Here is a 70031-nt window from a genome sequence, read left to right as displayed (position 1 = left end):
TAAAATTATATTTTATTTAACCCAGCTTATCCATATCATTTCCACATGTAATCAATATAAAAATTATTAATAAGGTATTTTATGTTATTTTTCAAATTGAATCTTCGAAATCCCATTTGAGATTGGACATAAATGTTCAACAGTCACAGGCAGCTGCCACATCAGTCTACCTCCTGGGGCAGCAGACCTGGAGTAGGACAGGGCAGCTGACATGGGGAGGAGGTGGGACAGACCCATGGGAGGGGGTGAGTACTGAGGAGCTTCGGGTGAGCAAAGAGGCAATGGCTCCTGAGCGAGAGGGTCTCAAGAATGTCCTGTGAGCGGGCTCCAGAGAAGGCATTTGTGTTGAGGAGCTGGAGGCTGCCCACGAGCTGAGCAACAAGTCAGAGAACAATGAGAGGTCGAAGAGGGAAGGAAGCCAGCAGGTGAAACTGACAGGGCCAGAGCCCTGCCCTGCCTGCTGCTGGAAATTCCCAAGGCAGGAGCTGCCTGGATGCATTTGCTCCCTAGGGAGGTAATCTGGGTGCGACAAGGCTGCTGGGACCTGGGGGCTATTTTACGGGTCCTCTAGCTCTCCACTCACAGAGGCACTCACACCAGACTGCTCCCGCCTGCTCCCCCGCCACTCCTGCAGCCCATAAAGGGTAATGAAGCTGGAGTTAAAATAGTCACATGAAACCCCACTCATTTGAAAGGGCACCTGCTTTAAAGGCCAAATTTCCTGAGCCCAGGTTTATACATTAAAATACAGAATGAACTAATTAATTCAGACCCCACTCACTCTGAATTTGGGAGAAATTCTGCCTCGGGCTGGTCTGAAGCCTTTCCTTTTGCACTATCTATGAAGGAACATTTGCTAAGCAAATAAATACTGCAGGCCAGATTACAGAGACAGGTCTGGCTTACTTAACTGTTTTTAAGAACTTTAAAAAATCACTTTAGCAGCCCCATTCCCAGAAAGTTAATGAGATCATTACAGCTGGTCCTTATCTGTTTATTTCAGCATTTCAGTTTTCCAAGAACACTCATACCTATGGGTTGATGTGATCCTCGAGTGGGGAGTCCATTAGTTTTCAGTCTCCAGCAACTGACTTTAGTGACCAGCACATTGTAGGCACTTAACCTTTGCTAAGTGAATGAAGGTAGACATGGCAAATAACATTAGTCCCATATTACAGATGGGGGGCACAGGAGGCTCTGAGGTGTGGTTTGCAATAAGTTGGTGCCACAAGGACTTTGGGGGCATCCCTAGAGCTGGACCAGTCACACCGCAAGAAACATGGTGAAATCTGGGTCTGAACCAAAGTTTTCAGGTTTACAAGGTCTCCCCTCTGTGAGGCTGTTATTCAGTAATGACACATTAGCTGAGTTGGAAGAACGCTCTTTTCTTAGGAGCAGCAACAAAAGCCCCATTTCCTTCAGGTTGTCTTTCCTCCGGGTGAGCAGGGCAGTGAGACCGTGTGGCCTCGTGTGGCCTCACTGGGATACTGGCCTGGGGGATGTGAGGATGTAAGTCGGGGCCAGACAGTTCAATTGCCTTCCAGGAAAGAAAGAGCTGGCAGGAATGGGGATTGTTCTAGACTGAGTTGGGCCTGAGTCCCCCAGGACTGCTTCCCCGGGATGGTCATTGTCTCCCCTGCTCCGGGGAGTAGGAGCAGAGAGCCTCTTTCCCCTGGTCTCCCTCTCCCCTCATGGGGGAGAAGGGACGTTACAATGAGGTGAGGGAAGACAGTCTATGTCTCTCCCTGGCCTTTGTTCTGGAGGCTCTGCCGGCTTGGAACACTGCACAGGAAAAATTCCCTGACCGTGAGATCTGCAGGCTGCAGGGTCCCCGGGGAGGGCAGGCCTGGGGCTCTTTCGAGCTGCAGCTGGAAACCGGGGTTGGATTTCAACGAGCAAGGCTGGGGGAAGGCAGCCCGCCTCCTCCTAGGCAGTGAGGGAGCCTGCCCTTCTAGCCTGGTGCCGACAGCTTCCTGTCGAGAGCTGGGGGCCCACGTGACCGCTCCCCACTCGTCGGATTAGGGGGTGAAAGGCCCAAGAGGGAGGGAGAGCAGGAGGGGTGCTCAGGGGCTATCTCACCAGGCTGGGGGTCTGGCAGAGGACCTAATCTGTCCTTGCTGGATGACTTCTGCCATCCCCTCGCCCAAAGAGGGGCGTCTTGGCTCTGTGTGGGGCAAGTCCCCTCCCCCCAGCCTGGCCACACACATCCCTCGGTGCCTGGTAGGGAGGGATGCAGTAGCCACAGACCCCCTTGGTGCCGGGAAGATAGGATCCAGTGGCGGTGACAGGGAAAAAATATGACTGGGCTGAGGACTACTGAGGTGGCACTGATCTCCCCAGCCATCCCCTGCTCTTCTCTCTAGGCCTGTTGCTGGGGTTATCTTGCCAGGGACATCAGGTCTGGTCAAGAGATTCCTTGTTCTGCCCCAACAGCATTTACTGAGTGCCAACTGTGTACAGACGTGGGTCCAGAAGTAAACCAGACTCTGGCTTGAGATGCAGTTGGAGCACAGCCTTGGGGTTCAGAGCACTTCCTGGAGGAGGGAGAAGCCAACAGGAGCCCAACTTAGAGTGGGTTTTTGGGCACAATTCTCTATCCCACCTGTGAGGCACAGCACCTCCCTCTGCACCCTGTGCTGCTCCCTCCGGCTGCCAGGCACCTTGAATACCCCACGGCAGTGACAGTGAGCTTTTTAGACTTTTCTGTGATACAAACAGCCTGCCGTGGCAGGCCAGGCACCTTACCACTTCCCAGGGGCACAGGCTTGGATAGGGGTGCTGGGGGAGCTGCACTCACTTCCCCTCCCTAGTGTGTGCCCCTCGTGAAGGGTGCTATGGAAGTCAGAAGAGGGGGCTGCCATGACAACCAGGGACCCCAAGGCGAAGTCCTCCTCCCAGCTCCCTGACTCCTGAGCCCCCACGTGCTCTCTGTCAAATGCTACCGCAGGCCAGCGCAGCGGCCCTGACGTTTCCCGTCGGGATTTCTGGTGCTGTTCTGTCTGCCCTGTAGGTGATTTTTGTTTCAAGCTCCATCTCTATTGTTTACACAGCTCAGAGTTCCGTGGAGTTAGAAAAACATGCTCTCCCTTCCACTCAAGGTGCTATGAAAAACAGCCGGCCAGAGGAGGGGCCGTGTGTGCCCTCACTCGGACGGGCTCTTCAGAGTTCTAGAGACTTCTCCGTGCACAGTTCTGTTGGTTACTCTCTCCCCAGAGCTGGCTCAATCCTGCGGCCTTGCCCAGGGCCTGGAACTCTCGCTGCGAAGTCTGCTTCTAAGAGTGGAATCATCCCTGCTCAGGGTCCTGCAGGCGGGGGCGCTGCCCCTCTGTAATACAGCCACCAGCTGCCACCTTACCTGAGAGCCCTAAAGAGGATGAGGGAAGCAGATGCTCAGGTACAGAGCAGGGAGGACAATGACCAAGTGAAGGAGGGGACAGGAGGAGGTGGTAACAGGCCAGCCCCCTTCCCTCCAGGAGGGACTGAAATCCCCCTGCTTTTCCAGCAAGCTCTGTGTAGTGGATTGGTCACCGGTGGTCAGTTTAAACACTAGCTGAACTGAATCAGCGTGGTGCTGAGTGTAGAGGGGCCTGGGAACTGCTGCCAGCATAAGAGATCTGAGAAGGAAGAGAGGAGAATTGTGTTCTCCTAACAGTTGCTGCTGTTGGGAGCTCTTGGCTCTCCTGGAGGACTTGTCATGCTGGCTCCCCTGATATGAACTTGGCTGTTAGCTTCAGGGGAGCTCAGGACCTCATCCCTGAGAATGGCTGTGGTTCACTTTGGGGGACCCCTGGTCCTTACTTTGAGCATCACTCCCTGGCTCTGGAGGGGAGATGTGTCCTGTGCAGTTTTCTGGAGAAGTTTGTCTCACTGGCTTTCACTGACATGTACTCGGTTATTCTCATCATCAGAGAAGATCAGAACCTTTTTATTGCTGAGGGTGGCTGTGGTACTTTTGGGATTCTTATTTTGAGTTTGCTTCTTGGCTACAGTGCAGAACACTCAACCTACTAACACAGATCCTTCACCCCCCTGGCACAGACTTTCCAGCTTCCCCACTGACCTTTGGGCCTTCCCGGTGCAGATCTGTGAAACAGACTCGCATGAGTCACTGTGGGCTCTGGGCCTCCAGTTGGACTCATGGGAGGTGTTGTCACAGACTCTAGGTCTTCAGCTGGACTCATGCAGGACATTGTTGAGGGATCTAGGTCCTTGGCTGGATTTCCTTGGGTCTTTAGCGTGTGGACAGATTTCCTGAAATTTCTCTGTGTTTGACTCTGGGTGACTATTATAAAATAATACTATACATTATGTGTCCTGTATTGTCTTGTTCTCCCTGCAACCCTTGACTACAACACTCTGCCTCTGGCTTTCTCTCCAGCACCTTTCTTTCTTCTCCACAGCAAAGATCTCACTTTTCTCTCACGGAGTTTAAGAGCTAACCACCTGCAGGGGTGGAGGTCTGGCTGTCTGGGGGCTCTGCTGATTGTTCCTCCACAAAACTAGGTTCCAAGCTGCTCTCACTCCAGCTTCTTGCCACCTCGCTCCTCCTCTCCTCACCCTTCTCCCTTTCTCACCTGCAGCCCCAGTACTTCCTCTTTGGGTCTCTGAGGCTCCTTCGCTCACACTCCACCCGAGGCTCTTTCCGATCCATCAGCCAACAAGCAATAGGTCAAGGCACCTCACTTCTCTGGGCTTCAGTCTCCTTGCGTGTAGAATGATAGAAGTAGCAGATTGGTTGCTTGACAACCTGAGATTCCTTTTCCCCAAGCCTGGAAGTGCCTACTTATGAATGCCCCATTTCCTAAGCAAGTGTTTCAAGAAAACTGCTCAATATGCACACTGGGACGCCGAAAACCTCCATCCCAGGGGAGCAATCCACTACTGACTATGCCAGACCAAAAGACAGGGGCTGTAGCTCAGTGCTAGAGCACTGCCTAGTATGTGCAAAACCCTGGATTCCATCTGTAGCAACCCCAAAGTAGGTGGGATGGGGTGCAGCAGAATGGGGGAACCTGGTATGGAAAGGGGGCAGCAGGATGGACTGGAATGAGCCTTCTGCCCTTGACTAGTTCAAATATTCTTGAATTCTGAAAAATTTCCAAATGTTTCTGAGCCAAGAATGCCCCAAAGGAGTAGCTCAGTGTCTGGGGTTACAGGGACTTTGTTACTTCAGCAAAGCACACTACAAGCCATTTACTGGTTTAATTTAATTATTTATGATAACACTTCAGAGTAAAAACTACACTTGTCTAAATAAAGGCAACTTTGTGCTGTGGTGACCGAGATTTTATTGTTGCATTACCTAATACAGCGAAACCTGGTCACCGGCACCAGATCTCCCTGCAACTTGGGCAAATCAGCACTGAGTGAAGGGGGCTCCAATTCCTGGGGAATTACTCTAAACCATTCTAACAAAAAGCCTTCGGTTCCATCCTCCTGCTCTTGTTGCATCTCCCTCATTTCCCCCAAACAAGCTGGTTTCCTACGGGGGTGCCCTCCCTTCCTCTAGGATACCTTCACCGTCCCAAATCTGTGCACACAACAGGTTCCCCTGTGTATTGAAGAAGGCAGTCAGATCCTGGGTGCCTGAAGAGCTCCCCCTGACTTCCCACTTCCATCCCAGGGGAGCCCCCCAAGGCCCTGCCTTTCTAAGCACTTCCTCTTTGTGATTCACCAGCTTTGACTCTTTTCCCTACAACTTCTCCCCATCAGTGAGTCCCTGGAGGGCAGGCGCTTGACCTTCTACTGCTGAGCGTAGCAGGAGCTGGGAGATGGTGCCCCTTGAGTGTTGGGTTGTTGGGCATCTGGCAGAAGGAGGAGTTTGTTAGAGCTGCCCAGATAGAGATCTGGGTGCCAATGCCTGCCCTTGCCCCGCACTGAGTCCTTCTGTCAGCCCTCAGGACCACATTCTTCCACCACAAAAATGACCTTTTTGGCCAAAAGTCCTTTGAGGACGTGACTTTCCTAGATACTGTTTGAAGGGACACAGGGTGCTGTATGTTCCTGGCAGAGGATGATAGGCAGGGAGCCTGGCCCCGCTGTTCACAGCAGGCCTGTCTGGACCAGCCTCAGCTGCTTACTCCTTATTAATGGCCCTCCCCGAGCCCCAAGGCTAACAGGTTTTCTCAATACCGCACTGCCTCCTTCCCCTACTCCATTATTCACCATGGTGACAGAGGTGATGACAGCAAAGCGATCTACAGCTGAATCGAGTGATGAGTACCCCAAATACGGAAGGAAAACATACCTGGTAGAAGACACCATCCATCCATCTATCCATCCATCCATCCATCCATCCATCCATCCATCCATCCACATAGCCACTTACTGCAAAGTCAAGAGGATAAAACATAACAAAACAATGAAAAACCCTGCTTCCTGCCCAGAAGAGTGTTACTATCTAACTGGGGAGACAGAAAGTAGCTATAATTCTGGTTTGCAACCTTGTTCTTCATCCTTAACCATCCCAGGTGTAATAAGAGTCATTTCCCAACTTGTCAATACCTTTTATTTACAAAGCAGCTCCTGCGTGGGCTGTGGTTCCTCCCAAAGAAAAATGTTCCCTAGTGTTGCCATACCTAAAACCAAACTGGACCAGATGTGCCCTGAGGTCCTGCTGCCCCTGCCCAGCTGGGTCCTAGAAGAAAATTTTCTGGGGCCCATGGCCTGTGAAATGACAGCTCCCGGGAGGTGTTTGCTAAGAAGCCAGGAATTTTCAAGGAGGACTTAATGAGCCATAGAGTCAGAGGCCTTGGGAACGGCCCACAGCAGTGGGCCCCAGCCCTGGCTGCACTTTACAATCATTCGTTAGAGGCTTTAAAGGGAAAAATGGTGGATTCTACTGAATCCATATTTCTTAAAGGATCCTGAGGTGAGGCCCTTTGTACAGACAGGTTGAAAGTCATTGATCACACAAGATTATTCTGAGACCAGCAGAGAAGGAAGTTGAGCAGAGAACAGATGTCATGTGGCCAAAGCTCCTATCTCCCATAATGCCTGCTGTTCCGCCATCCTTCATAGAACTTTGCTGGCAAGTTCTTTCCAGCAAACCTCTAGGGATGGCTAGGCCCCACTGTCCCTGGACACCCTGCTCTGTCCCAACCTGAGGACGTGTCCTTTCCCAATGTCCAGAGGCAAGGAGATAGGCGATAGCAGGTGAGGCCAGGGTCTTCAATCAAGACAGGGGCTCTTGCCACCGTAAGTCAGGATTGTTTGTCTTAAGCAAACATGACTTGTTCCAGGAAGACATTTGTCTGCATGGGGCAGCAGTGCCATTCATCATGGTGGCTCCAAGGTTGGGGTCGAGAAGTCACCCTTTCAGGACCCTGGTTCCCAGGGAGGGGCTTGAGGGCTGCTCCCCCAGGACCGGCCTGGAGAAGATGTCAGGAAAGCTAACGAGCCACTGGACAGCTGCAGCTCATTAAAAAGCGCCCGGGGCCCATGGTAACTGAGACCTTTAACTATACATCGAAGTCAAATAAACAGCATCCTCCCTCTCCATGGCCAGTCCCTCCAGGGCCAGGCTAGTCCAGCAGAGCCTAATCCAGCCCACTCAACCCCTTGTGGCCCTCCCAGTTTTAGCCCCATTCCAAAGGACAAAGCCCATCTCTCCAAGGCTCCCTCCTCCTCTTTCTTCTCCTCCTCCTTCTCCTCCTCCTCCTGGAAGTGATAGGTTCTAACTGGGAGAGGTGGCACAGGCAGGTTCCCCAACTCTCCCCCTCCTACCTCCTCTAATCAGAAACAGCTGTATCTTCATCATGGCCCCTGTCACCCTGCATAGGTCCCCCTGGGTATCACAAGCTTGGGGTGGCACAGGGCAAGGGGGTGTCCCTGGAGAACCTGTAGAGGACACATTTCTGCTGAATCAGGGCCAACCTAAAGCACTCAGTCCCTGGCCTCCTTCTTCTACATCTTCGAAACCCTCTGAAAATGTTACCACCTCCGAGAAGCCTCGCTGGATTTGCCTAAGCAGAGCTGGCAGCCTGCTTTCTCTGCATGAATGAATGTGTGCTGCATGCTTCTGGAAGTGCTCTTAGCTCAGCGGAAGCTCCAGGTCTCTGTCCCTGCCACACCAGTTTCCATGCCCTGTAGTCCCCGGAGACTGGTGTAGCACACAGAGCCTGGGGCCCTCGGTAAATGAGCACAGCGCTGACTCCTGTGCCCTGTTCAGCCCACTCTTATGGGCTCACCCATCAGGGCTGCTCAGGGGCCAGTGTGGCACACAGGAAGTGGGCCCCGTGCACAGTGAGCTTTGTTGCCCAGCAGCAAGTGATGCTGGGAGTGAGGGACAGGGGCAAAGTCCCAGGGCTGACACAGAGGGACATTTACATCCATTTCTAGTGACCAAGCCCCGCACAGTAGAAGTCTAATTTGAAAGTGGAGCAGTAGATTCAGGAACACAAGGCAGGACTAGGAACTGGAGGACACCGCTGTCTCTTACCACAGCATTTCTCCGACTACTATGAGCTTCAGTTTACAAGTGTATTCCACCACAGGCTCCATGTGGGCACCCCACAGTGTACCCCACTTCATTGCTGGGTACACCGTGTCATCACAGCTATACCTCATTGCTCTTAGGATACCCCTTGGTATCAGAGGCTGCTCAGCAGATCTAGGGACTCAGCTGTAGTGGACTCCAGCTCCTCCCGGGATGTCATCTCCCCCTACTGCACCGCTCAGTCTGCCGCATCCTTGAGCCTGTTCCAATGCGGTGTCTGAAGTTTGGAGGCCCTGCCAGGACCAGCAATCTGTCTTTACAGCCACTGGGCATAAGAGAGGGACAAAGGGGAGAGAGGAGAGTCCTGAGGCTGAGAAGCAGAATGGGTCACAGGGTCTATTGGGAAGAGCTGGGGCAAGCCCTCTCACCTCACAGGCATCATCTCTCCAGGTGGTTTGCAGATACTGACACACTCAATCTTTGTAGGCTTCTGGGGGGAGGTGGTGGTATAATGGAACTCATCTCACAGATAAGGAAACTTGAAACTTACCTAGGGCTACAAGCCTTATAAATGGTAGTGTTGGAATTTGAACCTTTGTCTCCCTAACCCCAAATCTGTCACCCCAGCCCAGCGTTAGCCCAAAGATCATTATCTCCTGCTGACAGTGGGGAAGGCAACACAAACAGACACAATAGGTAGGTGGGACAGGCTTTGATTAAAACTGAGGAGCACACATGGCTGAGAAATGGTTCTCCGGAAGAGATGGGAGAAGAGAACAGTGTTCTCAACACAGAGAAATGATAAATGTGTGAGATGATAGATGTGCCACTTACCCTGATCTGGTCATTACACATTACAGTCAAGTATTGAAATCTCACACTGTACCCTGTAAATAGGTACAATTGTGTATGAGTTAAATTTTTAAAATATTTCTAAAATCTGCGTTATAGGATCCTACCCCAGGGATGATCCAGAGGAAATCAAAGTTGACCATATTTCTGTTTGGACCAAGCTTAGTGAGCTACAGAGGTGTTTACCTGTGTGAGGCACCAGCTGATCACTGCAGGTGAGTAGACTTCCTAAGCCCCTCACTCATAGGCACTGACCTCAGGCTCCTTCCTCCCCAGCCTGGACCCCAAGTCAAGCCCTCCTTGACCTGCTGCTCATGGCTCTTTGGGGTCCTCACCCAGTTCCAACCACTCCTGCCTCGATTTCACGTTCCTGACCTCAGATCCCTGCACAAGCGCAATACCACACGGTCCAGTGGATTTGCCTCTCATCGCTTTCCGCAGCTCCCTCCATGTGGAAACACTGGCTACTTTCAGACAGACACTGGGCCTACTGCTCAGAAGACACTGCAGAGTTTCTGGGGGGCAGGGATGAGGATCATTGGTATGAATTCCTTACAGTACAGAGGCACTCCGCCGAGTGGCTGAACTTCCCACTCCCCAGAGGTCCAGTGCGCTGAGGAAGCCCTGAGGGTCGGACCTGAGCCTGCTTGGGAAGGAGGTGAGAGAGCTTGTTCCCAAGATCATACAAAGGTGCTGTGTATGCGCGCGTGGTCTGGGTGCTGCAGCCCTGCACTTCACTGAACAAAGGAAGGAATGAATACTCTGAGTCTGAGCCACCGCCAGGGGGGCAGACTCCCTCTGGGCGCTGACCTGACTGCCACACCTTCTATGGAACACTTCTCTTTCTGTCCCCTTCCTATGGCTACCTGTGCTCAACACAGGCTTCTTTCTGCTTGTCTAAGGTCGTCCTTCTGGGGAATTCCAGTGGTATTCCCTCCCACACATCACCTTCCCCTAATTTTTGGAGGTAATTTTATCTATCTATCTATCTATCTATCTATCATCTATCATCTATCATCTATCTATGTAATTGCCTATCTACCCATCATCTATCTGCCTATCTCTCCGTCTCTCTACCATCTCCAATTTACTGGTTTTAACCATTTGTAGGTGGGTTCAGTGGCTTTTAGCCCATTCACCACCACCACCCATTTCCAGAACTTTGTTCCTTTTCCAGAACTGAAATTCGATACCCATTGGACACCGCCTCAGATTCTCCCTCCTCTTAGCCTCAGTCCCAGCAAATCACGTTGTGTCTCTCTGAATTTGACTGTTCCTGATATTTTTATGTGAGTGGAATCTAGTGTCATCCGGCCTTGTGTGATGAGCTTGTTTCACTGAGCACAATGTCTTCTCGCTTCCGTCATTTGTCTGCTGTGTTTGGTACTGTAATAAACTAGATGTCCCATTTTCTTTCCTTTTTTTTACAACAGGATCTTGCTATGTGGCCCATGCTGGTTTCAAACCCATGCACAGGCCTTTCTAGTAGCTGGGTCTATAGGTCTGCACTGTACACCTGGTTCCTGTTGCTTTGCAGACTCTTTATCTTCTTTTAATTGCTCCTTCTGCTCTGATTGGAAATCCACACAATATTCAACAACCACAAACCCTGAGTTTTCTAGAATAATCCTAGTTTCATAATTTCCCCCCTCCCTGTGCGTCCCATCAACTATTGAAATTCCAACAAACCTTCTCTGTCTGTGGCTCATATTTAGAAAAGACACAAAAATCCTCCATAAGAGTCTGCATTTTTTTAAAATTCAGAAAATGTCATCACTTTAAAAAGCCCCTCCCACGTTCAATCAAGGAGGAACATCTCTGTTCAGCCCCGCGGCCTCCAGGTGCCGTCTCTGTCCTTCCCGTGCCTGCCAGCGCTCTCCGAGGCTCCAATCCCCTCTGCCATTTCCTCACCCCCTGCCACTTTCTTAATGCCCTGCAATCTGGCTTGTCGGAACAACTCGGCTGAATCTGCTCTTGCCAAGGTCACTGATGACTTCTTTTTAAAACAAGCTCCAATTGTTGTGTTTCCGGATTATCAGATAGATGCTCATTGTGGAAAAGCTGGCAACTTCCAAGTGGCACACAAGAGCAGGGAAAGGTCACTTGCCCGCTGTCACACCAGCCAGAGGAAACCACCACTAGCATTTTGGCACATTTGCTTCCCATCTTTCTTTTTCAATCGAAAAAGTTTTCTCACTTTTCACTGTCCTCATCTTTCCTGATCCCTGCTAGAAATTCCTCCCTCTGGGGTCTCTGCTTCTCTGGTTTCTGTCCTAGTTCTACCGTTCATTTCCTTTGTGGCTCGCTCTTTAACTGAGCCCTGCCAGGGTTTAGATGATGCTTGTATTCAGTGTCCATAGAGATCCTGGAAGCCAAGGAGCAGTGACGTAGGGTGTGCCATTATCCAAAGTCAGGAGTAGGAACCCAAGCCAGCAAACCCCAAACTGCCCTCATCCTACCCATCCTTATTCAGGTATCTCCTCTTCTGTGCTCTCTGGCTCCCTGACAGGGAGAGGTGTCACTGCATTCTCTCTTCTTCCTGCTTCCTCTCAGTGTGTTATCAGAAGTGCCTGATCTGTACCTAAACTTACAGTGCCCCCTCTGCTTGCCGTGGCTCTCTCTAGGCTGTCAGCCCCTTAAAGGCAAGGGTACTCTGCTGGTCATCCTCCTCTGCCTGATCCCAGTGGGAAACCCAACAGCCAGCCCTGAGGCCCAGAGAGGAAGCCAAGGTCAATCACTCACAAGCAGCCCTAAAGGCCACTAAGCCCCGTCTGGGGGACTCATGGCCCCAAGTTCTTCCTACAGTATAGAACTGGGACTGTAAAGACACAGCATGAGGAGGACAGATTATGGCACATCCCCCAGTGACATCTGACCCCTAGACACAATATAGCAGTGCAGGGATTGGAAAGAGAGGCAAAGGAACACAGAGGTGGGCTGACCTCCCTGTGAGCCTGGCACTGTAAGCAGAAAGACCTTATTGTCCCACCAACCACCTCACTGGGGACTCGCTCAAGCGTCCCAAGGTGGGACTCCATCATCCCCACTCTGAAACTTCACCTAAAATACACTTCCTTGTGCATAACTCAAGCTTTCTCTTCCAGACATTTCAGCCAGATAAACAGGAGAGGCTCGGAGTTCTACCTGCTACGCAAAGAGCAGAGAGTACGCAGCTCTGATCAGGAATCGGCGCTTTGAAGACAAAACAAACTATGCTGGAAATCCTGGTTCCAGGTAATGTCGCTGCGTCTGTCTCTCCATCTCTACAATGGGGATAAGATCTCGGGAAGTTGTGAGGGTTAGAAGTCTCCAGCCTCATTTCTAGTCCTACATTAGCACTAGTAACCACCATTTCAGCCAGGGGAGCAGCCAGCCACGGGAGGGACTCAATAGGGTTTCTCCTCTCTCACCTCTCACTCCAGCCCTCCTCCATCTTTGGTTTTGGCCATGGTGGGGGGAAACCAGAAGACCTGGGTCCTTATTCCACTTGGCCACGTGACCCGGGGCAAAGCATTTCAACTCAGTGTCTCCATGTATAAAACAGAATCAATCACGCTTACCCCATAGGGTTGCTGGGAGGATTCCTGGGCCATGTGTTAGGGCTCCTGCCAGCACACCCCACGTGCTGGGTCAACCTTCTGGAAACCTTTGCCTTCTTCCCACCCTGCCAGGCCCCAGTGTGGGGTCCAGGGCTGGGCCACAAGTCTGAGTTGCTGGGTGGTGGGGTGGGGTGGGGCAGAGGCAGGGCTTGAGATGAATGCATAAATAACCAACCATCCTGGTCTCACTTCAAAAGTTCTGGTCTCCAACCCTTTAATCATGAAGCTGCTCCTCCTGGCCACCTTCCAGAGCCCCACCCGCCCACTTCCCATGCAGAGAAGGAAGGGCCTAAGGAGGGAGATCTGGATCCTCACAGCCGCCTAGTTTGCATGGCACCCTCCTAATCGATCCCAGGAACCCAGGGGCTTGCCTCTCAGCTGACCCACCCCATGCCCAACTTTCCTCGCCCCATCAAACTGTCCCCAATCTCATAGGGTTGGCTCTGGATTCCCCAACATCAGCTCATTCTATGACCAGGTCTGCCCTTCAGTCCTGCCAGGCTGGAAAATGGGTTTGTCAGGACAGTGTCCTTCTATCCAGGGAGACTACATGTGAGCCCAAACATAGTCTCCAAGGCCTGATAGTTCCAAGCGTTCTCTCAGGACAATGGAAACCTAATATTAGAAAGTGAGCCAGTCTTGGGAAATCCAGGACATGTGTTTGCCATGTTGGTTAGCAGCCCCCCACCCCCACCCCACTGCAGGCGAACCTCTCTTTATGCAAGGCGGAGTATTCCTTTGGGATCAGGAGTGAGAAGTATGTTGGGGGGGGGTAGGGAGAGGGATTGCATATGAAATCACATTTGGCAACTTGAGTCGTATTTTTTAATGCACTAATGGAGTTGGCTTCTTGAAGAAAAGAACTAGTGATTCTTTTTCATATGGGAATGAATTCATATGGGAAAGAGTTCCAATAGAAAGAGCTATTTTTAGATCGGGGTATACTGGAATTGCTTAAACTGAGGCACACTGGTATTCGCTGTGCAGCCTTTCGTTTGAGGTTTCCCTCTCTGAGTTTCCTTGGTATTGGAATTCAACTGCCAGTTCTAGAATGTACACTCCTCTGGATGGAGGTCACAGCAAGCAGGCAGCACCTGGCCTTTGGCCCCTTTCCCACCTGGATCAGAAGCTCCTCTGCTTCCCAGTGAGTGACCTTACTTGAACTGCTAGCTGCATAGAGTGAGGGAGACCCTGAACAGAGGTGAGGGCGCCAGTATTCTTCCCCCGGAGATGGGCTGGGAGGATTAAATCAGGTCATGGAGGAGACAGTCTGTGAGATTCCCTCCCCTCCCCCAGGTCTTGTGTTCAGAAGTTCTTAAAAAGCAACATCTGCCGGTTTACGGAACACATCTGCCCGTTCCCGGCACACCATTAGGCTCTGCAAACCTGAGCGCATCCGCTTTTGTAAATCATCTTCAACCAGGGTTTCTCCTCGTCCCAGATGAGCTCCCTCCTCCTGAGTTCTGAGCCCTGGCAGACAATAAAGCTGCAGGATTAGAGCCAGGCAAGGCACTTTCTTGAGGATCCCCCGGCTCCTGCAGGTCAGGACTCCCCGCACCCAGGCCTCCCTAGCCCACAGCATCCTAAGAAATCACAGATCCTAGAATCTAGAGCTGAGAGGACACTTTGAGACTCCCAGCTCCCTGTAGTGCAAAAGGAGAAACTGAGGCCAGGAGAGCGGTCACTAGGGTCACGAGGCTGGTTAACAGTGGCCGGTGAGATGCAGAGAGTCCTCTCTCCCTCTGTCCTGTTTCCCCCAGGAGGCTGCTGGTCTGGCTGCCCTGAGAGCCTGCATTCCGTCCGGGCAAGGACTGTATCCCTCATTAGCCCACACCCAGAGCGCTGAGTAAGTGCTGTTGGCTGATGGCTAACAGCATTCCTCACAAAGAAAGGAGATTGAAAAAGAGCCCTGAAGCTTCTGGCTTTCCATCCTTGTCTTTGGGAGGCAGTGTGGTGCCGGGAAAGAACACCAACTTGGGGCCAAGGTGCTTGGGTTCTGGTGGAATGCAAGGAGCTCACACACAGAGTGACCAGCGCTGTGCCTGGCACATGACAGGTGCTCCAAAGTGGAGCTGGCTATCAGGGTGTCAGTCCTGACTCTACCACTCCATGACTTCGAGATGGTCAGCCAGGGCCTCAAATATCTCAGGAAGAATCACACATCCTAGCCCACCTCCCAGGAGAATCAGTTCCTGCAGGGACCTCGCGGGGCTGCAGACACCTGAGAGCTAAGACAAGCTTTCCTTCAATGGTAAGATGGGTGTTCCAGGCTGAGGGAGGCAAGACAACAGTAATTCCAAGAACTAGGAGACTGACAGAGGAAGAAGGTCCTTTGCAGGAGCCTCTAAAAGTCCTGAGGCAGCTATGTGCACTTTGCCAAGCCTCACTTCCTCCATTGTCACCTAAGGGTGGTGCCTGAGCCTCTACTGCTTGCCCTGTAATCTTTGTACTGCCTGGTAGGAAATGGGGGTGGTCTTTTTTTCTTATAAATCAAAGCCATTACTACAAGGGTGCCCAGGTATGGAAGGACTGAGGTTGTGGTCATCTCCCTGGGTCTTGGGCCTTCCAGATCCTCCCCAATGCTAGGGGAAGATTTCACCCCTATCTTGCACCTTGCTCAGCACCCAGAATACTACTTCCCTGGAAGGAAGAACTTCCAGAAAGTCACTATCCCCAAAAGATTCAGACAGGCTCTTGCATGGGGATAACAGGTGTTAGCAAAACCTCGGAAATCAGGTACAAGCCTGTATGTTCCGAGGTGTGCACGGACTCCTGGGAATCCAGCTCTGAGAAGATTGTCAAGGAGGGCCATGCCCCAAAAGGTTGGAAATCCACCCATTCGCTCTGGGCCTCAGCCCTCCTTCCCAATGTGGACAGCCTGCCGAGATCTAGGTGCGAATTGTGGCTGCAGGCCCTAGGGTCAGGGACAGCAATTGGTCAGATACAAGTCCTTCCACCAGGTCCTGGCAGATTCCTGCAGGCTGTTGCTTTCTCTTCCTTGCCCGGTGGCCACGAAGGGACAGTGTGGGGACAGGACTCCAGGAGGCATTCGGGTGGGGCTGTGGCTACATGAACAGCTGGCCCCGGGCTGCGGGTGCTGACAGAGCCCAGAGTATCCGCCCTTCCCCCGTGGGTCTGGGCAGATGAGAGTGAGTGACAGGAGCAGGTCTAAGCTGAGTGGCCTGCTGGGGCTCTCAGGCCTCTTCAGCCACCGTGGAGGCCCTGGAAATAGCGAGGCTGGGAGGGGACCTGGAGGGGGGACAGAGGCCTCACCTCCAATCACTTGGGGCTCTGCCAGGTCGTCCTTCAAGCCCTAGCCACACTAATTGCCTCACCCAGACACCCTTCTCTGCCATCAGACCCCTGCCTCTGCCCGAGCTTCCTCTCCTATCAGGCTCCAACACCATACTCAGAAAGATCTTGTATGTTTTTCAAATTAATGCAATTAAGAGCATTAAAGTTTGCAAACGATCGAGTTTTTCATTTTCCTTTTATTTGATTAGAGAAATTCCCACCGCACAGTTCTTCCAAATGAAACCCAGACCTGGGGCCCATTGTTCCGAGGGCTTCCATGAGAATGTGTTACCTTTCAATCTCACACACTAATGTGTTTAGCGTTACAGTCCCCCCCGGGCGGCTGCAGGAAGGATCTGGAGTCTTGATTAAAGCGGCCTTTGCAGGGCAGGAATGTGGGCTCCTCTGTTCACCCGGGAGTCGCAGAGCGGCTGGGTGCTCCTAAGCAAAGCCGCCACTCAGATGGCCAGCTGGGAACTGGGCTCTATGGCACTTGTGCCTGCGTGGGATTAGGTGTCTTCCACTCTCTGTGGCCTTTCCTCTGCACCTCCTGCACGGCTATCCTCAGCCACAACACACACGCATATGGGTGCATGCACACGAGCACACGCTCATCCTTCCGTTCCTTTTTCCTTCTCCTCTTTATAGCTTCCACCTCTATTCTTTTCATCCTCTCCTCTTCTCCCCTTCTGGCCCCCAGTTGCCCCCTGTGGCCTCCCTGTGGTCAGCCGCTCCAGAGGTGGCCTTCAAGAATCGTGCTGCTCCTCCGGAGGTCAGGCCCAGAGTGCCAAGGTGAAGAGCAGAATTAGAGCCAAAGCTAAAAATTGATTAGAGGACTCTGTAAGGAAGGACTGGGAGAGGGGGAGGGAGGGTCATAACCCCTGTTAAAAAATTCAACCAGTGCCAAATTTAAACAGGATGTTAAGTCTACACCCTCCTGCCCCAAATCACCAAAGGCTCAGCTCGGTGAGCCTCAGGGAGGCCCAGGTTCCTTCCTCTTCCAACTGGGGCGGCTGGTCCAGGCCCCAGGGTAGCTGCTCCCTGGGACAGGAAGCTGATGGGACTTCCCTGCCCTGATGGCTTGTGTCCTGCAGATCTCTAACAGTCCAAGTGGGGCTCCTCAGGGACGCCTTGGTGACCTGGCTCAAATTCGGCAAAACTAAGAAACAATCAGGCTTGTGAGCCAGGATGCAAACTAAAAATAAGCTTGTCTGCTCTTAGAGGCTGCTCTGGCTACTCCCAGGTCCCACGGAGTCAGGATCGGAGAGCTGAGGAGGGAAATGTGATCCATCCTCACCACCACCGCCCCCAAGTGCCAGGAGAGGCCATCCTCAAACAGCCACAGGCACCCACACCTGCACAGCACAGTGGGCACTGAACGGGGCTCAGAGAGGAGTCTGCCCCTCTCCCCGGGTGGTTAAAGAGTGGGGAGCCTACGTTCCCCCATTGACCCTTTTGATGACATTCTCCAGGAAAGACGAGTCCTTCTTCCCTGTACCCATCCTGGGTCACTGAGGACCATCCAGATTTGCAGACATAAGACAAAGAAAGGGACCTAACCCTGAGGAGATGTTTCTCATAATCTCCCCCAGGTCTCTGCAGTGCCCACAGCCTGGCAGTTCCTGGGTGTGAATCTTGAGCAAGCCACATGATTGCATTTGATTTTGCCCTGTGGAGAAGCTTGGAGTCCTGAGAGTGGAGACAGGGATGCCAATGTCTACTTGAGTCAAAGAAGATGGCGGCCAAATGAAAGCTGTGGTGTTGGGATGGGGAGAAGCAGGAGGACTGGAGGGATGACTCAGCGGCATCCTGGGCCAGTCTTTCTCCTCCTCCTGGAACCACTGCCTTGTTTCTTGTACTCAACCTGGAGGGAAGCAAAGAACCTCATCTGTGTTGAGCTGGGGAGGTGAGGGACTAATCTACAAGGCTAAGTGAGGGGAGGTCACCGGCCTTTGTTCCCATAGAGGCTCACTCAGGTGATGCTGGGCTGCTGAGATAAATCCACCTACACCTTTAAGCTGCTCTTCCCCGAGCAGGACCCAGAAGGTCTAACCCTTGGATCAGTCCCAGGGTTCTGCCGCAACATCTGCCAGGGCCAACAGCCCCCGGGAAGCAGATACATAATGTGAACTGCATTTGGATGGGGAAGGCAGCGAGAGGGAATCTGGACTGTAGTGAAAACTGCTCAGGAATTTGGCTTCGTGTCTCAGTTGATTCTTCCTAGACAATCACCTTAATGTGGGTACCTCTCACTTACCCAGGCTTCGGGGAAGGCTGGGGAGGGGCGGGTCATCCCAAAGTTGAATAATCAAGAGACTATGTCTGATTATTCCTGTTGGGCTTTGCAATTTGGCTTTGTTTTTTTTTTCCCCCTTGCTGGGAAACTTGCTTCCCTAAGCAGGATTTTCTTTGACTATTTTTCAAAATTTACTCAGGATTTCCAACCATGAGCAATGCTTTCCCCCTAGATGACCGGCTGGGCTTTATCCTGAGCTCCATTCAAACCGCACAGACAGCAAACAGGGGTGGGGACAGGGTTAACCGAGCTGGACCAGGGGCAAGACACCCTTATAGAAGGGATGCCATTCTCTGCAGACAAGCCCCCAGGGTGAAGAAACTACCGGAGAGGGTTCTAGTCCCTGGACCAGTGCCCGCCCTCCTGCCTGGTCCATTTTGGCTTACTTTGCAGATATGGCCACAGACATGCTAAGCCTTTAGAGACGGCTTGGTAAGAAGAGGAGTAAGCTTGGATTATATGGGATCAGAGTGAGGGTAGTGGCCCAGGGGAAAGGCTGGCACCCAAAACAGGCCAGCAGTTGATGCCTGATTTCAACCGCCAAGGGGTTTTGGAAAACTGAGGTTCATCTAAGCCAGCACCTGTGTCCTTGGAGACTGGCCAGCACAGAGGCTCCAGGAGGTCTCTCAGGAGCCAAAGCCCCTTCCTGGGGCCCAAAGAGAGCAGAGGAAGAGGCACTGTTCCCTCGCTTGGGCCTCGGCCTGTGCACATCATCTTTCTCACTGGCTCCCCATCCAAAAGGCTCTGCGGCAAAGATTCATCTCTGAGTTTCAGTTTTGGTGGAAATAAAGCATTTTATCTCAGAACCACAAGGGAAGAGTGGGCTCCCACCCCTGAGTGCAGATGAACCAGGTCCCCTTTGACTTTCTTACCTTAAAAAATGAAATCTGAATGCCGCTGCCGTTTGCTCTGTTGCATGCAGGCTGATAATTCTGAAAGCTTGGCCAATCGATCCGGAGCCAGATTCCTTGCAGCAACCCCGCCTGGCGCCACCCAAGCTGCCACAGCCTCCTTAGAGTTTGCCAAGAGGCTTGGGGAGGACTAAGCTGGGCCAGGAGACAGCCTGACGTAGAGGAATATGAAGGCCTTGAGAAAGAGGCCTGGAATGCCAAGTCCAAAGCTCGGTGTCCTTGGGAGGGTATCAGGAAACAGTGTCCTGGCCCCGCAGAAGCCAACCCTGGAGCCACGCTGGCTGTGTGCACCAGGTCCAACACTCAAGAGCAACCCTGCTATCAGCTGATCAAGCTCAGGCTGCACCAGGGGCTCGCCTGCAGCGAGAACACGGAAGATCCTTGTGATGGGCACTGGTTATGGCCCCACTTTACAGATTGGGAAACCAAGGCTTTGAGAGTTTAAGGACTCTCTTTGGGGCCACACACCTAATGCATGATAGACTCAAGAGTTGAATCCAGGGGCTGGGGATTTAGCTCAGTGGTATAAGTGCCTGCCTGGCAAGCACGAGGTCATGGGTTCAATCCTTAGTACCAAAGAAAAGAAAAGGGGGGGGGGTGTTAAATCCACATCTTTGATTTTTAAGCCTGTATTTGTCATTTCTCCACTAGGCCACGAGCAGTTCAGGCTCAAACCCCCTGCATCAGTCTGCTCTGCTCTGCTCCTACATAGATGCAGCAGTTCAGCTCTGTAAATGTACCTTCTTCCTTCCTGCCTTCTGGACCATCACCTTGACCTGCCCAGCCTCTCATCTTTACTCCCAACTTTGTCATTCTATGCTGATTCCATGTGCACAGAAACATTCTTCCCTTCCTTTGCTGGGTCCCCATGGTATTTAGTTTTCTTTAGTTGCTCTTAAAGTACGTCCCTGGATTGGCAGCTTCAGAGCAAGCTCCTATCTTGGACCTGCTGAATCAGAAACTCTGGGCATGGGGCCCAGGATCTGTTTTAACAAGCCCTCCAGTGAGTCTGACGCATGCTGAACTCAAGAACCACTGGGCTCCTTCCCACTTCTCCAGACCCCAACAAGTCTTGGTGACAATTAAGAGTAAGCTTAGCTCTTGTTGTGGTCTTGAGGAGCCCGCCCCATCGGGAGTGTTATAGAGGGATCCTGAGAGGCTACCCATGAAGCTGGTGGAAGCTGGCTTTGGCTTTTGCTGACCTTTCCATTCCACTACTTGACATCCTGTTCTGGAAGAGCTGACAAAAGTGGCCATTCCCATCATTTGAGCCAGCTTTTAGGCCCCCATTTATTGCTTCCCTGTCTCAGATGAAGTCTGAGCTGTAGGAACTGCACCAAAATCATCTGGGACCCTCAGGATCTAATCTCAAAGGATCTCTCCAGATTTCTGTACCTGAACTGCCTGCAGGGCTCCCTCTGGGCCTCCTCTCTGAGGTGTCTTAATAGCCCACTGCCCACAGCCCAAGCCTAAATGTCCTGAAGGTGAAATCAGAAAACTCTACCCTTCCCGATGAAACCTCCAACTTTAGTTATGGTGTTATCTATTTCTCCCTTGACATCTGTTTCATGTATTTGAAGCACTGATATTAGTTGCATACATGGTTATGATTGTTTTCCTTTCCTGATGAGTCAAAATTTCTGTTAATATAGAACATAGCCCTCTTTCTCTGATAATACTCTGTCTCGAAGTCTAGTTTATCTGATATTAATATAACCTCTCCTGCTTTTGAATATATATATCATTTTTCATCCACTTATTTTCAACTTACTTTTTTTATATTAAAAGTGCATCTCTTGTAGACTGCGAATAATTAGGTCTTTTAAAAAATCTAGTCTGACAATCTTTGTCTTTTAATTGGAATGTTTGGTCCATTAACATTTAATGTAATTATTGATATGGTTGAATTTAGTTTTATTTGCCCCCTCTGTTTTTTATTTTTCTATTCCCCCTTCCTTGTTTTCTTTGGCATTTTTGGAATTCCACTTAACTTTATCTATTGGATTTGTAGCTATACCTCTTTGCATTAATTCTTTAATGATTGCCCCAGGGATTATAATACATCCTTAACTTTTAACAGTCCACTTAGAGTTACTATTTCAAATTAAATGTAGAAACTTTGCAACTACAGAGGCTTGTTATCCCCTCCTCTTTATGCTAGTTATCGTATGTATTACATCTACATACATTATAAAACCCACAAGAAAATGTTATAATTTTTGCTTTAAATCACCATGTGAATTTCAGAGCCATTAGGAAGGCTTTTTGCCAAAAGGAATCTCAAAATCAGGGAAGGCTTTTCTCAGGAATCTGACTCAGCTCACGGTTCATAAAGGCAACCTGATCTTTTGATGTACAATCACTCCCTTCCAAGTGAAGGTGAGTTTTGGGTTCACAGCTGATTCATCTTTAGTCTTCACTTTGTTTCTCGATCATCATCATATTTCCTGGCTGATCATCCCAAAGTCCTTTTCACTGTTTTCTACAAGTCGCCGGCATTCAGATCTGAAGAGCCAGCGTGACCATGCAGGGTACGCCTCACTCGCACACCCCGTCTGCCTCCGTGTCTCTCGTGAAGCACTTCCAGGTTTTTACTGGGGGTGCCTTGTGCCCATCTCTCCTCGTGGGTTATAAATCTGCAGGTAGAGATCTGGTCCTAGACACAGAAAGTACTCAGACAATTCTGTTGAGTGAGCACATGAGCCCCAGATGCATTTCCCTGGCCCCTCGGAGAGCAGTGGGGTACAGAAGGGAGAGTGCTGGGAAGAGAAGGAGGTACACGTGTCTCTGTCTCTGCAGTGGTGGGAAATTGTTTCCAGGGGCAGGAAGTAGAGCCAAAAACATCACTGCGGGTTGCTGGGGGGTCGTGGAGAGCTGGGGTTGATGGATGAAATGTAGACGTGGGAGTTGGGAACGGGAAGGCTCCAGAGTGGAACAGGGAAGGCTCCCGGGCCAGGATGTGTGGGTGGAGCCAGGGTGTTTAGAATGCTCACGTGTACCTGGAGGAAGTGTGTGCTGGGCCACCCAGAGCTGCTGACACTGCAGCCTGGAGGCCTGAAGCTTTTTAGAGAAACCATGGTCTGGTGACAAGGAGAAGAATGGAAAAGCCACCACGGCTGCAGGTAAGCACAAGACTGGTCCTTGGGGCTTTAGGCCTCCTTGTAAGGGAGGCAAACAAGGTAACCCAGTAGTAGGCACGTGGGGAGGCACAGTGCGCAGACACGAGGCTGATCGGAAATGCCGTTTGTCTTGGAAGAAGGGGCCTTGAGATTGTAGCTCAACCTAAGCTTCAGATGGAAGTAGGGCAACCTGGCCAGCTAGGGTCTCCCCAGGGTCAGGGCAGAGTAGGCGGCCATCGCTGGAAGAAGGTAAACTAGGAGTGCCTCTGAGTCATGCCCTCAGCCTGTGCCAAGCTAATTGAATAACATGAGACCTGCAATACCTAATTTCACAAAATGTGATAATCAAGTAATGGGGCAGACTTTTGCATGTGGCTTGTAAAAAAGCCGAGGAAGAGGAGGAGGAGGACGAGGACAAGGACCAGGATAAGAACCAGGATGAGGAGGAAGAGGAGGAAAGGAGAGATGGAGCAGGAGCAAGTCACAGCACATTTCAGCCCAGAAGAGCCAGTTAGCCAGTCTACTGGGCACTGCCAGCCGGGGTGAATTTAACGCCCACTGTTCCAAAGCAGGGGGAAAATGAGCAACCGTTATTTTGAGTGAGGAATTTATACAACCTGGTATGAGTTTAAACACATCTGCAAATGAGACCTGTTGACCTGTTCTAATAACCCTAAGTGTTTGGGGCTCATACTAGGACGGGGAGGGGAAGGCTTGACTGTCCATGAGACCTACTGCTTGCACATCCCCATGGCAAGCTGACCACCAGGAGGGTGATACTGCAGGATGGAGGCACTAAAAACTCAGGGCATTGTGAGATTTCTAAGTGACTGGAATTCCACTATTTTACAACACAGAATAGCTGGCTCTTTACTGCATGAAACTTCTCTTAGAAACCATGTGGTCAGCATGATTGTAAAAAAAAAAAGGGCCAGCACGAGGCCTTCCATTTGGTTTCTGGGAATTCAAGCCAAGCCGAGTGTGAACCCCCCCCCCCAAGGAAATGCCAGAGTATTGGGCAATGTGTTTTCCTCCTAATCCAGTCCCACTGCAGCTTTCCTTACCTACATCGAGGTTGACTGCCATTTCTAATTGATTAAGTGCTTGGACAAATTGGATCTTTGTAGAATTCAAAGCAGATTCAAAGAAATCCTGAAAGCCAGACTCTTTCAGGAAGTCTTCCGCCGGGGAGTGTGGAAGGCCACAGCCACAAACCTTCCTCTCCAGTAATGGTCTCTTGGATTCTTGGCAATTGTGCCCAACTCTTTCTTGACTGGAGCAGCTGATCCAAGTCCTTAAGGTGGCCTGGCCGCTCGGCCCCGGAGTGCAGACGGCAGCCCTTATCGCAGGTTGCTCCCCTCTGGGAGACATTCTGAACACAGCATGGCCTAGTCAAGATCAGATGGGCAGGGTGGCAGGCCCTTCCTGTGCTCTGCAATGGGAACAGTTCTCCCTGGACACTTGGAAGGCTAGGTGGGGTCCATCTTGCTTTGACGTTAAGTGGGGACCCTAAAACAAAGGGACTCCTAAATTCTTGACGAAGAGCCAGGTCACCGGAAGCATCGACTACAACTTCATAAAACAGCTAAAGTAAGCATTTTGCCTAATTACAGGTGTACAGCACGGTTGTCTTTCTGGTTCGAGCAGCCCAGCCCTGCTGCCCCGGGTAGGGACACGGGAGACCGCGTGCTGCCCCTGGACCTCCATAGTCTCCTCATGCTGTCGGTTTCTGTTTTCTTCACCTGCCCGAGTTGCGGGAGCCTGAAGACCCTGTTCCTGTCACTACCTGATGGTTACACGCTTGGCACGGGGCTCATGAGAGCATTCCTGCTGCAGGGTTCCAGCGTGCTTCTCACCTCGTCTCTCATCACATCACCCCTGCCGCTTCCTCCCCCGAGCTCCCGCTGCCGGTTCCTGTCAATGTCCTCTCTTGAGGCTCTGGTGAGAATCAGCCTCCTTCGGGCCCAGGCTGTCTTCCAGCCCTCAGTTGTGTGGGCTGGGGCTTCAAGATTGCACAAAGCCGCCTGGTGACAGAGCCCTTCGGCCACGTGCGGTGGTCAGGGCTAGCAGCTGGCATGTCAACACCTGCGTAGCTATTTGGGTAACTGCGTACTTACTGTTTCCCATTACATACCACTCTTGCAATAAAATTCTATACTTCAAATACTTTGATTCGTCTATTGGAAAAGAATTGCTTCAGCGCAGCATTATCATACTAAATGTCACAACCACCCTGAGCCATTCATTCAAAAGTGTCATTATTAGTAGTTTTAACAGCCAACCAAATATTTATGTATTTTAATAATTAAGATGGCTAAGGATGATTCATTATTAAATTACCAGTGTGTGTCTCTGCACAGCTCCCTGAGGGTTCTCCAAGTGGCTCTCAGATGACAAGTGGCCGTACTGTGGAACTCTGACCCCAGGGTGGTCATACGTTTTTTGGTTTTTGCTTGGCACTAAATGTTCATCTTGTGCCCTGAGGTCCAGCCCTTCCTGTGCCTCCTCACCCTGGCTCGTGTCACCTGACTATGACAGGCACTCACACATGAGATCACAAAGGTGCAGGTCGGGCAGCCCCCAAGGAACAAAGCGGGGAAACCTGGATGTTCCTGAGACATCTGCTCTACAGCCACAGCATGCAGGGTCTGGCTGGATTCACACCTTAGCACAGCCACCTACACTTCTGAGTGCAGGCCCCCGAAGGCGAGGCCACTGCAGAGGACAAAGCACTGGCTTTGGTACTCACATCCTCCTTATGAAGTATTCAGGGTAGGGGCTGTCACCACCATAAAGATGACCACATGAAGACCTAGAGAGAGCGTGTGACCCATCTCCAGCCCCTCAGCTGATAGAACCCAGAAGACAGTGTGGGTTCTTTCCAGGCTGAGGTTTTCTGTGTTTTGGGTTTTTTCTGAAATGTGGGACATTTCTGGGGTGACATGGGACCGGTCCCTAGTAGCCATGAAGGAATCACACCAGCAAAGTGGCTTTATGGCACTGGCAAACCCTCTCTGTGTGTTTCAGAGACTACTAACAGGGGCAGGGAAGGCACCGAGCTGGGACAAGAGGAGCGGATGGAATCACTTGCAAAATCCACAGGCCCAGCTGTTCCTCATCTGATGATCCTGAAGGGAAAGTGTGAAATAGTAGAGATGTCCAGTGGGCCTGGGGGAGCCCTTCAAAGGCAACCAGTTCTCCCAGAGCCACTGGAGCTGGGCTCAAGAAGTGTCCGGAAATATCTACAGGGCATTCGTCAGGAGGCCTGGATCCCCAGAGGCCACATACTCACATGGGGTGTGCCTGAGAACATAAGGAGTGGCCAAGTCCCACCTCCCAGGGCACAAGAACAGAGCCGGAGAGACAGACTTGAGTTCAAACCCCACCACACTGCTCACCAGCTCTGTGAGGTAATTAAGGTCTCTGGGGATTTAGCTCAGCGGCATAAGCGCCTGCCTTGCAAGCAGGCAGTCATGAGTTCGATCCCCAGTACCGATAAAAAGGAAACAAACAAACAAAAAAAAAAAAGGTCTCTGAATCTCATTTCTGTCCCTTAGAAACTGAGGCTAATCCTCCTCGCCCAGGGCCCAGGGTGCCGTGAGGATTGAAGTGCTAATGTATGTAAAGCTCTTGGCTCAGAAGGTGCTGGAGGTTCTGTCCCCTTCCTTCTGTTTCCCTTCTCCTCCCATGGAAGGGAGAGGGGCCTGGACCGTGCTCAGGCTTCTAGACAGGGTATGAATGGGGTTGGGGGAAGCAGGTCCTGGGGAGATAAGAGACTGCCGAGGAGCACCCCTAACCCCATGACCTTGACCACTCAGCGCAGGCAGGAGCTGCAACCCTGTGTCCTGAATCCAGCTAGAACCAAAGCTTTCCAAGGGATGAATGGCAACCCCAAGGCAAAGCGTGCTCTGAGTGGCTTCGGTCTCCACCCAGAGCATAGGGCTCAGTCCTCCCAGCAGACAGGCGGGCCACAAGCTCAGCCTTGGCAAACAGTCCTGTGTGAAGCCTGGGGGGCTTCAGACTGCACAATTTAGGGGGCTATGAGCATCCTGGACACCTAGAGATCACACAGAATGGGGCCCAGCCAGGCTCTGTGCCCGTGTGCCAGCTCTCCGGGGACCTAGAACTGCCCTGGGCTGGAATTGGATGGTGCTGGGCTCAAGGCCCATTCACAGGCAAGCCAGTGAGCCCCTCCTTGGAGCTTCTGTCTGTAAAATGTTAGCATGCTGCTGGGTGTGGAGGCGCACCCTTGTATTTCCAACATTCTGAGAAGATGAGGCAGGTGGATTGCAAATCCAAACCCAGCAGGGGTGTCTTGAATGATCTAGTAAGACCTAGCGCTATAACTCAGTGCAGAGGGCCTGGGCTCAATCCTCAGCACCATCAATCAGTCAATCAATCAATCAATCAATCAATCATCAATCAAAGGTAGCATGCCTCGTGGAGGGGCCTGCAGATTGCCAAGATCCTCCTCCCACGCTCAGGCCCGAACTCCACATGTTTGCTCCCCTCTGCATGGAGACAAATGTCTACATCTCAGACCAGAGGACTCTGTACTCTGGGCCTAGCAGGTGCTGGGCTCAGCTTGGAACTTGCAGCTCCTGGGGAAAAGCTTGGTAGTGACCTCAGTCCCTCCTCCTCCTTCCTCCAGGGAGCTTCTGCCTGGCACACAGAGGGAAAGAAGTCAACAGACAGCAGGCTGAGCCATTGGCAGAGGTGTTGTGCTCTGGAAACAAAGACCAGTGGACATTACAGGAGGTAGACAGGACCCTTTAGGTGGCAGAGAAACGCAGGGAGCTGTTCCGCCCCGCTGCTCCCCTCCCTACTTCAAGCCAGAAGGAAGTGCTTCCTGGGGTCTGACTCACACCCCTCCTGCTGCAGTGGCTGCCTATTTCCCTTGGGTGCATGCGAATGTGCTCCTTGTCATCCCTCCACTGGCACCTCAGCAGGCCTTCTCTTCTACTCCATTCAGCTAACAGCCCCAGGGGAGCGAAAGTGAACTTTAAGAGGATGTTTAAAGTTTGGCTTCTCATCACCACATCTCAGCTGAGTCCATAAAACCGCCTTATAAAGCCCACTGGCCAGCCAGCTGCCCTCAACCTCAGGGGCCTCCCGTTTTATGATCAGCCCCAATTCAGACACCAGCTGGTTGCAGGAACTCGCTGGCTTTTATAAAGAGATGTTAACGAGAAGCATCTCTTCTTCCCCTCTGTCTTGCTCCAGTGTCTCTCCTCCCCGCCTCCTTCATGTGCTCTGGCACTCAGTAGGGGATGCCAAGCTCTTCCAGCAGCCAGCTGGGCTCAGGTAGGCAGGAGTGAGGATCTGGTGGCTTGGGTCTTGGGCGGGGCAGGCAGAGGCGGGGCGGCCCTGCAGGAGCCCGCACAAGGGTGTGGGCGCAGGGAGAAGGGTGGCACACCGGCACCCACCGCTGCGGTAGTTGGATCACACTGCATGTCTGTGTTTGTAAACTGCTGGGTAATTGTGAAACAGCGTTGGGAAAACAAACAATTACCAGGCAGCCTGATAAGAGCTACTGTAAGGTGAGCTCAGAGAGCCAGAAACCCAGGAGGAGCCTTCAGTTCTACTCAGGGTCAGAGAAGCCTTCCTGGCAGAGCTGCTGTGGCCCCTGGATGCTTAGGAGTTTGCAGAGCAGCCAGAAGGGGCAGGTAGAGGAGGGACTGGGCTCTCCTTTACCCAACACAGGTGGGGAGTGGGGGTGAGGATTCTGGCAAACAAAACAAAACACTACAGGAGCAGCACAGGGTCAAGTTTCTCCGGGACTCAGTCTCCCCACCTGTCAAATGGAGGTAGTTTTTGGTCAGCTAAAAGAAAAGGCAGCAGTCACACTCACTGGTGCACGTACACAGTCCTGTATCGTTTCCAGGTCCTTTCCTTTGTGTGACCTCCCTCCGCGCACACAGTCCCGATACTGCGAGGTCAGCAGATGAAAATCCTAATCTCCCTCTGGCCAGTGAAGCAAAGTGAAGTGACTTGGCAAATGCAGAACTTGGAACTCTTGTTCTAAAGCCAGCAGGCCAGCTTGGAGCCACCTCTAAGGGAAGTGCTGAGGGTGACCCGGCAGGGTGGTGAGGAGGGAAATAAGAGATGCCCTCTCAATGGCATCTGTGGTGGCTGCACCCTGCTCCTCCCAGGTTGCATATGAGGGGACCTGATTGGGGGGGGGTGAGGAGGAGCCTCTGAAGGAAAAGAGGATCCTGGGCAGAGTTGCACTTACAGGGGGTGCTGAGCAAAGAGGGGAGCTCTGACTTAGAGGGTCCAGGCTGGGGAGGGAAGCCTGGGCTCAGCCACCTGACTGAGGGTCCATCTACCGGCTGGAGGCAGGGGCACTGGGTGCCGACATCCCATCCCTGGAATGGCCCAGGGTAGAGGGAGGTACCATTGCACACTCCCAGTTTCTCATCCCTACTTGCAAGTGAAGCTGTGGGGTCTAAGCAGAAAATCTGCACCCAGACACCCCTTTATAGTCTGGTGTTCAGAATAGAGGGGTAGAGGGACCAACACGCAAGCACTTGGTCCTCAGCATCGCACTGTTCCAGATACGTGTGCACAGACAGGGCAAAGGACAGACGCATCTCATCCTCGCTCTTCTGGGTTCCAATGCATGCTTGAGTATGCACACACATACACATGGGTCTCCCCACAGACCCTCTGTACACATCCAACCTTGTACAATCGAAACCCTTGCCAACCCCACACAACCCTGTTCACATTTGCACACCAGTAAGAACAGTGCACAGAGTGATTCAGGCTTTGTAATCTATATGCACAAGCACACCACCACCAGCTCCACCACCAAATCAGGACCTACACCCTGAGGATATGAGCATGTGTAGACAGAGTCACACACACAGCCCAGGGCGCGAGCTAGGGACCGGAGAGCTCAGGAGCTGGGGAGCTGAGGAGCTGGCATGGGTCCCCCAGAGGGGCTCCCTGTAAGCTGTCACTCTGCTCTCTGCCCCTCCCCTGCCTCTCATCTATGGCAGTGGAGCGGGCCTGATAGGGTCAGGGCTCCCAACCCTATGTCCAAGCCTCCTCTTCTTCTATGAGCCTTCAAGAATCCATCGGAGTAATATTTACTTCCCCTCCCCCATCGCTACAGCAACCTAGGGCCAGAAAGGGCGGGGTTAAGAAGCCACCTAGTCCCCGGGCTCCTTGACCTGGGTGCCACATGAAGCAGGAAACAGGAAATATGAGCCAGGAAATACGAGAGGAGGTTTGTCCTGGCCAGCAAACTCTTCTTCACATGCAGGCTGGCATGGTGAGGGTGCACACTCACACACTCACACACACACACACACACACACACACACACACACACACACACACACAATTTCCCCCGCTGTAATTAGAATGGCTGCCCCAGCACCCGGAGTCGGCTGTGATTTATGAATGGGAGTTGGTGCAATGAAATTGCAGCACCATCTGCTTGGGAGCAAACAGGAAGTGCTTCCACGGGGCTGCAGACCTGGGGGAGGGAGCCCGTGGGTGTAACAGGATCATAAAAGCCTTCCTAATGGCTACAGGTGCTCTGACACCCCACTCCCAACCCCAAACCACAGGGCAGAGCTGCCTCTCTGGGCAGTCACAGCCTTGCCTGAATTGTTCAGAAAATATGGCTGTTGACAACCTAGGTCGGTTTATCCATCCATGAAGTGGGCATAATGACCTTAAAGAGCGATAATGCATTAAATACTTACCGTGCATCTGACAAGGATAAGACCACCCCATGGGGCCCCTCAGTGTAGACCAAATTCTTCCTCAGTGAGCTGCAGGGCCAGGGCTGGGGGCGGCTTGCCATCCTAGCAGAGGTGTGGGATTAGCTGAAATAAACCGGGGAAGCTCGTGGCAGACGATGGGTGCCTGTTCTGTGGGTGTTTTCTTCCTTCTGGGGATCGGATCCAGCTCTGGAAGCTGAAAGGGGGGGCAGGGGAGCATCCAGGTCCCTGTGCGTGGCGCTCAGCGCCTTGAACAACAGCTCCTGAGGAGTTTAGACTTACAGGCCAGTGTTGCCTATAAAAACATGACCTGACCCCTTTGGGCCTGTCCAGCTGTCCCTGGAGCTCATGGTGATTCTTTTGGGATCATTTATAGGACAGGGCAAGTATAGCTTTTCTCTTGTATCTTTGTTAGCCCCACAATGCACTTCGCTATGCTTCCAGGGCCTGGTTCCCACTCAGAAGTAACATCCATACCTAGTAGGGGAATCGCTGGCCACATGGAATTTTAAGGTGTGGTTTTTTGAGGAATCTCCATACTGATTTCCACAGTGGTTGTGCCAATTTACATTCCCAGCAATGTAAAAGGGTTGTTTCTCCCTCACCTCAGCCTAGCCAGTGCTTGTTATTATTTGATGTATTTTGTGATAGTTATGTTCTGGAGTAAGTGGTCCACATGGCCATCAGCAGATGGATGGATAAAGGATAAAAGTACATCATGGAGTACTACATGGCTGTGAAGAAGGATAAATGTGAGTCATTTGTAGGAAAATAATAACCCTAAAGCCATAATGTTAAGAGAAATACATTAGACATACAAGCTTATGAAGAGCAAAATGAAAGACAGAGAAAAGGAAACAAAGAGACAGATCTTTTACAAATGGGAGGGGACCAAGAGATGGAGGAAAGGGGCTATAGAACTACGGCGTGTCATTGCATGCATCAAGTCCCCACAACAAATGTAATCATTATATATTACAAACATGCATTAATAAAAAAGAGAGATCTCTAAAGGTAAGAGGGTCCAACCATGCCTCTGCCCACCACCGATTGTATCAGAACTCCTGGTGCAGCCTGAGCGATCTTGCAAGTTTCTCCTGGTGGCTTTGGGGTGTTTCCACTCTCCTCTAGCCCTGCCTCACCCTGTCTGAGGATCAAGGTCTTAGCCCTGGAGACCCGAAAGCCATCAGGATCCACTGTGACCAGAATGTGAGCCTCCTAGAAAACACAGACCTGTAGCAATCACCTGCAAGACTGATGGAAACACCTGCTACGCAGACCAGCAGAGACTCTCGCCAGCGAAGTCACTGGTACAGAGAAGGGGTTGAGGAAGGATGTGATGCCCCCTTCGCTGGGCCTTGACAGGCTGAGCAGGCAGAGGGAAGCAGATATTTCAGAGAGAAAACTGGCCTGGTGCCTGGTACCATGACACCTGGGAGGGCTTCACACTCAGCCTCTCTTCTTATTGGCTTAATCTCCCATGCAAGCTGAGAGATAGAAGATGTCTTTCTGTCCCAGGGAGATGAGGAGGGAGCAGGGGGGTGCCCAAATGACCCCCACACCGTCAGTATCCCAAGCTTCAAGCAAAGCCTTTCTGGGCTGTGTTCATGGCTCATTTCGCAGAATACTCCGGGGCCACGGTCCACAGGGATCAAAATCCACCTGTGGGCCAGGTGGATTCCCATTGGAGAGGAATCTATTGTGTATACTCCAAGGTTAAGTAGGAACTTCCAGGCTCAATCAAACTCAAGGAAAGAGTGACCAGGAGTGCCAACCTGGCCAAGCTGGAATGTCAGCATCCTCCTGGCTCCCTCTGCCATCTTGTCTATCACACTTCCTCCCCAACTCAAGTGAGACCTATAGGTTCCCACCGCAGCCCCCACATCCTTCACCCAGCTGGCCGATGTCACCTAACCACCCATACACCACCCAGCCTCATTTGAGGACTGGGCACTGTGTTCTTCCTCTGCTCCCAATTCCTGCCACCATCCTGGGCAACTTGAGTCACCACAAGACACCCCGACACCCTCACGTCTTGGCGGCTCTATTTCGCCATCTCCACTGACCTCAGCCACCCATAAGCCACTTGGCGTGTCTCCTGGAGAACTTGAAATGCCAGCATCCCTGTCTTCGGCTACATGGGTTTCCCTTCTTCCTAAGACCTGGACTCCAGCCACGGGGATTCCTCCATTTCTCCCCTTCTGCCTGTCTTTCAGCTATGGGACTTGAAGGTTAGCTTTGAACAGGGCATCCTGCCAGGCCATCAGCTCCTTCCTGACTCTACTTCCTCCACTATTGACCTGTCGAGGACTGGCCCCATCTTTCATTCACCCTGGCACCTTCCATTCCCACACCCCTTGGCCCTGCCTTTCCCAGCCCTGGAGGACTCCAGTCATCTGCTTTCCTCATCACGATTCTCAGGCTACTGGAAGGCACAGGAAAATCACCCAAGCGTGCAAACTGGTGCCACTTCAGATTTATAGTCCTTGACTTCAGCCCAGCCTTCGGGCTGCTGGGCCCCTGGTGGTCAGCTCCCGTTGCAAACCTTTACCAGCCTGCCCCCTCCCTTACTTATGATTGGCAGAGCAAATAGATGTCCTCCGGCCAGGACTCTGTGGACTTCCCTTTGCTCCTCCTGCCTGCTAGTCACCCAGCCCCTCTTATTTTCACTCAGAGACCACCCACCCTTGGTGCCCTTCTCCTCCCTCTGCTGCTGTGACAACTTTTAGATCGCCTGTCACTCTGGTCATCCCTGCCTTGTCCCTTTCACCTGCTTCTCCTCTGCCCACTGTCTCTTTGTTAGGGTTCCCTAAGCCTCTATGACTTCTGGTCCTGCCCAGCCCATATGCCCCAAATATTCTCATCTATACCCTGGCTTCTTGCTCCAATAGCTGTAATGTCTGTGGCTTCGTGTGCCAGGGCTACGTCCAGTTGTCCTGGATGCCAACCTGTGCTGTGGGCACCATCAAAGCAGCCTGTCCCCAGCGAGGCCTCTTCCTCCTTCTGCGATCTCCGGACATTCAGCTACAGACTCCCCGTCCACAGCTCCCTCCTGTGCCCCTACCACCTCCGAACACTGCACCAAGGGCGCACCCAGTCTTACACTCAGCAGCTACCTCATACTCATATGTTCTCCCTTCTGCCTCTGCTGCCACCCCACCTGAAGGCCTCCGGGAGCCCCTGCTGCTGCTCCGAGCCATCACCTGTGCCCTTGCCGAGCCCTCTGTGCCTTCGTCTGCCTCCACCAGGAAATGGTTTTTCCTCCAAAAGCTGATTCAGAGGTCCCCATCCCAGCCACCCAGAATGAGATGTGCTCCCCGCTCTGGTCCCCTGTGCCCAGCTTACCCAGGCTACAGTTGATGGATATTTGTTGGTTCTGCTCTGGGGCCTTCATGAGCCGAGAGCACTGCTGCACGGATTCACCTCGCGGGTCCACACACCTGTTGGCGAGATGTCTTTAAAGAGGAACGTGGGAACCCCTCTTCCAATCTTCACCACCACCTGGTTCAACAGACTTGCATTTTCCCTCCTCCGGTGATTGTGTCAGAGGCTCTCGTGGCATTCCACTGGCATTTCTTTGGCTCCTAATAAGGCCACACACCTTCTCATCTATTGGCCATTTGGGTTTCTGCCTATGTGGTCATTTCCCCTGGCTTTCCCACTGAGTTGTCGATTTCCTGCACACCGGTTTGTGTCCTTCACACATTCTGGAGATAGCCCTGTGCTGGTTGTATCATGAAATCCTGCCTCACCCTGTAACTTCCCTTTTACATTTTTAATAGTGTTTTTGAAGAACGCAGCTCTTCTATTCTAATGCACTTGAAATATCAATCGAGCATGTGTGTGCAGTGCTGGGGCTTGAACCCAAGGCCCTCAAACTGAGCTACATCCCCAGCCCTGTTTACTTTTTGAGACAGGCTCTCACTAATTTACCCAGCCTGGGCTCAAACTTACAGTCCTCTTGCCTCAGCCTCCCAGAGCGCTGGGATTACAGGCATGAGCCACCATGCCAGGCTTGAACGTATCGATCTTCCCCTTTATGCTCATTTCTTCTTGTGTGTTATTTAAGAAATCTTCCCCTACCCCCAGGTCTGTATTATCTTAGAAGAGCTTTATTGTCTTACTTTTCATGTTTAGGTCCACGCCCCACCTGGAATCCCCCAGCATTTGGTACTAACTCCATCTGACTATGTCTACGTTCTCGGCTAACCAAATGCCTCTTTTAGTGCAAAACACAAATGTATATTTTATAGCATTGCATTCAGAGGTCCTCACACAGGTCCTGGCACACAGTAGACAATCAGTAAATGTCCCTAGTGCCTGAGCTGCAGGATGCAGTTCAGTTGCTTCCAAAGAGAGATCCTCTCTTCTCAGCCCACTCCCAACTCCTGTTAACCCTTGCTAGCATCTAAGGGTAGGCATAGACAAAGCTCCTACTGTGTGCAGTCCTAGCAATGTGCAGTTTGGGGTTCCAGCAGAACCTAAGATGGTGAGGTCTCCGCCTCTCAGGAGCTCATCAGCTGGCCCCGAGTTTCCTCACACTGGCCAGAGGCCTGCATGCTGATGTGGGAAGCCAGACGGAGTCGGGTACAAAACCCAGCTCTGCCCTTTATCATCTGTGTGACGCTGGGCAGGTCACTCTGGCAGGCTGGGCTTTCTCTCCCCACTTCAGTAAGAGGGAAAATGACAGCTACCTGGCTTGGTTGCTGTGAGGACTGGAAGAAAAATAAATAAATAAACCACCCAGCAGGTGCGCGGTGTCCAGAGCTTGTCCAGTGGAGCCAGTGATAGACTGGATGAGCCGCTGAATAGGGGAGGCCGGAAAGGGAAGATAGAATGGGGGCAGGGGTAGGAGGTGGGGCTGCTGCTGGCCTCCTCATAGAAACTGCTGTCAGCGAATGTTTCCCAGACAGGAATCCCCTTCGGGGCTCCCTGCCCCAACCCACTGCATTTGTTGACTCAAAACCTCCCCACTGCCAATTTCGCCTGCAGTAAGGAAGGGGGTGGGGAGGAGGGAGAGGTGTGGGAGGGACGGGACTCTACAGAAAGGGGTCTTTGTCTGAGCACTGTGTGGCATTTGGGATTCAGCAGAGTCGGTTGTGTTTTTTTCTTTCCTTTTCTTTTAACCTCCTAAAGGACTGAGTAGGCTGTCTTTGCAACAGTACGGATCTAAGCTGGACGGCAGGAAGGACTTCCGGTGTGCGCTCTGCGTTGGGTGTAGAATGACAGAATGGGCTGAGAGGCCCCTGGAGGGTCCACCTGAGGCTAAAGCCAGATGCAGGGCCACTGTCCCTGTGGAGGGGCTGTGAGGACTCAATCCTGAGGTCCCCCAGCTACACCCCTGCCTACAGAAGTGAGAGGTCTCCAAGTTCAGCCAAAGTTCTTGTCAAGGGCTTCTGCGCCTCAGGTACTGCATGCTGTTCCTGGTTCAGGCTTCCTCTTCAGCACCCTGTTGGGGCAGCAAGGGGTCCTAGAGGGGTCGAGGCTGGACTCCAGCTCTTCCTTGGTCCCCAGAGCCCTCCCTGCTTGGCTCCCAGGCCTTTCTCTTCCCCCACCTCCAGGTGACAGCCACAGAAAGCAGCCCCACCTCCTGCCACCCACCCGGGCACCAGCCCCTTGACACCACCTCCCTAGCGGTTTCCTGGCTGCCCTCACACGCATGGTTGTGGACCTGTCTCGAGCCCTCCCGTGTTTCCTCCCTTTCTCCTAGTGGCCATCCACCTCGCTCCTCTCTCTGCCTTCTCTACCTGCCTCCTCTGTCTCCTTTTCCACTCATCCGACTTTCTCTTCCTCCCACATCACTGTTTCCACCGTGGCCTGGTTGCGTCTCCATCTCTCAGATCCCGCTAAATCTGCCGACCTCTGTCTTTCCTGGAGTTGTAGGGGAAGGGAATCTCCCCCTGTACTCTCTGATGGATGACATAAAGGGACACAGGAAGTTTGGCAGTAGGGCAGGCAGACGTATTTCTCACATGTACACGATGTCACAGGAAAGACCAGTGCGGCCTGACAGAGCCGGCACCTCCTCTGGAAAAGGAAAGAATGAGAAAGACTGGGCCCCCAGAAGCCAGGGAACAGACAGCCCGTGGCAGGTCTGCCTGGGTGTGGTAGATACCTTGGCCTCTGCTGTGGGTGAGCATGTTCTTCCCTGACTGAAGACATTCTCAAAGGGGACACAAAACAGGCGGGCTCCTTTCTGAGGCTTTGTCCTTATGCATCAGGGTGGGCCCCCTTTATCCCTGTATTCATTGCCTCCCCCCCAGTACCCTCAGTTCTCTCAATAGGCCAGCGTCGAAGGCAGATCCTGCCCAGCTACTAGGCCACCTGTACCCAGAGCCTCCCCCATCTCTGGCATCACCCCTGGGGATAACTGCCAAGTTACAGCAGGCCTTGTGGCCTCCAGCCCTGCTCTGAGCCCCAAAAGGGACTGCAGTTTGACTTCACCCAGCACCCACTGAGGACTCCTTTCTTCTGTCCCTCTGCCCTCCCCACACATAAACTCAGGACCTCCCACCCGACGTTCTGAGCTGAGTCCCAGACTAAAAACCCAAAGGAGGAGAGACCAGATCCACAGCGGAAAGGTTTGGTCCGAGCCACACAGGGTTTCATCAAATGGAGAAGACAAGAGCCTAAGTTCGGAGCACAGGACCTGCTGGTGAAAGCATTGGGGGGGGGGGCGGGTACACTCCACGGGGCAGTGGGGTGAGGCAGGAGTTTACACAAGCACATGATAGTAAGGAGATTGCAGGGCATCCACATGGTGGTAGGTGGGAGGAGGTAGATGTCTACACAAGCAACCGTGATGTCTGAGTCGGGTTCTGCTGTCTCAAGGTGCACGGAGGAAGCAGTGTGCACTGAGGGAAAGAGACCCAGCTGTGTTAGGGAGACACTGGCTCCACAGTTCGAGAGTGAGGGTGGAGGAACAAAGGAAAGAAGGGCCTGGGGTGTCACCTGCTTTGGGATTGGACTCGACTGGCTGGGAGGGAAACTGAGGACAGGATATCGGCTAAAGGCTATTGCAGTGGTCTCAGCAAAAACCACAGAGGGGCAGGCCAAGGTCGTACTCATGGGACTGAGGATAAGAGGTCTCTTGCAAGGCATCTTCTGTGGAAGGAAGGGGCAAGGGAGAGGCTGGGGTATCTGAGGCCGCCCAGTCAGGGAGGAGGAGACACTGGGAGGAAAGACATCACGCGTGTTGGTTGGGCCAGGGTGGGGCTGCCTGGGGCAGAACTCGCTCCTGCTCCTCCAAGCAGCTGGGCAGAAGGAAGAGGCCTAGAGAGACCCCAGGGCCATGGGCAGGGCTGCAAGTGGGCAGCTCAAAAGGTGGGTAGAAATCGAGTTTGGGTCTGATCTATTTATGGCTGGATCCAGCTCCAAGAATGAAGAGTAAAAGATGGCTCAGGCGTAGGCAAGACACTGCCCGGTGCCTTCTCTGAGTCCTGCTCCTGCTTCAGTGTCTTCTGAGCACTGCACAGACACACACACACACCCACCCACACACACAATTTCAGCAAGGGCCCCAAATGCTTCAGGCCAAGCAGCAAGTATTTTCAAATGCAAATTCCTTCCCTTCCACCCTCACCCCGTCCCTGCACAACTGCTTTCCAAGCAGCTATGGGCTGGGGTAGGTGGAGGGGGGAGCAAAAATAAATCCCATTTTCTGCTCCTTTTCAGTGCGAGGCTGGCTTCTCCTCGCCACAGATGGGGGATTAGAGCAGCCTCAGGTTCTCCTCTGTCTCTCAGGGAGGGTGATGGGCAGGGCGAGCCCCGAGCTGAGGTGGGGGAAGTGTTCCGTGACAGCGCTAAGAATAACAGGCTCCATCAGGCCTCACCCTCTCCCACTTGCCATGGCTCAAGTTGTCCAGTGAGTGCGGGAGACGGGCAGACAGATACGGGCGTCTGTACAGGGCTGTGTGTGGAAGGATGAAGCTCGGGGTGCTGGGGGCACGGTGAGCTGACAGGTGAGTGGCCTGGACGTGACTGGGAGAGGCTGGAGGAACAACGGCCCCGTGGGACAGCGAACTGGCAGGGGAGACAGCTCAGGCTCTCAGGCTTGAGTGTGAACATGTGCATATGCATGCATGTGTGTCAGAGCCTGGGGGGGCGGTGCAGGGACATGGTGTCTTGAGAGAGGCTGCCAACTGGGCAGGCACAGGAGGTCCACACGTGTGATCATGGGGTGTCTGCAAGTGGCCGAGGCGGGCTGCCCTGAGCTTCTGGCCCTCCCGGGTGAGGTCAGGGTAAGTCAGGCAGAGGCAGTGGGAGTTTAAACCTGACCTCTGCAGTCTGTGGGGCAACTGATGAGGAAAGCAGATGTGCCCATGAGTGTGTGTTACATATGTACACACCCTTCTCTGAGTGTGTCTGTGTGTGCAAGACCTGCTTTCGAGTATCTGAATGTGTCTGTGCACATAAATGTCTGTGCATTTGTGTGTACATGGATGCAAGCCTGCGTGTGTGTACAAGTGTCTATATGAATATGTGACCTCTGTGGGAGCAGGTGTGTAAGGGTGTGCTTGACTGTGGGAGACCTTAGGATGGGCTCTGCAGGCCCTTGCTGCCCAGCTACCTTCACTGACCTCTGACTCTCCGAGAGGAAGAGGGCTGCTCTCTGAATTTCCAGCACATGCCTGCAATCCCACCCCTCAGAGGCAGGAGAGTCCCAAGTTCCAGGTCATCCTGAGCTACATAGCAAGACTTTGTCTGAAACAAAACAAAATGTCCAATGCACAGTGAGCTAAAGATTGAGGCAGGAGCCAGAGGATTCTGTGTCCTTACTCTCCAGCAAGAGGAACAAGTACATACAGAGTCTACCTGATTGCAGTGACAGCTTCATCCTCCACCCCATCACCAACGCTGTCATTAGCTGGCCTCAGTCTACCAAAAGCACGTGCAGGGGACAGCATATTTGAGTTTCTGCATGTGGCTGGCTGATGCCACCGGAGGTTCCTGTAATAGACCGCAAGAGATCTGTCCAGCTGGTGCTCCATGGCACCTGGCCTTGCAGGAACAGCTGTCTGTGAGGATGCCTCTTCCTGGGGTTTCCCCAATCCAGGGCCTCAGCCTTGACATCAACAGCTAGCAAGGTCGCCTGGCCCAGGTACCCATCCATCTCTAACACCACCTACAGGGGTTCTTTAATTCAGGACTCTACGAAGCCAACGAAATGGTTCGTTGAGAATGACTAAACTCAACCTTGGAAAGAAAATCATAAACATTTTACTACCTCGCTAAGCCAAGCATGATTACATATGGAAACTATGGTCACTGCTCAGTGGGATTTTGATATTAATTTCTAATTTCCTCTTCGCTGAGGACCTGATGAAAAGCCAGTTTCGCGGTGCTGACCAGGCTAAAGACAACACCTTCCACTACCCATGCAAGGTGCGCTCCTGACCGCAGAGGCTCCACTTCAGTTCCCTATCGAGTTCCACCTAGACCCCACCACCCAGAGTGCGCATGCTCAGGAGTTAGTTCTGCGCAGCCTCTGCTGCTTGGACCAGGGAGGGCTTCGCTGGCCCGCACTCTCTGCAAATGCCAGCCTGCTGTCACAGGGCGCACGTCCCTCTGTGGTTCCTGCTGAGCGGCTGTCATTATCCTAACCCCGACACCTACCAGTAGCACATACAGTGCCTATTTCTGGCCTGTTTTTCTTGCTCCACGTAGAGCTGCCATGTTCTGCAGGAAGCTGAGAACGAGACAGCAGGAACAAGACAGCCCTCCCTGTCCCGTGTCACCCTGGACACGATGTCAGGGAGACTCTGCCAACCACTGCACAGAATGAGTGGCTTCAAGGTGAAACTGACCCTGGACAGGGCTCAGACCAGGGTTGGACCAAGGTTTGACTCTTAGAGCTGCCGTGATGACTTCGGGAGAGGCTCGAACTTCCTCCTCTGCGGAAAGGTACACAGTCTCGCCTTGCTCAGAGGCAGTGTGAGATTTAAATGAAATCACGCAGGACAGATGAAGTCGCTACTTCAGTGGGCAATCAGTATATGGCCCTTAGCACTATGCTCCTCTTAGACAGGACCTTAGAGCTCAGAGTTTCCCAGACTCCGGCTGTGCACCAATCACTTCAAAACAGCTAAATGGGGGGCACTGGGGCCACCCTGGGTCTTCTAGCTGCCCCCTTGTTCCTAGAGCTGAGCTCCCTCAGCTTCTAACCCTTCTTGCACTTCAGAGCTAAGGGCCTGCGCACGCGCAGAGCGCTGGGAAGCGAGCCCAGGTGAGGCCGGATTGAGTTTGACGTGGTCTTCACCGGAGAGCACTCTGGCCGCGCGCGGCTTTGGTTTTGATTACAGGCGGCCTGGCACCGGGTAGCTGCAGCCTGTTCACCTGAACTGCTGGCACGAGGCACAGATGCTAATTACACGGCTAAGTACTTGCAGATTTCCCAGGAACAACAAAGATAATTTGTTTGCTCCATGGCTTGTTAGGAGGGAAGCGGGCTCTGGTGACTGGGTGGCTTGTAGATAGGCCCGTGGCCTTTCACCTCCCCTCCCCACTCCACCTATGCCTACTGGTTCTTCCAGCTGTGCTGATTAAAAGCGGGCGAAATTAAGGCTCCCCGACCTCACCCTCATGCCCCGTGACCAACAAGCTGGGGGAAGTGGGGGAGAGACGGGGAATCCAACGGAGAGGCTAAGCCAGACCCAGGGAGGTCTAGCAGGAGATGTGGAGCGGGAAGCAGGGGCTCTCTGGGCACATGCAAACTGTGGCCATCGTTATGTCACTGTTGGGGACACAGAAGCTAAGTCCTCCTCTAAGCCCAGCAGGGTAGAGGAGGGACAAGAGAGTCGCTCAGGGCTGTAGGGCCAGGGGCGGCCCAGAGGTGACCTCGAGACCCCTGATGGCTTTGCGGTGGGCGAGAAGGGCTTCCTAGCCAACTGAGAACCGGACCATGTCTCGCCCAGATCTGAACCGCACTGTAGAAAAGTTATCACAGAAATCAGAGCCCATCTGCCGAACAACTACGGAATGCACCTACCCGAAGTCTGTCCCGGGCTAGAGGGATTGTGACTGTCCTCTCTCTCGGCTGCCTTCTGCCTGGAGGAAGGAGGAGAGTGGGGATAATTACTACAATCACTGTTAATGCCCTTAGCCCTTATGCTTTTATGTGTCTTAATAGTTTCTTGACACTAATCACTATTTATCAATGGCCTACTGTGTGCCAAACAAGGACCTGGCTCTGCATCGATGATTAGGTTGACTGATTAGGCTGAGGAGGCGGAGATCATTAGGTTCATATTACCAGTGAGGAGATGGATGCTCCTGGGGATAGATTGCAGAAGAGGATGCAGGACAAAAGGGCTGCCCCCATAGGCCTCTCCTGGAGCTAGGAGCCTCCCTCAGAGTTAGAAGACCCCCCCCCACCTATCCCTCCCCATAGGGCCTTCTCACAGGATGGTGCCCAGGGGAGCCTGCAGGGGACAGAGTGTGCATCCCCTAAAGTAGGAACTATAGTGAGCAGACTCAAAAGGGCATCCAGTCAGAGAAGGCACACCTTCCTGCCATCATTGACTGTGCCTGAGCATGGCTCTGTTGCCTGCAATTGTGTTCTTTCCAATTAAAGTGATTCTTTAAACCCCTGGCAGGTTTTATCTTTATTCCTTGATAAGAACTTTCAAATAAGTACCCTTGGTCAGAGGGGGAAAATATCCTTTAACAGAGTCAGGTCCCAATTTTGGCCTGGAGAATGTGATCAGTAAGCCATCACTGGAAACTGGTAGGAGAGCCCTGGGGCTGGTTCCCCTCCTCACTGCTGCAGCCTGGCCTTGACCCTGGCCTCCCAGAGCCATCACCATCGATCAGCAGGCCCTGCAGGCCCCATGGCCCAGAAACCGAGGTTCCAAGTAAGTCAGGGGAAAGTAGCTGGTGATGTCAGTTTAGTCACTCATATGCGTGATCAAGGAGCCAGGCTCTGTCTGTCTTTCCTTCCTGTGCCCAGACCATTCTGGTTTCCTGTCTTCATGCTTGTCCAGCGTTACACTCTTAATGTGGCTGCTGCAGCTCCTGGCATTACATCTGCATTCAGGACAAGAAGAAAAGACACTTGACCCCTTAATCAAAGAATCAACTTTCCTAGTTAAATTAGTTAGAAACAGAAGAAAGTAAAGGAAGGAAAACAGGGAGGGAGAAAGGAAGGGAGGATCCCTGTGATCATTAATTACAGTGTGTCAACTTGAATGGATTAAGAAGCTAATAGATTGGTGGAGCACAGTGTGGACCCTGTCTGTGGATGACTGACATGTAGGCCAGCCAATGGAGGGTGATGCGGTGGCACCAACCAATAGGCTGTAGCCTGGACAAGGTAAAAGGTCAGTGAAGAAGCAGTGTCCCGGTTTCAAACATTAATCTTTAGTTTCTTCAGTCTTCCACGGAAGCCTTGCACCTGCACTGCTCCGGGGAGCTCCCAGTCCCAGTTTGGACAGGTGCTGCACCCGGGTTCCTCATGCTCTGCGGCTTCTATTTTCTTGGGCTGAGCAGCTACTGGAATCCCTGGTGTGCAGACAGCCAATGCGGATCCTCCCACCTCTGATCCTGTAAGCTCACCTAATAAATCCCCTCACGCAACCGCACACATATTTTCTATTGATTCTGTTCCACCTGGAGAACCCAAACTAATACAGATTCCTTCCAGAGCCTACGGTGGAGTCACATGGTTACTTTTAGCTGCAAAAGAAGCTGAGAAAGTGATCATCTGGCTTTTACCTTGAGAATGGCTTCTTGCTTTGCCGACCAATAGGACCTACCATTCAATTCTGCGTCTTGGCCAGGTCACAGCATTCGAGGATAAATTGCAGAAGTCTGTCGTGTTCAATGCACCTTTATACATGTTGTTTCCTGGACGTGGGCCCCCCATCCAATTCCTACACCTCTTATATTTGCCTAACAAAGCCCTCAGTGTATTCTAGGCCTCCACTTTTAGAAGCAATTTGGCAACGCGTTTCAAGGGCCATAAAAGTGTTAATAAATTTCGACCCAGTATTTCCACTTCTGAGCATTTATTTGTTCCAAGGAAAGATTCCCAAAAGGAAAAAAAGAGGGGGGAAAAAGAGCGAAATACCTAACGGGCTCAAGGATCCTCCCTGCAGCACTAGTAGTAAAAAATAACCCCAATAACCAATGATAGAGGAGCGGGTAATTATATCACAGGATGCTCCCTGGATGACATATTGCACTACCATTAAAAGTTGCCTGTTATAAATGTCACTTAATAATGTCACGAAGGGCCCATGATACAATGTTATATTTTCTGAAACCATATAATCAAAATACATTATTTGGATTGCATGCTTCAGTGATACATGCCTTATAGACAAGGAATCAGGGAAATTCATAAACACTGTTTGGCTAATGGGATTATGGGTGATAGTTATTCTTTGTTATTCAACATGTCTGCGAAAGTGCCATACGGTATTTAACATAATCAAGAGGAAGATTAGGATGAAAATTGTCTCATCTTTCTAGCCACAGCTCCAGTGAAAAGCCTTCCTTGCTTTTTCCAGCTATATCCTTTTCAGGCCCATGTCCCCTCCTGGGCTATCCCCAGTATTCCTGACTCATAAGCACCAGGATTCAAGAATGTCAAGTAGCACAGGTCAAGAACCCTGACTAACACCCTAGGGTCGAGGCGGCAGTGAGGGGTCAGGGACACATGGAGTCAGGAACAAGATCTGAGAGCCGAACCTCAGGCCCAGGGCAGCTACAGTGAGCAGGGCTTGAAAAGTTGGGACATAAACTGCTAAACCTCAAATCACAGCTGGCTTTTCTAGCTATTTTGATTGTGTTATTATTACACTGCAAAAATAATTCTGATAAAGTTCTTGCTGGCTCCCCCATACGCTCACTCCCCTCCCTGGGCATCATCAGCCTGGCATAGGCCCTTCCGGGAGGCTTTTGAAGCCCACCTCCACATTTATAGGGACACAGCATCCTGCTTTGTGACCTGTTTCATTTCAGGATCACAACAGAAGTCTCCCTCGTTTGTTTGGAGCCCCTCAAACCATTACCGATATACAGAGTCAAAGTGCATTAATCCCTCCCTTACCAAAGAGCATTCCCATTGTTTCTGATCGTTCCTTCCCATTTCTGTCACTGTGGCCACCCCGAGCCCCGATCCACAAGTCTCTCCTCATGGGGTCCTCCGCCCCACTCCGCCCAGGTGAGTGTGCCTCAGGCGCACCCAGAACATTTCTCCAGGCAGAGACTTGGACAGGCTCCCTGTGAAGGTTTAGGACATTTCACATCTGAATAAGCCAGATCCATAAACACCATGGCGATCTCCTAGCTTAACCACCCCTGACGCAGGTGTTCCTTACTTTTAGATTCCTCCCAACAGTGGCTCTGATAAATCCTTAAAAACTTTGCATAACGGATAGGTGAACCGTATTACCTCAGGGTTGTTTTTATTTGCATTTCTTTGATAATGAGGCTTGGCATGTTTTCATATGTTAGTGGGCAATTTGTAGGTGAACTGGCTGTTCCAATCAGCCATTGTTCCTTTCAGGTTATTTGTCTTTTACTTGTTTGTAGGAATTCATTATAGAGCTTAAGCGCTGATCCTTTTCTGTGGCATATGTTGTAGATACTTTCTTCTAGTCTCTCACTGTGTCTTTTTAACATATTTATGGGGTCTTTTGTCACGCAGCAGTATTAAATTTGGATATAATCACATTTAGCAATCTTTTCCTTGATGGTTTCTGTGTTTTATATCTCACTAAGGAAAGCCTTTCCTACCCCAAGGTTACAAACAAATTCTCCTATATTTTCTTTTAATAGTTTTATAGCTTTGTATTTTACATTTCACTTTCTAATCCATCTGGAATGTATTTTAGCAAATGGTGTGAAGCAGGAATCTAACTTTATGCTTTTGTTTTTTGCACGAAGATAGCCAATTGTCTCTACGATATTTATGGCTTTACTTTTCTCCTGCTGCTTCTTTTCCCAGCTTTATTGATATATAACTGACAAATTATATACATATACATGCACATTTAGGGTACACAGTGGGATAATTTGATATAGATTACATTGCAATATGATTACCACAATCAAGTTAATTAGCACATCCATCACCTTACATAGTTTTTTGTGTGTGTACATGTGTGTGCATGCATGCGTGTGTGTGTGTGTGTGTGTGTGTGTGTGTGTGTGTGTGTGATAAGAACCCCAAGATTTATTCTCAGCAAACTGCTCGAATACAATGCAGGGCTGGGATATAGCTCAGAGGCACAACACCTGCCTGGCAAGCATGAGGTCCTAAACTCAATTCCAAGTACTAAAAAAAGCCAGGTGTGGTGGTGCACTCCTGCAATTCCAGCACTTGGGAGGCTGAAGCAGGAGGATCATTTGAAGACCAGTTCAAGGCCAACCTGAACAGCATAGTGAGACCCTGTCTCAAAAAAGACAAAAACCAAAACAGAACAAAAACAAACAAAAAAAGAATACAATTCAGGATTATTAAATGTTCATAAGCTATACATAGAATTCCTAGAATTTATTTATAACTAAAATACTGTCTACTGCTATTTTCTCATATCCTGAATTGCTTTCCATTGAAAAACCCTCTTCGCAGCCCCCTGTCCTGTGTCCTCACCCTGTGCCTGCCTGCCACCCTCCACATCAGTCCTGCCAGGGACTGTTTGGATGTGAGATCGGACAAGTCTCTCCTCATGGGGTGCTTTGCCAAACATTCCTTGGCTTCTCCCGGACTCATTTCAGAATTGGCTGTGGAATTTCATCAAAAAACCAAACTCCTTCTGTGTTCGGTCAGCGCAACATTGAGTTTGCAGGACTCTTTGGGTGGAAAGGACTCCTCACGTCTTGGGGGCTCTCTGCTTACACAAGGCCTTTTGACATCTCATTCTGCTCCGGAGTCCAGTTCTACTGCTCATGAGCTTCTGAGCTACCAGCTCGGGGGTCAGGCAAAATGGGGGTGCACTTTCTGTAGTGGATTGGTAACTGGTGGTGTGGTGCTGAGTGTGGATGGCCCATCTGAGGGCTGCTGCCAGCATACAAAGGAGACCTGGAGAGGAAGAGAAGCGTTGTGGGTTCTCCTGTGTTGTTATTCTCTGGAGTCATTGGTTCTCCTGGAGGAGCTTGTCACATTGGCTCCCCTGATGTGACTTCAGCTATTATCCTTGGAGGAGCTCAGAACTTGTCGCTGAGAGTGGCTGTGGTTCACTTTGGGGGAGCTCTGGTCCTGAGGTTGAGCATCATTTCCTGGCTCCAGAGGGAAAGATGTGTGCTGTTTAATCCCCAGGAGAAGCTCGTCCTGCTGACTTACTGATATGAGGAGCTCAGGACCTCATTGTCGCTGAGGATGGCTGTGGTATTTTGGGGGGAAGCCCTGGTCCTTATTTTGAGCATTGCTTCTTGGCTCCAGTGTAGAACCCTCAACCTACTGGCACAGCTCCTTCACCCCACTGTCATAGACTTTCTAGTTTCCACCGCTGACTTTTGGGCCTCCCAGGATAGATTTGTAAAAGAGACTTGCATGATTCATTGTCATGGACTCCAGGTCTCCAGTTGGACTCATGAGAAGCACTGTCATGGGCTCTAGCTCTTCAGCTGGACTCATGGACATTGGTGTGGGACCCAGGCCCTCGGTTGGATTTTCTAGGTCTTCAGTATAGATTTCCTACACTTTCTTGCATTTAACTCTGGGTGACCATTATAAATGATACTATAAATTATGTGTCCTGTATGCATCCCCTGACTTCAACCCTTTCCGAGGGCAAAGCCTATACCCGGTTCACCTCTGTGGTCCAGGAGTGAGCACTTGGAAGGGCCTCAGGGAACAACAGTGTTTTACCCAGGTAGCTTGGACGTCCAGAGGGCTGAACAGCATGGAGAAGGCGGGTACTGCTGCGTCAAGTACTGACACAGTACCTTACATCAGTTGTCCTCAAAGCAAGCAGGAAGGTAGGCACTCTCATCCTCACCACAGCTCTGAGAAGCTTCTGCTCCCACCTCTCACCTCAGGTCCTGCCAGCTAGAAAGCCGTGGGAGCCTTCTGGTCCTGTAGCCGCAGCCGCTCTGGCCTGAAGTCTGAACTAGGTAGTGACAGTGTTCAGCTGTCCCGACAGCACTGCTGCAGACCAAGCTGCAACTGCTAGGCAAGCTCCGAGGAAGAAGATGGTGTCACTGTAGACCAGGGAAATCAGGGAGAGCTTCCGGGAGGAGGTCAGATTGGAACTCAACCTTAGAGATGGAGAGGATTTAGACAAACGGCAGAAGAGATGAGAAACGAGCCCTCCAGAGTCAGAGCTAGGATGGCCCAGGGGAGCCCAGCAGCTGGGTGGGCAGCAAGCCTGAGCCGGAAAAGGTGTTTCCGATGTCTGAGGCAGAGCTAGGCAGCGTCTCTAGGCTGGATCAAGGCTGGAAAGCCATGGATCTGGGATCTTCTAGGGCTGTTTAGCTGCCCAGTATCCTAAGGTTAAGCTTCACCTTCACAGTCGTTGCCATGGCACGAAAACACACACAGAGTGGCCATGGGAAGTCAGCCGGGAGGGGCAGGAAAGGGCTGCTCTCCACATGCCCTTGCCTGCGCCACACTGCGTCCTGACCCGTGTCTGGCCACCCCGCCTTCCTCTCCCCGTGAGATGTGTGTATGCATACATGCATATGTGAAATGTGCACTCACACATGAGCTGTGTACCCTCAAGTGTGTCTCTCAGCCTCTCTGAACCTCCAGATATATAGGTTCCAGGTGCGTGTGCGTTCTCCTGGTCACAGGGTGGCCTGTCTTGCTCCCCTGGGACACAGGAGTGGCTTCACCATATAGCTACTGTTATCCTGCATTCAGAGAGGAAAACAGAAATAACCCAGTGTGCCAGGTGCTTTATAGACAGGCTACCAGGGTGACTCTGAGGGCTTTAAAAACCAAAGCACATTAGTCCAGGTCCTCTAAGAAGCCAGACCCCAAGACAGGATTAGATTTGTAAGAGATTTATTGGGGAAAACATCTGTGCAGGGAAAAGGGTGGGAGCCAGCAGAGGTGAGAACGGTTGAGACTCGATGTGGATCTGGCACTCGGAGGAAGCGGGAAGGAAGGCTGGGTGGGCAGAGCCAGACCCTTGCTTCCGAGGAGGCTTGGCCAAGCCAGTCTCGGCTTCAGCGCTCCTGTTAGCTCAGGGAATCCTGCACCACCTGCTTGATGCTGACATGATTAAAGCCCAGGGAGGCCAGGCACCGAGGCGTGACAGTAGCAAGTCTGGAGGATGTGGCCGTGGGTGCCTCATGACTCACAGTGTGGTCTTCATCAGGGTTTTACCAACCTGCTTTTCAATTTTCCAACAAAATTCATCTCAGTGCCTTTCTCATGAGTTGCTAAGGAGGAAATCCAGGAGCTGAAATGCTCACTCCCCAGCTCCAGTGGGCGGGAAAGGAGATGGATGGAGAGCTTTGGACAGAGCCCAAGAAAGGAAGCTCTTTGCCCTTTGCTCAGGGAGGTCAGAGGCCAAGAGACAGGAATGGGAGGCAGCCACTCAAGATGGACATGACCTGGTCACTTTCTGAGAAAATTGCCCTGCGCCATCACCTGGATGATCAGTGACTCAATCTCTCATAAAAATTCACAGGTTCTACAATGATCTCAATAAGATTACTTACAAAACTTATCAGTGAAGAATGCCTTCAACTGCAGATATCAGGATATCCAACAAATTGTGCCTTAAGCAGGAAACTCATTTAATTATCTCACATAACAGGAAGTTGGAAGATGGGGGAATTTGATACCTGCTTGTATTGGGGCACTGGATTGATATATCTGTATGTCTGTAGGTCTTGGCCTCATGGTCACAAGATGGCTGCTAAAACTCCAAACATCACCCCACACATGATAGAACCCCAAACAAGAGGAGAGGGATGGGATGCAAAAGAAGGCATTTACCACTCTTGTTATCCGGGAGAAAAACTTTTCCCCCTTCAAATGTCTTCCTTCTCTCTCCTTGGCCAGAACTAGACCATTCCTCCTCCAATCATGGCAAAGATATCTCCAAACACGTGGTTGTTTGAACAGCAGCAGGCTCTGTTGGCAAAGAAGATTACAGGGAATGGCTCTTGGGGAGGCAATAAGATTGTCTTCTACAGGGAGAATTTCTGGAAACTGAATGAATCTTTCCCTCAGAGTATAACTAAGGGCTAACATAAATACCTAATCACACAGAAGACAAAGATAAATGACACACAAGACACAGGAGTCGCACCAAGAAAGAGACCTGCTCAGTCAGGGAGAGGCAGGGTTTCCAGGGGACTAGCAGTGCTTTACAATGAAACTGACTGTCACTTTGTCCTGGGCTGGGGACAGGTCGGAGATAAGCCTCCCAGAATCCCAGAGGAGGGCTGCCAGGTGTGTAGGAGTTCGCCAGGCAAACTGCTCTGGCAATGAGGGATTCCAGCCTCTGCAAAGCTGTTTGTGCAGGTGAACAAATGGCTCTGTATTCTCAAAGAGTCCAGCTAACGGGGAGGACAGGTTGGAGGGGAGGCCAGATCGTGCAGGGCTCTGGAATTTGGGTGATGGGACTGCCCTGAAAAGTTTTCACCAGAGATTAGCTTGAATAAACACCTCTCAAGACTGTGGTGACAACACAAGGAATCCCGAAACCTTTCTGCTAAGTAGAAGAATGCAGGCTCTAGGATTCTGTGGATAAAAGTTCTACGGATGAGGCAAAGGTAATCTATGGAAAAAATTGGAGGACAGATTTTCCCATGGGGAAGGGGCTGACAGAGAAGGGTCAAGGGAATGGCCAGGGATGGTGACTGTCCCTGTATCTTCTTTGGAACAGTGTCTATGTGGATATAATGAATTTCTTTAAGATTCATCAATTGTATACTTCAATATGTACATTTTATTGTATACAAATTACACCTCAAAAATTTTAAGGTTGCGGGCGAAATCCAGGAGAAAGCCCCCAAGAGTAGATGTGGGTGCAGGGAGGGGCTGTGACTGTTGGGGGGACTGGATTTGGCACCGGCACATGGGAGAGGGAAGGAGAGAACTCCAGAACACTCCCAGCTGCTGGCTTGGGGGACTGAGACCGGGAACCCAAGAAGAGGCCCCAAGAAGGGAAGGAAAAGTGAGCTCAGATGTGGAAACTCTGAGTTTCTGATGGCAACACTCGTGGGCTGTCGAATCCGTAGATCTAGGTTTCAGGAAAGGGAGGCAGGCCAGAAAGCTCGCATGGAACGAGACGGGTCATCCAAAGGGGACAAGCCAAGCGTGACAAGGTGGGAAGGAGCCAAGGACAGAGCTCTGGGGGAGAACCAACCTTTAAGTGCCCCTCGGAGGGAAAAGTTCCCGTCCTGGAAACTGGAGGAAGAGCAGGCTGGAAGGCTGCTCGCTGAGGTGGAGGAAGAAGGGAAGCCAGGAAGGGTGAGCGCTCGGTTGGGTTAAATGCTTCACAAACTGTCAAATAAGATGAGGCTCAGGCGTGCGGGCAGATCTGAGAGCCGCACACACAAGGGTGAAAGAGCCAGTGTTCAAACTTGGCATCTCCCTGCTTCAGGACCAGTGTGCTTTTCTGCAGCCTTTCAAACCCTGGGCTCCAAAGGAACACAGAGGAAGCGGAAAATGAGTCCACAGAGGCCCTTCTTCATTTTTATTCAGTCTTGCAACTTCTGGGTTTGAATACGGAAGGTTGATTCAGTTGCACAGTGGAATACTTTCTTTTTATTTTGTTTTGAGGTGCTGAGTATTGAATCCAGGACCTCACACGCGTCTCACGCATCTAGGTGAGTGCTCTGCCACTGAGCTACATCCCCAGTCCTAGGAAACTGTTTAAAACCATGTTGCCAACTGCATGTTTTGTTACAGGAAATTATACTCAGCTGGGAAGAGCTACATGGGAAGGTCAACAGGGTTAACTCACTGATGGGCTTACACATGCGTTTGGTGAGGTGTGTTAACGTTGTTGCTAATCTGTGCCTTTCAGTGTTTCTTCACAGAATAAATTTGATACAGAATCGAAAGGATCCTGAGGTAGAGGATGACAGCCCTGTGTGGGGGAAGCCTGAAGAACCGGTGGAGACTTCCTACTGTCACCTCTGTTATGCAAAGGAAGGGACAAGATTCCAAGCTTCCTCTCAGGGTTGCCCAGGTTGGATGGAGACGCCTTCTTGGAAGAAATAAATCTGGAGGTGACAGCAGATGGCAGTGGGATCATTGGAATCCCAGGGAGACAGTGAAAGGGACCTTGGCGGGACCATCATGACATGACCTGTCCAGATCAGTGGACAGTTGGGAACCCCTGGGCTTTCCCAAGCTACAGAGCTATGGTTTGCCCCAGGTGGCTATCCCTGATGGCCTCTCTGCCATCACCACAGCACACCCTGTTCCTCCTGCAGTGTGCTTCTATCTAGAGACCCCACCTGAATGTGGCTTTCACAGCACAGCCTCCTGGACACAGGTGGAGCCCATCACCCGCACCCCGCATCTGCATGCCTCGCACTCACCACCACCTTCTGCAGAATTGACCTGACTCCAGGTCTGTGCCTTGGCTAGGCAGAGACTTCATTATGCATCTGAGAGTGGAACGGAAGGCTCATTCATATGCGAGCCCAGAGCTGGCAGGGCCCTGGGTCAAAAGTAAAGGAGCAGGAGGAAATAAGAGGGCCTAGAATGAGGGACGGGGGCTGTGAATGGAGGAGCCACGTGGCATGGCCACATCCCCCTTGTAAGTGTCCCTGCCCACACACTGGGCACCAGGTAGCAGGTGCTGGTCCTTTCTACGCTGAGGTGTCTGAGCCTGGGTCCTGGGGAGCAGGTGCTCACTAGGTTCGACACACACAGCAAAGCCCCTGGAACACCCGGGGTGTATTGAAAAGACCACCACCACCACCACCTGCAAGAAAGGAAGAAAGGCAGGCAGGCGATGAAACAAGATTGAGATATGGTTGCTCGTTAGAGACCTGCACAGCCCTGGGAATGGATGAAAGGAACAAAGGCTGAGTCTGAGAACCACAGACACTTTCTAGGGAGAACTGGGCATTTCCACAGAAGGCAGCAAAGCGAGCAAGAATGAAACTCTCCTGATGAATAAGCAATTTAAGGGGACCCCGAAATTCCTTGTCAGTTATGCAGAAAGCTTCCCAGCGAGCTAACATGATAATGGACATGCCAGAGAAAGTAGAAATCAGGCCAGGTTACGAAGGAGGGGTACACACAAAGAAATAACAAAAGGCCGTGGAGATAAAAATCACAAGAGTGGTTCAGAAAAAGAAATGAGATCTAACTTGCACAGGCAGCAAAAGAATGAGAAAAACGTTTTCTGACTATAACAGGCCAAAGCAAGGGGGCTAAGGAGATTGTTGGCTCATTTCTAGCTGGGGCAGAGAGAACATCTATAAAGCCATGCCACTAAAAAGCAGAGGCTTTTAATTTTTCCTTAGCCTAAAAAGGTCAGCTGTGATCTGAAAGACGCACCACGTGGAATCATGAGAGGGCAGAAAGCCAAGAGCATAAGGAAAGAGCTTGTGTATGCACTTCACAGGCCCTGATGGCTTACATGCCTAGGTACTTAAGGAATTGGCCCAAGTCAGAGTCAAATCACTAGCTCGCACTCCGAGGGGATTTATGGAGAACTGGTGAGAGGCCTGGAGATGAGAGGAGGAGAGACCCAGGCAGGCTGTCCCTGCTTCTCTTTAAACCCAGGAGAAAGCAGATGCCTCTAAAAGTGCTGGGCCTATCAACTGAGCTGCTATAATAGAAAACTACTGGGACACGTCGTCAAAAAATCAATCTGCAAACACTAGGTCATAAGGAATTAGGTAATAACCAGCACTGCCTTCCAAAGAACACATTCTGTCAGAGTAATCCAATTTCCTTCTAGGACAGAATGATGGGCCTGGTAAATCAGGAACGGCAAGAGACACATAATCTTCCTTAACTTAAAGAGCAAGGCGTTTAATTTCATCTTCCACGAGAAGTCTCAAGGGAAGAAAATCAGGAACAAAGAGACCACAGTTGGCCTTTCTGGGGTTGGGCAGTTGGAAGCGGTCTGAGGGATTCACCTAAGCAGCAGGGTTTTTTATGGGTGTGTGATGGGCAGAGGTAGGAAGTAACTGTGCTCTCCGTGGTGATTCAAGCCTCAGGAGGTGACAGGAGGGGTGATGGCGGAGATGACAGTGGGTGGTGGTGGTGGCGGTGGCAGAGAAGTTTTGAAGAGAAGGGAATAATGCTAGTCGAGATGGTAATAGAGACAGAGACCAAGGAGATGGTGGTGACGGTGGAAACGGTGGACAGGATGGCAATGAGGGTGGCAGAGACATTGATGGTGCATGTGGAGGTGGCGGGAATGGCGGAGATGAAGGGGGTGGTTGTGGTGGCGGTGATGGAAAGTGTAGTGGTAGAGATGGACATGTGGTGATAGTGATGGTGGTGGTGGTGGTGATCACCTAGACGACACTTGGTGTCCTGTCTGTCTTCTGTTACTATAAGAAAATACCATGGGACAGGAAACTTTCGCAGAGGACGGGTTTGTTTAGGTCATGATTCCAGATGTTGCTAAGAGTCTTGTGCTAGGATCCACTTGACATCTGCAGAGGCCTCCTGCTACCCACGGTAGATGGAATAGTGTGGTGAGTCAGAGCAAGTGTGCAAGGCTGGGTCTCCCTTCCTTTTCTTATAAACCCACTAATGGTATCATTGGAACCCAACTCTTATGATTTCACCTAACCCTAATAAAAAAGCTCCACATGCAAAGGCCACTAATGTGCATTTGTGCTTTGGGTTTCCAACACACGGACTGCAGGGAGCACATTCCCAGCAGAACTTGTGATAGCTCTGGGTTTCACAGCCATCTTTTTGGGGACCTAGGGTGGACACTCACACTAGCCAGTTCTTTCCGTAAGGAAAAGAAGAAAGAAGAAGGCACAAGACTCCAAGGCATTGTTTGGGGATCATGACCATGCTAGTCGTGGGGTAGTAAGGACCCTCTCTGCCTACAGGGTAGACCAGAAAGAGAGTCTCCCATGACCGAGGAAGTGGAGGCCAGCTGTTCTTGCCTAAGACTGCAAGCCAGAGCCCCCATGAGCTGCAGAGTATTGAAATCCATGCTGCCCCTAACCTGGAAGTTGTGTGCAGTGAGGTCAAGGAGGCCTTTTGCAGGGTCTGGCTTTCACAGCTCCTTCCAGCCTCAGTTTCCACTTCTATTACCGCCACCCTGCACTAGGAGCTGGGAAGGGCTGGCTGAAGACCTCCCTCCTCATAGGGCACCCCCAGAATGTGGCTGTTCCTTGGAGGACACATAAAAGTGAAATGCCCCCAGGCCTGTGGGCTAGAGAACCTCAGGAACCCTGGGGGCTGGAGAGAGAGGGAGGTCCTTAGAGTCCACATTGGGCTTCATGGAGTGCATGATGGAAAACAGAGCTTCACTTGAACCCCTCAAAACATTCTCAAGGCTGAGAACTCAGCTCAGATTGAAAAAATCCCTGCCTGCCTCCTTGCCATGCGCACGGCTCCTGCGTGCTACGTGATCCTGAGACATTTTAACCAACTAAGGCCTCGTGATGTTTCCCTGGCCCACCAAGAGGTGGCCAAGATGGTCTCCAAGGCTCTCCAACTCTAGGCCCAGCCCCCCAAATGTACTCTTCACCTGGCTTTCTGCCAGAGCGCACCCCACCCGCCCACTTCTCCATCCTTCCTGCCTGCAGGACGGCTCGGCCTCTCACCCTCCCTGGCCTTGGCTCAGCTTGGAGCCAGGTCTACCACAAAGCCCCTTCCTGACCTGGACTCCCACGGGCTTCATCTCCCCTCTGCCACACAAGTGCTCCCCGCCCTGAACTGTCAGCCAGGAAGGCGTCCACTCAGCGCCTTCACACCTCGGCTGCCCCGCCCAGCCTGGGCTTGGAGTACATTTGTCTCCCAGCTCTGTCAGCAGCTGGGCAGGCCTGGTGGGCAGTGCTGCCACCGCTGCTGCTGCTGCTGCTGCTGCGGAGAACTTCAGAGTGAGCTTGAGAACTTTGCACCTGCAGAACCAAGGAGCCCTGGGGTCAAGTGGCCAAGACCAGAACCCAGATCCGTGGGGTCCCAGCACATTGGCCACCTGTTGTGACTGAGCTCATGTCTGTCCAGTGTCCCCCAAACCTACACAATATAAGTGCTCTTGAAGAAAAAGCAGGAATGAGGAGGGAAGGAGAGGGGTCATAAAAAGAATTGAGATGTTTTGTGTACCTGTACCAACCCCCCACAGTAAATGTAATCATTACATGCCATGAACATGTACTAATAAAAAGAAAGAGGAGGGGGGGAGGGAGAGAGAGAGACAGAGAGAGACAGAGAGAGAGAGAGAGAGAGAGAGAGAGAGAGAGAGAGAGAAGCAAGGAAGCAAGCAGGTGCCCGGGTGTGCTTGCCCAGGCCTATATCCCATCATTCTGGGAGGCTGAGGCTGGAAAATCACATCTGAACCCAGCATCTTAGCAAGGCTGTCTCAAAATAATATAAAGAGACAAAATGATACAGCTCAGGGCAAAGGCCCTTGGTTCAAACTCCAGTGCTCAAAGCAAAAGGAGAAGAAGAAAAAGAACAAGGAAGATGGGGGGGGGGGGGAAGGAGAAGGAAGGGAAAGGGAGGAAAAGGAGGCTGAGGGGAGGAAAAAGAAAGGAGGCCAGGAGGAGGAGAAAGGGGGGGGAGGCGATTCCCAGGGTCCCAGCTGTGAACTCCCCCAGTGAACATCACCAACCGAAGGGGCTGAAATCCTAGTCCATGAAAATGCTTAACTGCAGGCTTCCAGCTTTATTACGGCTAAAATAGTTTAATATTATTGAGCTTTCAATCCAACCCTAAAACATATTCCAAGAACTCAGGGACTCTACAAGTGGATCCCCTAGCTGGAGAAACGCTCTCCTAGCTGAGAAACTGCTCCACAGCAAGGTGCGGACAGCTCCCAGGACCTTCGCACTGTATGGCCTGCCCAGGGGCTGCCCGCTAAGGTAAAAAGGTCATCATGTGAAGCCCTGAAGCCCTGAAGCAAGCACTGCCCAAGAGGCCAGTGAGCACACACGCACACACACACACACACATGAACACACATGCACACATACAAGTATTTCATCCATGTTGCAGTCACACACTCATCTTTGCAAAGATAAGCCTTTTCCTGGTTCTCTCTCTCTCTTTCTATCTCTCTCCCTCTCTCCCTCTCCCTGTCTCTCTCCCTCTTTCTCCCTCCCCAGGGTGTCACTATCTAATTCAGACTGGCCTTGAACTCAAGGTGATCCTCCTGCCTCAGCCTCCTGAATGCTGGGATTACATGCAAGCGCCACCACACCTGGCTGAGAGAAGCCGCTCTGAGAGGTGATATTCCTTCTACAGCTGCATGACTGCTCTTCTGATGTTCTCAAAGATCCCACGGTGATAGGGAAGGGCAGGGGCTTCTGATTCACCAGATCCCAGGCCATAGATTGGCTTGGCTTCTTCCTGTCTGGGTCATCTTAACCAAGGCAGGCCACCTCTCTGCACCTCATTGCCCTTGAAGGGAAGCACCTTCTATTTCGTAGGCTTGTTGTCAGTGCTAGTGGCAATAACACCACCAGTGTGCCTAGCGTGCAATCAGTTCAGGGTACTTTTAACATGGGCTAAGAGGCCTGCTGGGTGCTGACCAGAAGAAGGATGGACCCAAAGCCTCACATCTGAGCCAGAGTCCCAGTTGGCTGCTTGTAGTTATGTGCTACTGGTTAAGCCACTTCCGTTTATACCTCTACATGCTCAGCTACAAAATGGGACAGTCATTACATTTAGCCCATGGAATTGTGACAACGATAAAATTCCTCAATAAATTGAGACACTTACAGCAATACTTTATCCAGAAAGTACTCTATCAGCTGTGTTGTTGTTTGGTGTTTTGTTTTGGGTTTTTTTTTGGTCTTTTTGAGACAGGGTGTCTCTAGGTAGTTCAGACTGGCCTTGAGCTCACTTTGTAGCCCAACCTGGTCTCAAATTTGCAATGATCCTCCTGTCTCAGCCTCCCAAGCGATGAGATTACAGGCGTGCACGGCCATGCCCAGTTTGTTTGGTTTTTCCTTCACAATTTTCTTTATTAGTACACATTTGTGGTGTATAATAACTACATGCCCCTGGGAAGCTGGTGTGGGGAAAAGTTGCCTCTTAATTCTTTCTTTATTCCCTCTTCTCACTCCCCCTCTCCTCATCCCTTGGTCCCCTTTGCTTTGGTAAAAGATGTATCTCACTATTTCCCAGTAACCGTCTTTTATTTTGCTGTTCATATTTTGGGTTTCCTCATATAAGAGAAAACAGGTGATAAATATATATATATTTTTTTTTTAACTTAAAGTTATGGTCTCAAGGTCTCAAGCATTCATTTTCCTGCAAATGGCACGAGTTTCTCCTTCTTTGTGACAGAATAGTACTCCACTGTGTAAAAATACATTTCCTTGATCCCTTCTTCCTGCCTTCCAAGAACCAGCTATTACGAGCTGTGCTGCTATAAACACGGATAGTGCATGTGTCACTCCATGCTGTCCTGAACTCTTTCAAGAAGACACCTAGAAGGGGAAGAGCTGGTAGGCGGAGGTGAGTCCCACCTTTGCTAAGTTTGGAGTTCCTGTCTCTTCCCATCATGCTCCCCCTCCGAAGGTGGACTCCCCAGTTTGCATTAGCACCCAGAACCAGCATGGTGACTTTCATTTTCTTTGACTCTTTCAGGAAGCTGGACACCGTGCCCTCTCTGAAGATGGCATCTTGTGTGTCCCTTCGACCTGTGCAGAACCAGGGTTTACCCCATGAGTGGCTGCTTGGATTCACCTTGTGAGTGGCCGTCAGAGCTGAGGCTACCAGGCCTCATGGAGACTTCCTGGGGTCATTCATCGCATGCTGCCCAGAGAAAGGAATTCTGGTGCCTCCAGAGCCAGGTGCTGCAAAAGCTTCTTCTCCGAGCTGTCTCAAATCCCTGCTATTCACTGCTGAGCCCTTCTTTGATTCTTCACAAACAATGCTTTCTTTGGCTTAATCTGTCTTTGGCTGAGCTGCAGGCTCTGGGAAATAAAAATGAAAAACTCACCCACTAGATCGGCAGAGCACACACACAACACAGTAGTCTGAGGGAAGGATGGAAGAGAAGGCATCCTGGTTGGACAGAGGGAACATAAACTGCCACAGCCTCTCAGACTTTACCATCAGCACACTCTGGACTCCTGACGGCATTTCCATCTTCTAAAAATCCTTTCACCCATAAGAAGACAGTCTTACAAGGATGTGCGCTGAAGCTTGTGGTTGTAAAACTTTGGCCACAATACAGATGTCCACAGGCAGAAGATTGGATAAGTCACAGATGGGTATCTATGCACAGGGGCACTACCCCACCTCACACAAGAACTCTGGATGTGTACACATGTTTATTGCATGGAAATATTAAGAGCAAAATAACATGTTGCAGAACAAACCATATGGTTGGATCTTTTGTTATTGTTTTGGTTTTTGCATTTTGAGACAAGGTCTTGCTATGTATTCCAAACTGGCCTGGCACTCACCATGTAGCCCAGGCTGGCGTTGAACTCATGGTGATCCTCCTGCCTCAGTTTACAAAGTGTCGGGATTACAAGTGTGCACCTCCACACCCTGCTTGGTTTGACCTTATCTCAGGTGGCTGGAGGTTTCCCACCAAGTTCCAGCTGGCTCCAGGCAGGCTCAGCCCTTCCTTCCCTTGGGGGACTCAGTGCCCAAGATGGACACTCCTGAGGGGGGTCAGGATGTTTTCACCCTGGAGAGGAGTAGCCCAGACTGGGGAGCAGACAGTCCAGGGTTTCCATTGGGCTTTATCCCTCCGCCACACAGTAGTGGCCTAGGCAGGGTCCTTCACCGCTCCAGGCCTCAGTCTCCACCTGTAACACGGGGGTAGTAACACCACATGGCATGGTGGGAACTCTGCATCAAGGTACAGACAGACACAAGCTCGTCATCTGACCCCACGAAAACCTTCTTTGCCCTCCAATCCCGCCTTATTTGCATCCTGTTCTCCTCCACCCCAGATGGATGCTCAGTTCCCACCCTGAGCAACGCTAAGACTCCCCATGCACTGAGTTAAGGCTAACAAAGCACCCCAGGTTTCAGGCTCCTTTCCCCCTTACCCCCCATCCCCACAGTCCCAACTTGAGCCCACCTCACCTTGGCTTTCAGCCCACCTCTACTCCACACCAACTTGTCATGAAAACCCGACTACGCTGCCATCTCCCACGGGACCCACAGCCAAAGCCCCTGGGAAAGCCCCCCTACCCCAGCCTGGGTGGGCACTGGGTGCTGAGGACTCTGCTCTCCACCAGCCCTGCTCTTCCTCTCTGCTCTCCTCTGCAGCCCGAGCTGCAGACAGAGCCCCTGAGCTTGGGAAGAAACACGACCCAAGGATTTTTTTTTTCAGAAGAGGAAACCAAAGTGCCACCGCCATGTCCCTAAGGGAGTCCTGGAGGCCAAGCCACACGGAGGGCCAAGCCACCCCGGCTGGCCGTCCTCTGCCCACTAGGGCAGAGACTCTCCACGCCCTTCGTGGGCCTCAGGAGATCGGCCCCAGCCTCAGGCCCCTCAGGCCTCAACATCCCGCCCAGGCACCTGCGGGGAGCGCGGGGCGGTGTCCCCGCGGCCTCGGGCGGGACGGCGGGACTGACCTTGGCAAGCGGCGGCGGAGCTCTCCGGGCCGAGGCCCTTGCGGCCGCCCGGCGCCGGGCTCCGGTTTCCGCTGCCACCTTCTCGGGTTCTTGCCCAGCCGGCCCGGGGGAGGAGCCGGGGAGGAGCCCAAGGCACCCTGCAGCGGATCCGATCGGAAGGTCTTCCTGCAAACGCAGCTTTCTCGGGACTCTGCATCGGCGCCTGGCGGGAGCCGGTGCGGGGCGGCGGGGTCAACAGCGCCCTTCGCCTCGCCTCGGGGCCCCCGCTTCTGCGTGCGTCCAGGGCCAGGCGGGCTCGGGGCGCAGGGTGGGCGCGACTGTCCCCTTCCCCTCTAGGCGCCCAGATTTCCCCGCGGTCGCTGTCCTCCAGGGCCTCCTGTCTCCTGGGACTGTAGAGCTGACATCCTGGTTCTGGTTTCGGTTCTGCCTTCGGAGACCTGTGGCCTTTTCGGGTGGTTCTGGGGTGGATTCACGAAGCATTCCCTCCGAAAATCGCAGGGTCCTGCCCAAGAGGCAAGGAAGGCCTGCGGAAAGGAATTTTTCTGTGAAAAAAGGTCAGAGACATTTCACATTTAGGTAAAGAAACTTCAGTCAGTTTAGGAGAGTAAGAAATACAACTTTGGAACACAGCTCTATCCTGGGGAGGGAAAGAGAAAAGAAAAACACAAAAGAAATCACAGACTCCAGGAAATCAACCAAAACGTAAGTGCACTAGTGTAAGGGCAAGCAGCACACTGCGTTGTTGTTTGATGACTATCAATACACCCATTTTACGGATGAGGCCCGTGACTGCCCCAAGACGACAGACTGTCTCAAATGACACTTAGCAGTGGACCCCTGCTTGTTTCATTCCAGATCTTACGCTCTTCTTTGCTGCCCTGCTTTGGTACCGTGCCTTAGGACCTGACTTTGGTGTGATCCAAGCTCGTGTTGACTGTACCAGCCCGTTTTGACTGTGCCAAAGCAATACAAAACGGAAAGGGAGTCTGCCTTGGTTCAAAACAGGCACTGCATTGGAGACATGAAGAAAAAGGTGAGATTCCAGGAGCTGGAAGAACTGGGTGTCTTAGGGGGCCCTGGGGTCCCCTCTGGCCCTAATCCAGTCCTTACACCCCAGCTCCCCCACGCCCCCGGCTCCAGTGTCTCACACTTGGAGGGGTCAGCCCAAAAGTGCCCAGCCACTAGCTTGCCCAGTTCTGCACCAGTGCTAGGGCGGCTCCCTCGGGACTATCTGCCCAGCACCCAGGGCAGGACACACCTCTGCGAGGACAGACAGACACTGAGAGGGCGAGGCCGGGAGGGGGGGCCCTCCAGAATGGGAAGCAAGACAGGAACCCCAGGACGAACAAGGGAGCTATTCAGAGAGCTGCGGAGCCAGGGGAGGCCGCTGGAGAGAGAGCGAGAGAGAGGACAGAAAGCGGGGAGAAGAGCCCCAGCAGGCGAGGGGCAGGAGGAGAGGAAGCAGAACGCAGGGGCTGGGAGCGCAGGGCCGCAGAGCAGCGACCAGGGGGGCTGGGGACCGGCGGGTGGGACGCTGTGCTAAGCCTTTTCTCTCTCTTTTTTTGGGGCGGGCGGCGGATCTCCAGCGAGATAACCCAGCTAAACCCCCAGCCCCGTCCCAGCGAGGGGCCGCAGCTGTATAAATACCGGGGCTGGGGGAGCCGGGCTGCTGCCCAGGGGTCAGCGACACCGGAGAAGGCTTTGCTGTCATTAGCTAATTGAGCCCCAGATGTTAAGAAAAGGTTACGTCCTCCTCCGGAGAGTTTTTCTTTTTAAACACTTTACATCGATTCCCCGGCCAAAACGTCCAGGAGGCGCCCGGCCCGGCCCTCCCCTCCGCTCCCGCCCTCCCCGGGCCCCCCAGGTCCCCAGGTCCCCAGGTCCCCCAGGCCCTGGGCCCCCGGCCTCCCGAAGCCGCCGCCGAGCGGCTGCTGCCCGGGTGATCCAGGGCCCTGCCCGGAGGCGCGGCGGCCGGAGCGCGGGGACCACCGGCGGCGGAGCCAGCCCCCAGCCGGGGCCGCCGACTGGGAGGTCAGCCCGAGGGAGGGCGGCGGGGAGCGGGGGACCCCGGGGAGCCGAGCTCTCAGGCTCTTAATCCCCCTGAAGGTTGCAGATCAAAGGCGCTCGTACGAGGCCCAGGCGGTGAGGGGGGGGGGCAGGGGGCGGCCCGGCTGCAGCCTCCCCAGCTCGTGGGCTGGGGCTCCGGGGCCAAGGACCCTAGACAGCCAGCCCAGGGGAGCTGGCTCCGGCAAAGTCGCCAAAGCGCCCCCACAGGGCCTTGGTGGAACTTGCCACTGCCGGGCCCGAGGGAAGGGTGTGGGACCCTGCTCCCCGAGAACAAATCTCCGTGGGGTGCACTGCACTTGACGTGAAGCCCCTTCAGTCCTCCTGGCACTCTAATGGATTTTTTATTATTATTTGTTCATAAAGGAGGTAACAGGCTTCTAAGAGGTGAAAGCGGCTTGCCCAAGGACACATTGCTAGGGTAGGGTAGGGGTAGGGTGGGGTAGGGTAGGGTAGGGTAGGATAGGAAGGGGCAGAGCCAGCCTGCCCACCAGCCAGGAAGCCACTGGGTTCGAGGACCCACACTTTCTGCCTATCCCACCCTCTGCCCCTCCACCCTAGCCTCTTGTCTCCTGTCTCCTTCTGTCCTCCCAGCCACCCTCCAGCGCCACAAGAATGCAGCCACCCACCTGTGTGGGCCTGGCAAGTGGGGTAGGGTGGGATGGGGGGGGTGGCCTGGTGCCAAGGGCGTGGCCAGCGTGGCAACAGCTACAGGCTAAATGTGAGGTATTGGCTGGGCAGGCATATGCCCGGGCTGAATGTGAGCTGAAAGAATGTTCTCGTCCCCCCTCCCCAGAGGTGGGGCTCTCTGCTCAGAATAGAACCCAGCAAGTTGGAGCTGGAAGGGCCCTTCACCATTATGGAAACCAACCTGCTTGACAGATGTGGAGCACAAGACCCAGAGACTGAACTGAGTCCTTGCCCCAGCCTCACAGCCACTAGTTTGAGAGCAGCAGTGGCAGCCCTGGACCCTTGCTGCTCATGTGATTGTCCTGATCATCTCTGTTGTGCAAATGAGGAAACTGAGGCTCAGAGCGGCAGACCGGATCCAAGGCTCCTTGCTAGAGAGTGGTAGAGCTTAGAGCCTAGATCTTCTTGACTCCCAAGAAATTTCCCTTTCTCTGCTCCCAGAATATGGGTGTAGGGAGCAGAGGCTGAGAGACTGAGTAGTGGATAGTCTCATGCCCTAGAGATGGCAGGGACAGGGCACAAGCTGGGAAACATCCCGCCCTGTGTATCTAAGGGTCAGATCCTCTCTCCATGATTGCCCTGAAATGAACCAAAGACCAACATTATTCCGAAATTCGCTTTTGAGAGTCTGGGGCTGAAGGGATTGACTGGTGGCTCTTCTGGTCTTTGAGGGTCTAGAGATTCCAGAGAGGCCTGAGTCTGCAGATTGCCTACCTGCAGGAGGCTACAGTTCCACCTGGGTAGGGGAAAGGGGCCCTACTGCTTAGCTTCTCCTTCCTGGAGCAGTATCAGTGAGGCACCACACACACGTACTCTCCAGACCCAAACTCATACACAGATTCCAAGAGCTTGCTCTTCATCCTGCTCCTCATTTGCCCGCTCCCAGCCTCCATTCTCACCTCTTCTTAGCTTCCTACTGTTTCACTCACTCAGCAATGCCAGGGACTTAAGTGTCAGTGCTATGCAGGGCACTGGAAAGCCTCAAAAAGCAGACTGCCGCTGGCGGGTGGGGGGGGGCATACGGTCTGGGAGAAAGCAGAAGTCACCAAATGCATATGTAAAATAATTTATAATCATACACTGATAAGCTTTGTGAATCATAGTACAGTTGCTGTTCTAGGTTGTAACGGTAAGAATGCTGTGTACATAGTGTGATCGTTGAGACACAGACTAAAAATGACTAATATCGATCATTTCCCAAACAGAAGGCCTAAAGTGAACCTTCACTGCCATTATGCCCACACACCACCTGTGCTTCTGAGGGAGGGGAGTGTAAGTCATCTCCCCAGGGGAAACCAGTCAGTCTGTGCCAGAGGTCCTAGCTGACATGGATGGGAGAGGGGAACCCATATGCTGACGCCATGCCAATGGTCACCAGCAAGGGAAGGGGCTGGCTCTATCTAGGGTGGGTGAAGAGACTGGGAGAGAGTGTTCACCTAGGTGGCAAGCATGGCTAAAGCTTGAGACTGGGAGAATTTGGGGGTCAGGGATGGGAACCTGCTGTACGCACTATTGAGGGGGGTTTAAGCCGCTGGCATCATCACTTCCAGGAGGAGTCACACCATGCTCAGCTCCCCACACACCTGATCCTCCCACGATCACGTGCACAGACTCGGGTCCCTCTTTCACCCTTAAGGAAAGGCTGGGCCTGCCCCTGAGCAAAGGGGAACCAAAAGACCCTGTCCAGTCTGGAGAGCAGAGCTGAGCCTTGAGGTCAGACAGCTATGAGCTCCGGTCCCACTGCAGCCTCCGCATGACCTGGGCGAGGCTCCTTCTCTATGAGCCTCCTCATTCCATTCCCCATCACATTGGCCGTCCCTCACCATGCCTGGCCGTGAGGACAAGCCCTGCACGGCCACACTACTTGGCCCAAGATTTGCCATTAATAAGCGACGCTGTCACTCTGATTATATAACATAATAATTAATACATAATGATAATAAAGGAAACTTCATTCGTGCCCTCTGGGCTGCCACCTGGTACCCAGAGCCTCTCTGGGAGGTCACTCCCATGCTCAACCTCCTGTGAGAGAGAGTTTTACAGGTCTATGAAAATTCAGGCCTCCCCCCGCCTCTTGGGGTCAAGGCAGGAGTCCAGGAGATCCCTATGCTGCCAAGGGTGGGGACAGTGGCTCTCGGAGCTTTGAACCTAGGGCCTCTGAGCCCAAGATTGATGTCTGGGTAGGGCCTGATCCAACACCACCGTTTGCACAGGCTGGAGGCCAGGGCTGCAGAGTCTCCCCAGCCAGTGGGCAAAGAAAGTCACAGCCACCACCACGACGGCCGGCTTGGGCGCTGCAGGGCACAGAGCACACCTGGAACCCATTAGGGCTGGCCAGGAGCTTGTTCTCTCTCAGCATAAATAGAGTGAGTGGAGGGTTTGTTTTGACTACTTTAAATTGTGCAGATTTTAGGGCCTGAGAATTGGAAGCCCCCAATTCCCCGATGGACAAACAGATCGAGAGAGGGAAGGCTGAGGCAGCAGGAGGAGTCCAGTCTGGTCCGGATTTCTTGGCATCTTCTCTGCCTTTGCTGGGCCTATGATAATGAGCATCACAGCTGCTCTTCATGGAGCGCAGGCTTCAGGCATGGCCAGGGCATTCACTCGTGACCTTCTCTTCCCCAAAACCCTGCAAGGCGGCCACTGGAGCCACTGACATCCTGAGGAGAAGCAGCAGGACTTGCCCAAGGTCACTGTGCTTGTAAGCAGCTGGTCCGGATTCCATACTAGGCCTGTCTGACACCACAGTCAGAGGGGTCTCCAGGGACCACCGAGGCTGCAGGAAGGGTGCAGAGGGAGGTCTGGGTCACTTTCAGGAAGTTAGGGCACACAGAGCTGCAGTCGTCATACCCTGACCCTGGATGAGAGGACAGGAGTCTGAACGTCCTTACTGGGCTCCTCCCAAGTCCCCAGCCTCTGACCTCAACTGCCCCAGGCGGTCGTGACCCACTGGTCAGGGTTGGGTTGACCTTGGCAGGAGGGAGAGCTGGGGGCCCAGAGAAATGAAAGGGGACCTTGTGCTGTCCCCACACAAGGCTCATTCTCTGAGCACTCTTGAGCCAGCCCAGCCCAGTGGACCAAGGTCTGTTCCCACTGTGCCAGCCATTCATGGACTCAGGGAAGAGCATCCGTCACAGGGAGCAGGGTCCTTAGAAGTCCCCGCGCCCAGCCCCTAAAGTTACAGTTGTGGAACTCAAGGCTGGAGGAGGGAGAGGCTCCTTAAGGCTGCACAGTGAGTGAGTGAGCAGGGCAGAGACTCAAATGGGGGCCTGAGCCCTCTCCCTGGAACCCTGGGCCCTGCCCGCCTCCCTCCACAGCTGTGCTCCTGAGCCCCTCCTCACCCCCTCGAGGGGCCAGCAATGAATGCCGGTTGTGTATTCTCCACTTAGAAGTTCTCAGCCATCTCAGCTGCCCAGCTTAGGAAGGGCTGCCTTGGCAAGTCCTGAGTAGCCCGTCGCTGGGAGGGGTCAAGCAAGATGATGCCCAACTGCAGGAGGCTGCAAGGACCTGGCTGTCTGGGAAGTGATGCCTCTAGACATTCCCAGCTGACAAGAAGGAATGTCACCTGGGGTGAAGGTGAGACTAGCTGCCAGGGGCCCAGAGGGCCACAGCAACACCAATCCATGCCTGTGCTGACCTCACCTTCACAGGCTGGTGTCTAGTGGACAACACACTTTTGGAAAGGGACTGTTTTGGAACCCACCAGCCATCCTCTCTCCTCACATACCCTTCACCCCTGAGGCCCTATCCCTTAAACCACACCAGCTCTGGCCTGCACAAGAGTCACCCAGCACAGTCTGGCCTCTGCTTCCATCACCTTTGCAGGACGCCTTGGGACTGCATGAGGCTATGAAATCCTGGAGGGAGGCAGGGCCTTGTGGAAAAGAACCCAGGGTGAGGTTTCCGGGAGGGTCCAGCCAGCCCCTTCCCTATTCTGCCAATCCGATGGGTTTGTTCATGCTCAGAGGAAGGACTGGGCTCCCCTGATCACCCTGTATACCTCCTAGGGTTTCCTCATGGAAAGGAGCCTGGGGCTGCAAGGGGCTACCTTAGTGCCCCTGAACTCATGCGAATACTTGACTATCGAGGAGGAAGGTGAACTTTGGAAGGCTGAGACCTGCACACACTCAAGGGGTGGACGTGAACAAAGTAACCGACAGCCTTCCACTGAGAATGCTTGGGTGGACACTGCACACATAATGTCTCGCCCACCAGCACGACAGCCCTGTCGGGGAGGCCTCGGGACCCCCAGCTTACAGACACCCACTGAGGACCTGCGAGGTGCTGTCCCACACTCTGCAGCAGGGCTTAATTGGGGGAACCTAGACCGGGGTCCCTCCAACTCCAGAGTGGGGTCCTTTGCTCAGTCAGGCACTGGAAGGGCCAGCGTGTCACATGTGAGGCTGGAGTTGGGGGGTCAGGCCTCTCTAAGCTCTGCTCCAGCCCTGCCAAGGAAGCTAAAGCCCAGAGAAGTGAAATAACTGAAGTCGCAGGGTTCCTCAGGCTCCAGCCAGGCCAGATTCTGGGCAATAAAAGTGCTCGGAATTGCAGCCCTGCGAGGTTCCTCCCCCATCAATCCGTCAGAGTCACCCCAGTTCCTCTGGTAGTTGTGAAGCTGCTTTCTCAGAACCTCCCCCCACCACACACGCACACACACACACACACACACACACACACACACACACACCTGTTATTTGGGGGGGCTGGAGGCTGAGGCCTCTGAGCAGGATGCAGGCCCTCAGTGCAGCCTTTCCTCCCCCACAATCCAAAGATGGTCTGTGCCCCCTCCCCAGCCCCCAAGGGACCCAGGGTCTCTGGTTTTTGTCAGGCCTGAGACGCTGGTGGGATTGATTTATGAGCGGAGCCCCTACCCCCACTTCACCCTGAGCCCCTGGTCCTCCTCCCGCTCCTCCTCTTCCTCCCGCAGCCCCCCTTCAGCCTGACTGCCTGCTCAGTTTTCCACAGAGTCAGGATTTCCCTGGGGCTGGGGGCTCCACGCCAAGAACAACATAGGACCGGTTCCCCCACCTCTACTGGCCCTCCCATCCCCTTCTAGCTCTCTCATACCCCGCCCTCAGTTGAGAGGAGGGGTTGAAAGGATGAGAAGAGAGGTCTAGGCCCAGCCTGATCCCCAAGGAAGGGTCAGAAGCAAGGTCCCTCTCACCAGAAGTCCAGGCAGCTGACGGCTGCCCCGTTCCCTGAGAAGCACCTTTCTCTGAGGGCTCTACTGGGAAATGCGAAGGGGTCTTGGGAAGCACGCATGGGGGACAGAGGAAGATAGAGAGAGCCCTGAGAGTCCACCTAAGCGGGATGGGCAGTGTTGAGAGTATGACTGAGGCCCATACTCTGAGGGGCTGGTTAGAGAAACTCCTGAGAGCCACATGGAAGGGAATACAGAGAATTCTAGAAGCTTCTATCTGGGTGGGAGCCTCTGAGACCCCCACCCTGGAGCCGATGGGGAGTAAGGCCTCCTCTGGACGGTTAGTGGTCTCAGGGACAAGTGGGCAGGGGGTCCCATTCAGTTTCTGGCCCTTCTCCATGGATGGGTAGGACAGATGGTAAAAGTGCCTATCATGGACCAAGGCCAAAGCCAGCCTGATCAGATAGTGTTTGAGGTGCAGGACGACAGAAACACTCCAGGGCCAAGATGAGGAGAAGGGAGGCGGGAACCCTGTGTCCCAGCTTGTGTCTGAGACCTGCATCAACTGGCTCTGAGACTTGGTTTTGGCCCTTGAGTCTAAAAGAGGAGCATGGAGGATGGGAGGCCAAGCATCCCTGTTTCTTCCCAGAGAGGGGCCCAGACACCAGACCACAAGGAGCAGACAGACAGCACTTCTCCCTCAAAAGAGCTCCCTGGGCTCTGCCTGCGGCTCCCAGCCAGCTGGACCGGAAGCTCCTGCCTTTGCCGCTCCCCTCTTGGTCCAGCTCCTGGACGGCTCCCCCATACCCCATCCCTCATCCCACAGGCCTAGGTCCTTTCCAGGCGGCTTGTGAACCCTTGTGACCCCTCCAAGGTCGCCTCTGCCACACAGCAGCTCCTTTGATAGGTCTCTGAGGGCCTTGGTGGCCCACCCTCCTCCATTTCTGACCTACGTCTGCCCCAGCAGAAACAGACAAAGTTTGAATGAATCATTAGGACAGAGATGGGAACTTTGAGTGGCAGATATACAGCAGGAAGAGAGGCAGGGACAGGTAGCTGGCAGGATCATAGCTTGGCAACCCTAGAGGGTGACAGTAGTGGACCAAACTCCTTCCCCCCAGGACATTTCAGATGAGTTGCTTTGCTCCTCTAGCATGGCAGGCGACCCACAGAGTGACCCAAAGGGGTAACAGGCCTGACTTCCCTGGCAGCCATCATATCCCGAGCCTGGACTCTCTTGGGGCCACAGGTTGAAGCCCTGCCCAGCCCTCCCTACCACGGCAGACCCCACCTCCTCCACTGGCTTTGTCCTCAGCCCCAGGCCAAATCTGGCCAATTTGTTCTGAGACAGGGTTCTGGTTTCATAGCCTCATTTGAATGATTTCCAACCAGAATTCCTGCCTCTTCCTTTGTGAAGCTCTGCCTTCCCCTCCCCCAATTTCCCTCCTGTTTCGGCCAAGACTACTCGGGAAGGAGCAGGGATGACCCAATGAAGTGACATGGAACAGCCATGATGTCACAGGCTGTGATCCGTCTCCCACTAGGCACCTTAGGCCTCCTCCGTACTGCACTCCTCAGGCGACCCCAAGGGAGAGGCAGGTGCCACCAGGCTGGCAGCTGAGATCTCTGCCTCAGGCCTGAGAAATTGGGGGCTTGGGTTCTGCTGGCAGCCTCTCCAGTGCCTCACCTGTGATAAGAGAAGATGATGCTCCAGAGCTGGGCCCAGTGCCCAGCTGTGTCCATGGCAGAGTTTAACAGCCAAATCAGAGCCAATCGCCCACCCACTGGCCATCTTCCCTCACACCTTCACATGTTCCCCAGCTATGGTTCAGATACCTAAGCAAGAGGGTCAAGAGAAAGCTTGCGTGTACACCAGAGTGTACACACAGCCACACTTGTGAAAAAGAATTCCTCCCCCATGCCGCCCCCATCCTGCCTCAAGCTTCCTAGGGCTTCTCACCAACAGACAGATCCTGCAGAATTCCCATCCCCCACCTCTGTCCCCACTTCTTTCTGGAGATGGGTCCTGACCCTCGGGATAGTGGTGCTGTGCTTCAGGCCCTTTGGCCAGAAGACAGGCAACAAAATAAAAAATAAAGCATCCCCCTTTCTTTGCAAAAGACAAGTAGGAGCTGGAGATTTAGCTCAGCGGTGTAAGCGTCTGTTTGACAAGTGCAAGGTCATGAGTTCGATGCCCAGTAGCCAAAAAAAGAGTAGCCCCAGTGATATGTAGCAAATTGTCTAGAACCACACAGCAGGATGAGAGCCCAGCTCCAG

General features: G+C 52.4%; 1 protein-coding gene and 3 long non-coding RNA genes across 7 annotated transcripts; 2 read left to right on the top strand and 2 right to left on the bottom strand.

The window, feature by feature from the left end:
- Positions 1–48180: 48180 nt before the first annotated feature.
- Positions 48181–50817, bottom strand: LOC134478756 (uncharacterized). Its single transcript, XR_010051621.1, has 2 exons — positions 50518–50817; positions 48181–49277 (listed from the first exon to the last, which is right to left on the bottom strand). It is a non-coding gene; the product is annotated as an uncharacterized LOC134478756 (long non-coding RNA).
- Positions 50771–53953, top strand: LOC134478755 (uncharacterized). The gene is made up of 2 exons (XR_010051620.1): positions 50771–50980; positions 51181–53953. It is a non-coding gene; the product is annotated as an uncharacterized LOC134478755 (long non-coding RNA).
- A 4627-nt stretch (positions 53954–58580) lies between these two features.
- On the bottom strand, positions 58581–59992 carry LOC134478754 (uncharacterized). The gene is made up of 2 exons (XR_010051619.1): positions 59861–59992; positions 58581–59083 (listed from the first exon to the last, which is right to left on the bottom strand). It is a non-coding gene; the product is annotated as an uncharacterized LOC134478754 (long non-coding RNA).
- Positions 59578–64539, top strand: LOC106029156 (proline-rich protein 25-like). Of its 4 annotated transcripts, none has more exons than XR_010051617.1 (3): positions 59578–60133; positions 60716–60893; positions 61447–62302. XR_010051617.1 is itself a non-coding variant. In XM_063261173.1 (2 exons), exons 1-2 carry the CDS (start codon positions 59642–59644, stop codon positions 60758–60760), a joined length of 537 nt encoding a protein of 178 aa, XP_063117243.1. In that variant the 5' UTR covers positions 59578–59641; the 3' UTR covers positions 60761–62302. The 4 variants fall into 4 exon arrangements, 1 of the variants encoding a protein (XP_063117243.1); XR_010051618.1 differs by lacking the exons at positions 59578–60133; positions 61447–62302 and adding exons at positions 60415–60562; positions 62721–64539; XR_001202832.3 differs by lacking the exon at positions 59578–60133 and adding an exon at positions 60415–60562.
- Positions 64540–70031: the final 5492 nt, after the last annotated feature.

This window comes from Cavia porcellus, unplaced genomic scaffold (genome assembly GCF_034190915.1).
Source record: "Cavia porcellus strain 051 isolate PalLab524CR breed Dunkin Hartley unplaced genomic scaffold, mCavPor4.1 scaffold_14, whole genome shotgun sequence".
Classification (NCBI taxonomy): domain Eukaryota; kingdom Metazoa; phylum Chordata; class Mammalia; order Rodentia; family Caviidae; genus Cavia; species Cavia porcellus.
The sequence above is the reverse complement of the archived record's forward strand: the minus strand, read 5'-3'. Positions and strand labels throughout refer to the sequence as shown.

Excerpts from the sequence above, each read along its gene's own strand:
- LOC106029156 (XM_063261173.1), top strand. The coding sequence starts at position 59,642 with ATGTCCCTAAGGGAGTCCTGGAGGCCAAGCCACACGGAGGGCCAAGCC. Across the intron at positions 60,134-60,715 it reads CTCGGGGCCCCCGCTTCTGC|ATCTTACGCTCTTCTTTGCT; the intron begins GTGCGTCCAGGG and ends GTTTCATTCCAG.